General features: G+C 44.7%; 1 protein-coding gene across 1 annotated transcript; it reads right to left on the reverse strand.

Moving 5' to 3' along the window:
- Positions 1–38,733: 38,733 nt before the first annotated feature.
- LOC139326264 (vomeronasal type-2 receptor 26-like) lies at positions 38,734–49,649 on the reverse strand. Its single transcript, XM_070956419.1, has 3 exons — positions 49,410–49,649; positions 40,464–40,590; positions 38,734–39,662 (listed from the first exon to the last, which is right to left on the reverse strand). Exons 1-3 carry the CDS (start codon positions 49,647–49,649, stop codon positions 38,734–38,736), a joined length of 1,296 nt encoding a protein of 431 aa, XP_070812520.1.
- Between the last annotated feature and the right edge of the window lie 22,440 nt (positions 49,650–72,089).

Consider the following 72,089-nt stretch of genomic DNA (forward strand, 5'->3'; position numbering starts at 1 on the left):
GCTTGCCAAGAACTTTACTCACAGAGAACCAAAACAAATACACAAAGCCACAGAATTGTCAAGTCCAGTCTGTATTAAATCCAAGGCAGGCAGATAACGTAGTTTCAGAGATACAATGCGACTCACTAGTTGTTTAGTTTTGTCCGTCACAGAGCCTGAATGGCCACCACACCCCCTTTTATCCCCTGTGGGGTCCAACTGTCCAACTGCGACTACTCGGCGATACCTGGCTCCTGGCCAATCTCTTCTCCTTCGGGAGACACCTGAGGCATTGCCAGAGAGGAGGGTCCTGGAGAGGGAGGCCTGGCCATCTCCTCTCCTTCACTTTTGGAGCCTTCTCCCTCCGATAAGACGGGCTCGGGGGTCAGAGTCACAACACACTGTGACCCCAATTAAGCATGATGGATCTGTGTGCATCTGCGCAGATTATAAGTGTACCATTAACAGGGCACTTCAACAGAGCGCATACCCAGTGCCAGTGGTGCAACATCTGTTGCATTCACTTGGTAGTGGGACCGTATTCGCAAAACTGGACCTGGCCCAGGCTTACCAGCAACTGCCAGTTGATGAAAAAACTGTGGAGGCACAGACCATTGTCACACACAGGGGCGCTTTTAAATGCAACCGCCTCCAATTTGGACTCAGCGCTGCCCCGGGCATTTTCCAGTCAATGATGGAATGCCTGCTTCAAGGCATTCCAGGGGTGGTGCCATATTTCGATGACGTCTTGGTCTCCGGAGACTCAGAAACCCAACTAATGGAATGGTTCAGGCTTGCCCTGCAGCGGTTCCAGGCAAAGGGTCTAAGAGTCAGGAGGGACAAGTGTGTTATTGGAGTCCAGGAGGTCAAATTCCTGGGCTACCTAATTGATAGCAAAGGCATCCACCCCACCAAAAGCAAAATAAAGGCAATCCACGAAGCTCCAGCCCCCAAAACCAAAATGGAGCTTCAGGCTTTCTTGGGACTACTGAATTTTTACAGTGTCTTTTTAAAACAGAAAGCCACTGTTGCTGAGCCACTCCACCGACTTTTAGGGAAGGCGGTCCCTTGGAAGTGGGGAGAAAATGAAGAGGCAGCCTTCCGGAAAATCAAAAGACTCCTCTCCTCAGACAGCGTCCTCATCCAGTACCATGAGTCACTCCCCCTGTCCCTGACCTGCGATGCCTCACCGTACGTAGTCGGAGCTGTCCTCAGCCATCAGCTGCCCAATGGCTCTGAAGCCCCCATCGCCTTCTTTTCAAAGACAATGTCCTCGGCAGAGCGGAACTATAGACAGCTGGACAAAGAAGCCCTAGCAATCGTAGCTGGCATCAAGCGATACCACGAGTACCTTTATGGAAGGACCTTCACAATTATCACAGACCACAAGCCGCTGCTTGGACTACTCACAGGGGACAAGCAAACGCCCACCTACATGTTGCCCAGGATGACACGCTGGGCCATCTTCATCTCCAGGTATTCCTATAAGCTAATCCACAGACCCGGCAAGAACATCTGCAACGCCAATGCCCTCAGCAGATGTCCCGTACAAGAACCAGTGGTAGACCCAGCACCCACTCTCGGGCTGTTACACATCGATGATGACCAGCTTTGCCCAGTTTCATCAAATACAGTGGCAATTCACACCCAGAGGGACAAAACCCTCAGGCAAGTTCTGTCTTGGATCTTGAAGGGCTGGCCTACGGGGAGAGTGGGTGAAGAATTCAGCCCATTCGTGCGAAGGCAACAAGAACTGTCCGCCATGAAAAGGTGCCTCCTCTGGGGTGACAGGGTGGTGATTGATCACACCCGGCAGAAAAAGTGATTGGAGACCCTGCACAGTGGCCATCCGGGGATAGCCAGGATGAAGGCACTGGCACGGAGCTATGTCTGGTGGCCAACACTGGACAAGGATATCGAGGCTTGGATCACCAGATGTGACCCATGCCAAGCGGCGAGACCGGCACCCCCGCAAGCCCAACCGACGGAGTAGGAACCACCCAGCAGCCCATGGTCAAGAATCCATATCAACTTCGCGGGGCCAGTGGAAGGAAAGTTCCTCCTTATCATGGTGGACGCATTCTCGAAGTGGCTGGAGGTAATAGCGATGCCCATCACCATGACAGAAGCCACCATCAAGGCACTCCGCTGGCTGTTTGCCACGCACGGCCTGCCAGATGTCCTGGTGTCGGACAATGGCCCGCAACTCACATCCAAGACTATGGAGGCCTTCTTGGCGGAACAGGGCATCAGGCACACCCTCATCGCCCCGTACAGGCTGACTGGAAATGGACAAGCGGAGAAAATGGTGAGACTCACCAAAGATACACTCGCCAAAATGGGCGAAGGGGACTGGCAGGAAAAGATTGACAAGTTCCTGTTTGCCCAACACATTACTCCGCACTCTACCATCAAGAAAAGCCTGGCAGAACTCGTGATGGGGAGATGGCTGCGATCACCGCTAGATGGGCTTCACCCCCAATACAACCCGCAAAGCAAACCGAACAACTCACAGCCACCGCGGAGTTTCAGAAGCGGAGACGTGGTGTTTGCGCTAAACTTCCAGGGCCCGCCGAAGTGGATAAAAGGCCAAATTGGAAGAGTGACCGGTTCAAGGTCGTACAAAGTGGAGCTGGACGACGGACGAACCTGCAGACGGCACATCGACCACCTCCGGAAAAGGTGGAGGGAAGTCAAGGGAAACCACCCCAACGAAGTAGGCCTGCGCCACCCCAATGAGGTAGGCCTGCGCCACCCCGATGAGGTAGGTCTGCAACACCCCGATGAGGTAGGCCTACAACACCCCAAGGAGGTAGACCTGCCCCACCCTGATGGGGCAGGCCGGCACCAACCTGGCACGGCGGGCCGCCTCCACCCCAGCAAGGCAGACGAGGTAGACCGGCACCAACCCAGCACGACGGGCCGTCATCTCACCAACAACGCTGACTGGCGATTCCCCAGTGAAAGGGACTCCCACCACCATGACGGGGTAGACCGGCGACAACCCAACATGGCAAGCCTACACCGACCCAGCGGAGTAGGCATCCGCCACCCCGGCAAGGGAGACCGACACTACCCCATCGGGGGAGGCCTACCCGACCCGACAAGGTAGGCCAACCCCACCCCGGCGGGACCGGCCGGCAACAACCACAACTACAAGTGGGAGCACATCCATGGGGATGTTCCACCACCGCCGACAGCGAGAGACCCAGAACAAGAGGCAAAGAAAAGGGAAAAGAGCCAAGGGTCCTACCGCGATTCAGTTGTCCAGTCTGAGCGAGAGGCGAATGCCAGGAACCGAGTATCCGTCATCCCAGCCAGGAAGAGGGACCTCACCGACCGCAGAACGATTCCTCCACTCCAGCCGGAGGCGCTAGGTGAGGCCCCGCACACACAACGGCCGAGTCCCGGGATGTTCCACTGCAGGGACGGGAGAGAGCAGGAGGCCAACTCGTTCGGAGCAGCGTCGATGAAAGAACTGAGCTGCACAGGTCAGGTGGGACTATTAGCCGCCCCGCCTACCTGCGCGATTACGTGACCTACGTCGGCCACGGATTGACTGACTAAGAACTAGGAGGGGAGGGGTGTTATGTCCTTATAAGGACATCTGCCGGGGGATTGGCTGATTCCACTGGCGGGAACTTTAAATAGCTGTCATTGGCCGGCTGGCTTGCCGGAGCTGCATAAAAGGAGGCTCGGCAGCTCAGCCGGCAGTTCGTTTTCCTATTGAAATAAAGTGCTGATCGGACTATAGCTGAGTCGCGTCTCTTTTCCCTGCGCCGATCTAACAGTAAGCATGGATCCTTCTTCTCTTGGCTCCATTGAGCCCAAACCTCCCTCTCAAACAAGGGCTTGGATCAGGGCCAACAGTCTAAGCTCCATTTTGAGGGCAAAACATTTTCTCCATCATATTTCTCTGTTTATTGAGTCAAATGTTGCACTAACATCTAGAAAGCCAGCAAACCTTATTTTACCTTAATGATATAGATTAGACATTTCAAGACAAATTTGTTGCCAATATTAGATTGTTAACTTGTGCATTATTCCTTATAAAATCTATATAGCTTTTAATTCTACCTAAAACCTTCTGGTTCTTCTGCAAGGAATGAATTTTTCTCAAGTTTAACTAAGAGGATCATGGCATAAATTTTAACCACAATATCTGCTAGTCTATTTGGCCTATAATTGCTAGAGTAATTTTTATTCCATTTTTTAGATAGGTAAAATGCTACTATTGCCAACTTCAATCTCAGTGAATAGGGCAGGCATCATTTACAGTCAGGTCCAGAAATATTGGGACATCGACACAATTCTAACATCTTTGGCTCTATACACCACCACAATAGAGTTGGAATGAAACAAACACAATGTGCGTTAACTGCAGACTGTCAGCTTTAATTTGAGGGTATGTACATCCAACTCATGTGAACGGTGTAGGACTTACAGCAGTTTGTATATATGCCTCCCACTTGTTAAGGGACCAAAAGTAATGGGACAGAATAATAATCATAAATCAAACTTTCCCTTCTTAATACTTGGTTGCAAATCCTTTGCAGTCAATTACAGCCTGAAGTCTGGAACACATAGACATCACCAGACGCTGGGTTTCATCCCTGGTGATGCTCTGCCAGGCCTCTACTGCAACTGTCTTCAGTTCCTGCTTGTTCTTGGGGCATTTTCCCTTCAGTTTTGTCTTCAGCAAGTGAAATGCATGCTCAATGGGATTCAGGTCAGGTGATTGACTTGGCCATTGCATAACATTCCACTTCTGTCCCTTCAAAAACTCTTCGGTTGCTTTTGCAGTATGCTTTGGGTCATTGTCCATCTGCACTGTGAAGTGCCGTCCAATGAGTTCTGCAGCATTTGGCTGAATGTGAGCAGATAATATTGCCCAGAATTCATCCTGCTGCTTTTGTTAGCAGTCACATCATCAATAAATACAAGAGAACCAGTTCCATTGGCAGCCATACATGCCCACGCCATGACACTACCACCACCATGCTTCACTGATGAGGTGGTATGCTTAGGATCATGAGCAATTCCTTTCCTTCTCCATACTCTTCTCTTCCCATCATTCTGGTACAAGTTGATCTTGGTCTCATCTGTCCATAGGATCTTGTTCCAGAACTGTGAAGGCTTTGTTAGATGTTGTTTGGCAAACTCTAATCTGGCCTTCCTGTTTTTGAAGCTCACCAATGGTTTACATCTTGTGGTGAACCCTCTGTATTCACTCTGGTGAAGTCTTCTCTTGATTGTTGACTTTGACACACATACACCTACCTCCTGGAGAGTATTCTTGATCTGGCCAACTGTTGTGAAGGGTGTTTTCTTCACCAGGAAAAGAATTCTTCGGTCATCCACCACACTTGTTTTCCGTGGTCTCCCAGGTCTTTTGGTGTTGCTGAGCTCACCGGTGCATTCCTTCTTTTTGAGAATGTTTCAAACAGTTGTTTTGGCCATGCCTAATGTTCTTGCTATCTCTCTGATGGGTTTGTTTTGTTTCTTCAGCCTAATGATGGCTTGCTTCACTGATAGTGACAGCTCTTTGGATCTCATCTTGAGAGTTGACAGCAACAGATTCCAAATGCAAATAGCACACTTGAAATGAACTCTGGGCCTTTTATCTGCACATTGTAATTGGGGTAATGAGGGAATATCACACACCTGGCCATGGAAGAGCTGAGAAGCCAATTGTCCCATTACTTTTGGTCCCTTAACAAGTGGGAGGCACATATACAAACTGCTGTAAGTCCTACACCGTTCACCTGAGTTGGATGTACATACCCTCAAATTAAAGCTGACAATCTGCAGTTAACGCACATTGTGTTTGTTTCATTCCAACTCCATTGTGGTGGTGTATAGAGCCAAAGATGTTAGAATTGTGTCGATGTCCCAATATTTCTGGACCTGACTGTATCTGTGAAAATGAAGATGCTAATAGGGGCCCCAACAACCAAGGATACTTTTTGATCGGTTAAATAGTTGGCAGAATGTCTTCTCCAGGGAATGTATTGCTTGTATTTAAGGCCTTTTATGATGAATCTCAAGATGAACATAATGGGGTAAAATATTGACATTTTTGCTAATATGGAGAAAAGCAGCTATTGAATTCCATGGAGAAGACATGATTGCATCTATTGCTCACCCACCACCACCCACCCCTCACTTTACCAGAAGGAGAAACACACACACAAACCTGTGGGACTTTGTAGGTGCCTCCTAATGTTGACATCTGGATGGAGATGTCCCTGTCAGCTGCATCAAGAAGAGCCAGGAGGTTCTCCTTCCTTCCACAGCCGTAGTTGGGGACATTGGCTTCTCCAGTGGAGAGAATGTCCAGCAAGGCATCTGAAGTGTGGAAAGGGCTCAAATGGTTGTCATGGATGTTGTAGCCAAGTGTGAGATTGTGCAAGAGATGGGAATTCTTGTTGGCCAGTTGAATGTTGAAAATGAACCGTAAGCCATATGAAAACCAATGAAGACTCCTATTGTTAAAACATGTTATTATAATCAAAAGCAACAATAAATACTGATTTTAATATATAATCCTCCACAAGCCTACAGAGCCTTAAGCCAACATTGATCCAAAAGCAATGATCAGTTACACAAATATGGGAATGGGCTGAGGTATGGCAACTACAACTGATTCCACCACTACTTTAAATTCATTATTCAAGTGATAAATTAAGGATTGAAGTGAGAAAGGAAAATAATCTGCAGCCCTTTCAGCTTTTTTTCAGATCCATTTTTGGATTTGAGTCTCTTTCACAAAATCAGACCAAAGAGAGAAGCCATGGAAATCAAAATCATTCAGGAAATTAGACATATTCCCCAATACAGGAATAAATGAAAAATAAAAAACTGAAAAGAAGGAGAGGGTTAGAATGGATGAATGACTGAATGACTTACAAATCATGGAAAACAAACTGAAGAGAAGGAGCCATGTTGAAAAGCAACTTTCCATGCAATCTTTCACTTCCAGTGAGGACTATACCAATGAGATGATCTCCTGGGCTGTAAAAGCTCTGTGGTTGTTTTCCATCCTGGTTCTCCAAACTCAGCGGGCATTTCATTCTCAGCTTCCCAGAGACTGGATGGGACGAAAGCAGCAGCAGAAGCAGAAGCAGGAGGTCCATCATTCATGGCGTGAATCAATGAATCCCTTTCCTGTTTCTAAAGAAGAATTAGAAGAATCAAAGGACTCTCACAAGGTGGAATCTGAGGTGTCTTTCCTGATTCAAACACAGAGAAACACTCAGCTTTATCTTGAAAGGAGAGAGACGTACATTCAAGAGCACAGACCCTGCCTGTCCCTAAACTCCATATTTCTCTGCCTTAAGTCTCCCCTGGAGGATTCGGCCAAAGAGCACAGCTGAAACTTTTACCATAATTCTCCCTCTCAGGAGGGATCCCTGGATAATTCAGCTAGTTCTTGCAGTCAGAGATTGTTGGGAAATTCTCTGGAGGGAAATGAAAGGGAAATAATCCCCATGTGATTCATAATAACAGGAGCAGAGATGGAATTAAATCGGTCATCTAGAATTGAGAGGTTTGGGAGCTCCATGCTTGAAAGTGGCCCCAGAGGGAATACATGGCACCTGTGGCTGAAGAAACAAATAAACCTGATATTTATTTGCATAGTGATGAAAGACAAAACTCCGGGGGCCAGTTAATGCCGGAGCATGTCACAGATCTGAAATAGCTGCCAGCTGAGTTGGAGCCAAAATTTACTTTATTTTGAAAGCTAATACTCAAGAGCACCACACAAAAGGGCTGATGCAATAGTGTAGCCAGACTCCTAGAACAAAATCAACCTTAGTGAACAACTAGTTTTTCAAACTTTGCAGAGTTAAATAAATCACATCCAGAGAGAGAGAGAGAGAGAGAGAGAGAGAGAGAGAGAGAGAGAGAGAGAGAGAACCTAATGGTTACAGAATCTAGTATACCAGTATATCATATTCTAGTATTATTTATTATATCCTTATTATTGTTTCCCTTCATTCCACACTTTTTATTTAAATTATGGAATGCTTTCCATCGCGGGAATCATGTGACTATTCTTTGGATTAAAGGAATGAGACAAGGGAGAAGAAGGAGACCTCCAAGGGTTAACAATCATCAATTTTGCAAACAAAATTTGTGAGATTAATTTTTCCACACACACCTACTTTTGCTAACAAATAGTGTACAGGAAGTCTATTCTGGGATATTGCTGTTTTCAACAGAGAGTGCTGTTTAGCTAAGAAATTTAGAGCACTAGCAGTTGTATTAGGTATCATTGCAATCATTGGCTGTAACCTTACAATTCTATTCAGCATATAAAGGGAGTTCTGTACCATCTTCTGCCCAGGTGGCTGGTCCGTATACCTGAACTATTATTTCTGGAGGCCAGTCATCTTTCTGTGGCTTACATCCACATAAATAGGTATACCCAGTTTTTCATCTTGTTGTATTGTCAGTAGAAAAGGAAGAAAAATAGATTTCACAGTTCCTAGTACACATGCTTCATACCATCGTCTAGGCAATTGCACATAGGCAAATTTTCCATTTATCCAATATAAGCCATCTGGAGCATGCCAGTTAAGAGTTACCACATCCGTCCATAACCCACTCAGTCTAGGTATATTTTCAAATGGGTTACCAGGTTGTGTCAGGTTAATTCCAGACTGAAAAGTAACAATAAGCAAAGAAAACACCCTTACATGTAAAATGATTTTTCACACTGATCATTGCATTATATTCTCCTCATTTTAGTCCTATGCAGAAGAAAATTAGTCCCAAATATTGAACCATTGCATTAAATCAAATATAGAATTGAACCATTCTATATCTTCAGGGATCATGATATCACTATCTCCTAGGACTACTCTGTTCAAGTCAGATTGACCTGATTCAATGTCTCAATTCTCCAGTGTAGGATAGATATATACATAGGAATAGAGTTTCTATGGGGAGCCATCCCTTGCACATTTACACAAGCACAGTGTACCATTATTCCCCACAGGTGTGTATAAGTTCACAGTTACAACAAGAATAACAATAACATTCAGTGATACAGTTACAATCATGGGACCAACACAATCTGGAGAGTGTGAAGTTGCACAGCTACTTCTGGGATCTTCAGATGGAATAAGAGAGGCCACCACTCAGGCTGGAAAGTCCAAAAAGTGGCTACTCCTGCAACAAGAAAAATCACAAACAAAACCCATTCATATCACAATGACCACACCAGTTTTTGAAAAAGTTTATTCTCAGCAGGTCTTCTTCAGGAATCACTTGCCACTCTTTAAGTTCTTCCACTGGTCCTTTTACACAGGTGTAGCGGTCCACCCTTTGTCTTTAGGTTGGACTGCTGTTTCAGTAGTCAGCAGGACTTGGTAGGACCTGTCCCAGGCTTGGCTTTGTCCTCACGTCAGGTTTTATCAGGACCCAATCACCAGGCTGGAACTTATGAACAGCAAAATCGAGAGGTAGGGTTTGAGCTAGGAGTCCTTTGATTCTGAGGTAAGATGAAGAAGAATAGAGGCCATGTATACAGTTCTTTACGAACATTTCTTTAGTTTCATATTGTGGAATTTCCCCTATTCTGTCCAAGTGTGGTAATCCAAACATCATTTGGCAAGGCAAGGGTAAAGATTTGGTTCACAGCAGAGATGATTTTCATTCCACGGAATATGACATTCCCTCTGCCTCCATTATTAATTGAAGTACTTTTGCAGTAAAATGAGTCTCTTGGTTACTGTCTATAGCTTCTACTGTCCCATATTTAGGTATTATCTGTTAATTTTGGTGACTACTGCTGAGTGGCTCTCATGGCTGGATAAGCCTCAACCCATCCAGTCAAGTGACCCACTATCACCAATAAATATCTAAGTCTCCCCCCACTTAAGTTAGTCTAATAAAATCAACTCAAATGCATTGAAATGGTCTCATGCTCTAAATCTCCTCATAAACTGAGCTGGATTCAAACAAAAACAAGCATACTCTCATCAAGATCACCCTCACTTGAGGAGGGGCACTAGGGCTCCTCCAAAAGTCAACTTTCTGCTTTCCTTCACTAACACTGCCATAGCTGCCACTGCTTGAACACAAACTGGAAATCCTTAACAGGCAGGATCTAACATTTTAGACAAAAATGCCACTGACTCTCCCTTACTACATATTGTAATTTCTAACTCATCTCTGTAACAATTCCTAAAAGGGCAGCAACTTGGGCTGCTAACAAACAAACAAGCAAACAAGCAAACAAACAAACAAACAAACAAACAAACAAACGTGCCATAGGATAGAGCACCTTGTCTGCTAAGTATGCAAAATGCACGCAGACATAAAGACATAAAAGAGTAAGAAAAACAGCTTCAAAAATAAAACAAACTATCTAAATGAGGTATTTTGAGTCAATACTCTGAAATATAATTGGGTATGTAAGTATTTGAAACCTCAAAAATTTCCAGAAGGAAAAAGAAAATCAAAATTGTATTCAGAGCCAAACACAGTGCAACTGTAAAGGCAGGTATCAGATATCACCCTTTATCCCGCCTTTCTCAGGCTTGTTCAGCAGAGAGGGGGAAAAATGGTGAAAAGAACAAAAACCCGCAGCCCCCCTTTCACCCCTGCACACACACCCCAATCCTCAGAGGACTGTGACTCCCCCCCCATTCTCCAACCCTTGCAATATCTGGGACCCTTAGGAGCCCCTCCCATTCTATGTAGAGCCGCCCCTCCATCTCCCTGATTCTCTCGCTCCTCCAAGGGAGTGGGGGGGGGCTGTCCTTGTGTAAAAGAATGATGGGGGGAAGGGGAAATACAGGGAGAAAAATGTTTAAACTACATAGAATTCTCACCTCCTTTCGCCTCTCAGCATCCTTTCAACAAAACAACCCTCTGCATTTCTCTCTAGCCTCAACAAGTCACAGACATTTTCCACAAATTTATCTCCCACATCCTCAACACACAGGCATTCACAGGTCTCAGGATCACTTCGCCATATCACTCCTTATGAGCTTCGGGACATCTCACACACACACATTCGCATTTGTACTGCAATCAGACTTTTTGTATAAACCAATTTCACATACAAAAATTTCATTTAATGCTTCCTCCATGCAAACCAATCATAATTATTTCAGGGAGCTTTTTCACAAGCCAATGAGCTCCATTTTCTAAATAACTTTTTGTGTGCTGTTGTTAGAGGGTCTCATCCTTCCTGCAGGTTTGGAAATGATTACACACATACACATACACACACATACCACCAAACATTTCCAGACCTGTGGAAGTTTTTTTTTTTTTTTAAATTTTATTTCCCTGGGCAACCTATAGCTTATTCTTAAAGCAGTGGGGAAACTCAGAGAGCAGTTTAAATCATAAATATGATTGTGGGCCCTAACTACTTTCCGTTTCCCACAGCTCCAAGCCGAGATGTTTACTTAATTTGCAGGCTGGCCAGACATATCACAATCAATTCTACATGCTATTATTATAGATGCATATCCAGGAATTTTGTAACAGAAATCACACCAAATTGATCAAGTCAAATTATATCAATTTTCCCATTTAGGCAGGTTTTACATTTTTTATTACCTGTTAAAACCCAGGTGGGAAGAACAATAAACAATTTCTTCTTTCTTCTTAGTTCTTTCAGAGTTCTCTGGCTCTTTTGAGAATGGTAAATTATCAAGATCTTTATAACACTGCAATATTTCTTTGCCACCCATAGATCTCTCTTTAGGCACTAGATTGTTACTATGTGCCTCTGCCTGGGGGTGTTCTGTGTGTTCTCATTCTAACTTGGATCTCCCAGTAATCGCTGGCCCATTTTAAAGATCAAGATGTATAAGAGGTATACACATTGTTTGCATTTAGCCAGGGCTCTCATGAGCAAGTTTGAACTCCACTTTTCTTTTTACAGACAACTTTTACTGCCACAACTTTTTTTCATTCATTTTTTTTAATACTATTTTTTGTTTTGTTTTTTCACAACTTGTTTGTAATGTGTTCCAGTGGGATAACAGAGCCAAATGGAGAACACGGCCCAATTCTTGTTACTAGTTATTTGTTCCAAACAGGCTACCAGCATGGTTGCCCATTTTTCCCAGGGGATTCCTTTCTGTCAGCTCGAAGCCTGACTAGAGTCTCTTTCTTCCTGAGGAGATTTCCCACACCTTTCCATCGGTGCGAAGCCTAACCAAACCCTCTCTTTTTCCCTAAGAGATTTCCCAGAACTCCCCTGCAGGTCCGAAGTTTGGTCAGAGCCCTCTCCTGCACTACAGATTCTTATTCCAACAGTCACACTCCTTTCAAAGTGGTCGTCTCTGGCTGATCTCCTCTCGGATAATCAGAAACGCAGATTGGATCTCCGCACATCGCTTTGAGGGCAAACCTCTGAGGAATTTCCCTCGTCTCATTCACACACTCACAAAGCAACACTCCCCTTCCCAAGAGAAAAAAAAATTCTACTCACCCAGAAGAGCTCAGTTCCATAATCCCCCACAGTGCAAGCCTCTTTGTTAGGCGTTCAGGGCAGGCAGGATTGGAGCCTGCCAGCAAATGACCAGATCAAAGTCACTGGATAAATTTTTCCAGGAGTGCTCTTGACTTCGTTACTGGTCCAAGCTGGTTTCTTCCATCTGCCTTTAATAAAGGCCACCAAGCCTCAAAGCGGCTCAGTTTGTGGGAAGCTGAATGCAGCCACCTTGAAGAAACTTTGCCTTCAAGTCCCTGTTCGGGCGCCAGAAATGTAAGGTCCCAAAATACACTTGAGTCACCAGAATGCCAAAGAGAGAGAGACTCAAGACGAGGCTTGCAAAAAAACAGATTTTATTTATGGCCAAAACCAAAATACTGGGTGGAACTATATCCAGAACATACAGATACAATGCATGCGAGGAGATAGCCACACCTTGGGAAAGGTATGGCGTCCTTTTATACCCTCAGAGACGTCAGCTTAGTACCCAATTCTGGCCTCCTAATTTAGGTTTGTGTATTCCTTGTTGCCCTGCAAGGGGGAATAGAAACTTCCCAATTAGTCATCCTTGAGCATTTCTTTGTTTACTCAATTGGCCACTTTGGCCCCCTGGCTCTGGAAAGCAGGAGTTTATCCAGATCAAACATAAATTAGGGCTGAGGTGTAAATTATCCCTTTGTTGATGGCTGTAGTTTCAACTGTGATACGTACCATGCTTTTAGATAGATTGATATGAGTTCAGGTCAAATGGCAGGGACATACGTTTGACAAATACCAGATACATTACAGAGGCCTAATAACAATATGTTTGTAACAGGAGATACAAATAGAAAGGAATAATATGTATGATACAAATACAAAGGCATATATGTATTACAGGAATCTAATGGTTACAGAATCTAGTATATCAGTATATCATATTCTAGTATTATTTATTATATCCTTATTATTGTTTCCCTTTCACTATCTTTGGATTTTCCGAATGAAAATGTTCATGCTAGGACTTTCCCTTCTAGGTGTCAATAATTATTATAATATGGCAGGCAGCTTTCTCAGCACATGTCATAAGACGTTGCCTGGGCTGTCCTGGCTCATTTTAAATTGCTACACTGCAGAAATGGCTGGAAATTTCTTTTACAGAATCAATAAGAAACTCCTCCGGAGAAACAGAGGTAGGAGACAATTAAAAAAACAGAGTTATTATCTACTTAAGTTTAGCAGCAAGTGTGAAGAGTTTAGATGCCAGAAATATCAGCTGGCACTTAAGATTTGGGAATAAAGAGCCCAGATAAAGCTGCTGGTGTAAGAATGAATGTCAATAAGTTTGTGTTTTTAAAGAAGTCTATTTTTTTCCAGTGGTACCAGAAGAGCAGCTGGACTTTGGCCTCTGGAGACACACGGAGGTATGTACTATATAGTTACAGCCAATATATGGGACCCAGACCATGAAAGTAAACATGGCTCTTTTGGGTGGGGGGGATTAACTGGGCTTGAGGGTTTTCCCTGTGCTCAGGCCCAACTTCCTTACAATCTCCATGGCTTTTCAGCAGAAGACTTCACGGGCTGGCCAGTTGCTCCCAATCCAGCAAGGGCATCCCTCTCAGCGGTCCATCACCCCCCATCCCCACCCCCGTCCCCCTCAGGTAAGCAGTCTAAATCTTCTGGGGAATGTTTTGAGTGCCCATTACTAAGTACGACAAATGATCATGTGATTATATGAAGGAATCAGGCTGAGAGATCAATTCTCTCCCATAACAAATAACCTTTTCTTTTAACCAGGAAAGGCTAGCTGCAGGGAGCTGGAGGAGAGGCAGAGGAGGTGAGAAAGGGCCAGGTATTTTGAGGGAGTTTTCATTTTAAACAAGTTGGGTGGTTGGAGTGAAAACCTGAGGAGGCTAATTTCGTTCTTGTCTTCCTCTTTTACAGAATAAATATTTTGGAACAACAGCTGCAGTTCGAGAGAGAGGAGTACAAGAGCCTCCTCTGCAGCACGCTGGGGAGAAAAGGGAGCTCCTCACAGAGATTAAAACTCTCCAAGAACAGCTGGAGAGGTGAGAAATATTTAGAAGGGAATCCTTCCTTCCTTGCTTCCATGAATCGATGTGTTGGAGGAAGAGGTAGAACGAGAAAGAAAGGAATATAAAAGCTTCCTCTTTAGAGTTCTGCAACAAGCTGGCAAGAAACAGGAGCTCCTCACGGAAAACAAAAGACTGAAGGAACAACTGGACAGCTGAGAAATATTTAGTATCACCCATCATGAGAGGGCTAATTTCTGTCTGCTCATAATTTACAGACATGCAATGTTATTTGAGGAGATGGTGCAGGAAAGAGGGCAGCTAAAAGAAGAACTAAAGGCCTTAAAATCAAAAACTTGAAGTTGAGCGAGGAGAAGGAGACCCAAATTTACACCATGGTATATTAAAGTCACTAATAGAGAAGCTCCTTTACAAAAAATGCTCATGTTATTATTGTATCATCATGAATAGAAAGAACAAAATCCTCTTTTTTGTCCCAATTTAATCTTCAAATAACCTTTTCTTTTAACCAGGAGAGGCTATACCTGAGAATTCGTTTCCTGTCGTAATAAGATGTGAGGGTGAGGATAGTGGAGGGTGGGTGAGCTGATTTAAATAGAAGGGAATATGCTGATCTATGCTCCCCTCCTTTCCCTCCTCACCCCTTCCTCATCACCAAGGAGAAATGATTCTCTGTCTCAGCCACATCCAGCCATCCCTGAAAAGTGCAGGACAACAGAAGAACATGGTCTCCTCGCTCAACTTCCATAGGTTCCGTAGTCCATGAGAGACCCTTGTGCCCATTTTCCTTCTGCCTCCATGGTTTTCTCATTGTTGTTACTATTGTTAGTATTATTATTACTATTATTGCTTATTATTGTTATTGTCATTGTTATTAATACAATTTTAATTCTTATTATCATCATTATTGTCATTGTTATTTCATTAGTCCTGGAACTGACCAGACTTGAATGACCGGAGTGTCCAACAGTGGCTCATGTCTGCACTCTTGTCTTATCACTTCACAAGTGTGCAGCAGGAGGCCCCAAACACTGGGAGCTCCTGAACAAATCTTCCCAGCTTCATAAAACCAACGCAGAATTCTGCAGGGAGCTGGAGGAGAGGCAGAGGAGGTGAGAAAGTGCCAGGAATTTTTAGGGAGTTTTAATTTTAAACAAGTTGGATGGTTGGAGTGAAAACCTGAGGGGGCTAATTTCGCTCTTGTCTTCCTCTTTTACAGAATCGATGCTTTGGAGGAAGAGGTAGAACGAGAAAGAAAGGAATATAAAAGCTTCCTCTGAAGGGTTCTGCAGCAAGCTGGGGAGAAACAGGAGCTCCTCACGGAAAACAAAAGACTGAAGGAACAACTGGACAGAAATATTTAGTATCACCTATCATCTATCATGAGAGGGCTAATTTCTGCTTTTCATCATTTACAGGAATTCAAAAATGTTTGAAGAAATGGTAAAAGAAAGAGTCCAACTTAAAGAAGAAATAAAAGACCTTAAAATCAAGAACTGGAAGTTGAGCGAGGAGAAGGCGACCATCCTGCGGAATTTCAGGGAGAAGCTGAGGAGGTGAGAAACACTTAGACAGCAGCCCTGGCTGAGGGAGGGAGAGGACCAGGATTCCTTGAAGCCGCTTGGTTGAACCATGATTCCAGGATGAAGAACCTACCCTATAAGGGATGGAGGGATAGAGGAAAATTAGAATGGGGAGGCCACATTTGACCACTTACGACAAAATCTCCCTTTCTCCTTCTTCCAGAGGCAGAGACCGACCACCATGCTGAAGGGGCTGAAACGTCAGGAGGAGGACTTGGAAAAGCTCCCCAGGATCCCAAGATGGCCAGAAACATCTGCCAGGAGCTTCAAGTACAGGGAGCCTCCTCCTCCCCTCCCCCTCTTCCTCCCCCTCCCCTTCCTTTCCCTCCTCACCCCTTCCTCCTCACCAAGGAGAAATGATTCTCTGTCTCAGCCACATCCAGCCATCCCTGAAAAGTGCAGGACAACAGAAGAACGTGGCCTCCTCGCTCAACTTCCATAGGTTGTTATTGCTTTTTCTTGTTATTTTTCAGTTATCAATACAGTTGTCATTGTTATTATCATCATTATTGTCATTGTTGTTATTTCATTAGTCCTGGAACTGACCAGGACTAATGACCAGAGTGTCCAACAGTGGCTCATGTCTGCATTCTTGTCTTATCACTTCACAAGTGTGCAGCAGGAGGCCCCAAACACTGGGAGTTCCAGAACAAATCTTCTGGAATCTTCTTCTGAAATCAGGAATTCAAAAATGTTTGAGGAGATGGTTGAGGAACGAGTGGAGCTAAAAGATGAAATAAAAGAACTCAGATTGAAGAACCAGAATTTGAGCGAGGAGAAGGCAACAATCCTGCAGAATTTCAGGGAGAGGCTGAGAAGGTGAGAAACACGTAGACAGCAGCCCTGACTGAGGGAGGGAGAGGACCAGGATTCCTTGAAGCAGCTTAGAAAGAAATGAGATCTCATCCAGCCACTCCTGGAATCATGAAATGGACACAGGGATTGATGACAAATCCACCCATTTCCTCCATTTAAATTCAAAAGTTAATTTCTTTCATCAGCCTACGTAAAATAACATTAGGATTCCAGGATGAAGAATCTACCCTATAAGAGATGGAGGAATAGATGAAAATTAGAATGGGGAGGCCACATTTGAACCCTTACTACTAAATCTCCCCTTCTCATTCTTCCAGAGCCAGAGACTCCATCACTCACCCACCGCCATGCTAAAGGGACTGGAACATCCCATGGGGAAGGAGAGGACCAGGAGGAGGACTTGAAGAATTTGGAAAAGCTCTCGAGGAATCCCAAAATGGATTGAAACATCTATTGTACTACAAATATCCCTAATTTTGTAAAATAAAGTTCCAAAAGAAGGAGAAAACTCACGAATGTCTGGCTCCTGACACTTTTAGTCCTACGTGTATAAAGCTAGGTCTACTATGAGGAGCTCCTGAAGGAAAATTTCCAGCCTGTGGAAAACAACACAGAACTCTGGAGGGAGCTGGAGGAGAAACAAAGGAGGTGAGAAATTTTCTGACAGCACCCCTGACTTTCATTGTTGGTCCAAATTTATCTCTAACCTTGTGATTTTTCTAGAGAGAAAGAACTGAGGAAGAACCTCTGCAGGTGACTGATGTACAGAGACCAGCTGGTACCACTTAATAGTACAGAGTCCAAAAGAAACACAAGGGTGAACATTAGAACAATGGAAGACAAGAGAGAAACTCTTGAAGACGTGAAACCTTTGATGCTGCCGTATAAACCGGAGAAGGAATGGCTGAAAGCTTCTGGGGAGAATCTCAAAGCCAAGAAAGCCCCACAGAGGCTTCTTCTCAGCCATCCAGAGACTCCCTGGCAGGAAGACTCTTCTGGCATCCCTGGTCAACCTTCCAAAGGAAGGTCCTGGAGCCTCCAGAGGGGTTGGCTGGATGTATCCATAATTCTTCTCCAAGAAAAAGGAGCAGAAACACCTCATTGAAATGTGCAGAAATGGATGGAAGCATCTGTTCAAGCCATTCAAGATCGACAGACATCTATGGTGGAGATCCACATTCCATGCCTTGAGGTGATCTTCCTTCCGAGGGGATCCTTTGATGGGAAGTGAGGGATCTCCTCTTCCTTTTTCCTCCCATCGAGCACTGAAATGGCTTCTCCTCTTGGCTGTTTGGCTGCTTCTCCTCAGGCCTTTGAGGTCCCAATGGAGCTGGATAGGACTCTCCTTCCAGGTCACGTCAGACATCAGATTTGGCTCTGAATCATTCTCATCAACTCCCTGATAAAAATAAAGAAAAGCCCATTAAAATGCAAGAATGAGAGATCCGTCTATGTAAATGGTGTGTTTGTAGCATTGGGTTCCTGCATGGGGGAGAAGGTTGGACTAGATGGCCATGAAGGTGCCTCTCACAGGTTACATTCTATGATTCTCTGAATGCCTGCAATACAGGTAGTCCTTGACTTATGACCATTCATTTAGCAAGGGTTGAAAGTTATGACAAAGCTGAGAAACGCAACTTAGAAGGCAGATCCTCACAGTGTCCCTGTTTAGGCCTGGAGACTGAACCACAGGAAGAATGGCTGCAGGTTTTAGGTCTGGCTAGTCTGAAGAAAAGAAGAATTAGGGGTGACGTGATAGCAGTATTTCAATATCTGGGAGGCTGCCACAAAGAAGACGGGGTCAACTTATTCTCCAGAGCACCAGAGGGCAGGACAAGAAACAACGGATGGAAACTGAACAAAGAGAGAAGCAGCCTGGAATTAAGGAGAAACTTCCCAACAGGGAGGACAATTGACCCGTGGAACTGCTTGCCTCCAGAAGTTGTGGCTGCTTCATCCCTGGAGGTTTTTCAGAAGAAACTAGACAGCCACCTGTCTGAGATCATTTAGGTTCTCCTGCTTGAGCAGAGGGCTGGACTAGAAGACCTCCAAGGTCCCTTCCAGCTCTATTCTATTCTATTCTATTCTATTCTATTCTATTCTATTCTATTCTATTCTATTCTGGAGGTGGAGGCCTCAGACACAGCCGGTCGCCCATTTTCTGGGCTGCTCTCTCATCAGCCCCCAGGAAGATCAAGACCGTTAAGACAGGACGACCCCTGAGAATTTTATGAGTTGGTACATTCTAACGGTTCTCTGACTACCCAGAATCCCCCTGTCCAAGTGGTTTAGACCGAAGCAGCAGCAAAAACCCTCAGCTAATAAAAAAGTAAACACCGTTGCCATGACTACATCTCCAGGCATCCACCTTGAGATTATCAAAGAGAATAGAATTAGAATTAGAATAGAATAGAAAATGCGGAATAGAATAGAATAGAATAGAAAATATGGAATGGAATGGAATGGAATGAATGGAATGAATGGAATGGAATGGAATGGAATAGAATAGAATAGAATAGAATAGAATAGAATAGAATAGAATAGAATAGAATAGAATAGAATAGAATAGAATAGAAAATGCGGAATAGAATAGAATAGAAAATGCAGAATAGAACAGAACAGAACAGAACAGAACAGAACAGAACAGAACAGAACAGAATAGAATAGAATAGAATAACAGAGTTGGAAGGAATAGAATGGAATAGAATAGAATAGGAATAATAGAAAAGTAAATACAGAATAGGATAGGACAGGATAACTTTATTGTCACTTTAAATGTACACTAATTAGCATACATTAAAAAGGAATTTCGTTGCATAAAGCTCTCAAAGGGCTGCCACCGCCAATATACACTACATAATCATGACTAAATAAATAAATAAATAAATAAATAAATAAATAAATAAATAAATAAAATTATGTATATATATCCACATACACACCTATATTATCTGACACAGAGAAACATCACAGTCTCGTTCGGATGTGTACATGTACCTGGTGAGAAAAAGGCATCCTGAGTTTGCCAGGCGGAGGGCATCGGGAGTAAAGCCCCTACAGAATCGGGGAGTCCTGCTGGAAATCCTTGGAAACCCCCTCCCAGAGGAGAGCCGGAGTGGGTGGGTGGGGTCTCCAACAATGCTTAGATATCGATATCCAATTTATATTGTAAGCCGCCCTGAGTCTCCGGAGAAGGGCAGCACATAAATCGAACAAATAAATATACAACCTCTTTGGCCATTAAGTGAGTCCGGCTTCTCCCATTGACTTGGATTGTCAGAGGCTGGCTGGGAAAGTTGGCTGGGAAACCTCTGGACCAAAAAGACTTTGGAATCCGATCTTTCCCTAAATGATGGACCGGACCGGATCTCTCCTTCCCAGCTGCCCCGCCTGCCTCCAATGTCCCACCTCACCAAATAAATCTCCAAGGAAATTAAGTGAAGCGAGTCCGTTTTATGAGAGAAGTGGGCTAGAGGATCCAGGAGGGAAAGGGGGGAAGGAAGGAAGAGGGTGGACTGAGAGGGAGATGAGTGATCCACTTGATCCCTTTAACCTTGGAGAGAGAGATTGACAGGTCCTCTCTTGGGCCTGCAACACTCCACTGCAGCCTTCATAGTTTGTTTATTTTTATTTATTTTTTACTCGTTTTGTTTTATTTATTTGTCAAGCAGGTATTGGATAACAGATATAAGTATAAACATGATTATGAATGCAGGAAATGGATACGAATAAATGGGGGCAGTAGGACAGGGACGGAAGGCACGTTGGGGTGCTTATGCAAGTCCCTTACAGACCTCTTAGGGGGGGTCATAATATTATAATATTATGATATTGTACTGTATTGTATAATATTATACTATTACAATGATATTGTAATATCATAATATTACAATATTAGCACTTAGCGGAACATTCTGTGGGCTCAGTTCTCCTGGGAGCCTTGGGGGGCCTCCCCTCCATCTTTCACCCCCCCCCCCATTTCCCTTTTTCCTTCCAGACCTCTCAGGGTCTCTCTGTTAGCGCGTGTGAGGCTCCCTATGGAAAGGTCCAGCGTTGCTGGAGGGGGCAGCCTGGCATCTCCCCACAGCTGGATCAGAGATGATGACATCACAGCGCGTGTCATAAGACCTTGGCCGGCTGTCCTGCCTCATTCTCAACTGCTACCACTGCAGGGATGGCAGGCAATTTTTTCTACCATTTCCAGAAAAAAGTACAGCGGAGAAATAAAGGTAGGATACAATCAGTGGTGGGATTCAGAAAATTTAACAAACGGTTCTGTGCCCTAATGACCATTTTAAGTATAAAAAACATATCTTAAGTCTTATTTTGGGGGAATGTCTTACTTTAGAGCAGGTGGGGGGTGGGGCCTGTGGATAATGAGAAGGAAGGAAGGAAGGAAGGAAGGAAGGAAGGAAGGAAGGGAGGGAGGGAGGGAGGGAGGGAGGGAGGGAGGGAGGGAGGAAGGAAGGAAGGAAGGAAGGAAGGAAGGAAGGGAGGGAGGAAGGAAGGAAGGAAGAAGGAAGGAAGGAAAGAAGGAAGGAAGGAAGAAAGGAAGGAAGGAAGGAAGAAGGAAGGAAGGAAGGAAGGAAGAAGGAAGGAAGGAAAGAAGGAAGGAAGAAAGGAAGGAAGGAAGGAAGAAGGAAGGAAGGAAGAAGGAAGGAAGGAAGGGAGGGAGGGAGGAAGGAAGGAAGGAAGGAAGGAAGAAGGAAGGAAGGAAGGAAGGAAGGAAGGAAGGAAGGAAGGAAGGAAGGAGGGAGGGAGGGAGGGAGGGAGGGAGGGAGGGAGGGAGGGAGATTCCGACAGAATCAGGGTTGAAATCAGAAGGGGCTGACCAGGGGTGGGTTCTAAATTTTTTTACTACCAGTTCTGTGGGCGTGGCTTATTTTGTGGGTGTGGCTTGATGGTCATGTGACAATTCTTTAGGATTTAGCAGAGGCTTTTAACTGGTAGACCAGTAGCCCAGCCCAGACCCCCTTGGGATCAACCTGCAGCCCTCCCCTGCCTCCTCAGGCGGTGGAGCGTGTGTGTTGGGGGGGGGAAGCTTTTCAAGAAGTCACAAGGAGGGCTGAGAGCTAAGATTTGGTCCAGAACCAACCCCAACATGAAGGTCTCTTATTTGCTCCTTTGCATTTTTAACAGGTAATAAATTAAATTTGTGATGACATAACAATGGCTCATAACTCACCTTTCTAGACAGCTCTTATCATGTCTAAAAGCAAGATACTCTTCTCCATCTTTTCTCTGGAGGACCATTTAATCCAGAGCCTTTTAATTCCAGAAGTCCAAGTTTAAAGAATGGACTTCTGGAATTAAAGCTCCATTTTTTAGCTAAAACTTAATTCACACCTGTTAGTTTTGCTTGAGCCATGTGAACAATTGACAGTGGGATCCTCCAAAGCAGGGGTGGGCTCTAAATTTTTTTACTACCAGTTCTGTGGGCGTGGCTTGGAGGTCATGTGACTGGGTGGGCATGGCTAGCTGGTCATGTGACCAGGTGGGCATGGCTCTGTGTATAGGGACTACTCAGAGGGCTGAAAAAAGTCATCTCTGGCACTTATGACCAGTCATCATTTATGCCCATGCAGCATTCTTAACAACCATGTCACTCATTTCACAACTGCTTCTCTTCACCATGGTGACAAGATAGGGCAAAAACGTAAAATGTGAGGACAGTCGTAATTTCGAGGACTGGTCAAAAGTGTGAGGACCAGTGAAAAATAACTTTTTCAGCCCTCTGAGTAGTCCATATGCACAAAAGAACTATCCAGTGGGCTGAAAAAAGTCATTTCTGACAGGTCCTTGCACTTTTGACCAATCTTCGCACTTATGACCGGTCATCATTTATGCCCATTGTAGCATTCTTAACAACCGTGTCACTCATTTCACAACTGCTTCTCTTCACTATGGTGACAAGATAGGGCAAAAACATAAATTGTGAGGACAGTTGTAAGTTCGAGGACTGGTCAAAAGTGCAAGGACCAGTCAAAAATAACTTTTTCAGCCCTCTGAGTAATGCATATGCACAAAAGAATACAGCAATAGAGAGGGATGAAGGAAGGAGAAGAGAGATGGAAGAAGGAAGGAGAGAGAGGGAAGGAAGAGAAGGGAGGAAGGAAGGGAAGGGAAATTAGAGTAGGAGTGAGGGTAAGAGAGGGAGGAAGAGAGGAGGAGAAGGAGAAAGGAAGAGGAAGTAGGGAGGAGAAGAAGAGGGGGGAAGAGAAAGTAAGAAGGAAAGAAAAGAGAGAGGTGGTAGGTTTGAGGAGAAAGATTGCTGTACAATAAAAAAGATGAAATGGAAGAAAGGCAACCCCAAACAAATATAAAGATATTAAGATAAAGAATGAATTGTTAAACTTTAAAGAATAAAAGAGAACAAATATGAACAAATAGCAATACTGTAATTAGAAACACACATACAAACATACAATGTATTTTCTTTGAACAGAGTATTTGGCCGGTTCACAAATTTAAACAGTGTTTAGTCATTTCAATTAAATTTACAATTTCTATATTTCCTTTTTGCCATATTTATTCCTCATCTATTTTTTTAAAAAACCAATATTACCCTTCATCCTCATCTCTAATCTTAATCAAATTCAATTTTCCCCTTCTATTCTATATTATACCCCTTCCCATTGTCATCTATTTTTATATCCATCCTCACATTGGTTAATTATGTAATATTACATTGGATAGACAGAATATTCCTATAGTCACAGAGGAACAAAGAGAACGGTTGAACCAATTAATAACAGAGGAGGAGATCCTCTCAGCAATTAAACAGTTAAGAACTGGCAAGGCTCCTGGTACGGATGGATTAACAGCTGTGTATTATAAATATTTACAATTGGAGATGGTTGTACCTCTTAAAGAATTATTTAATAGAATTCAGTTGGGTGAAGGGGTACCACCTTCATGGAAAACAGCTGTTATTTCGTTAATTCCAAAAGAAGATCAAGATTTGATATATCCCAAGAACTATAGACCCATATCATTACTGAATACAGATTATAAGATATTTGCTAAGATATTGGCAAATAGGTTAATGTTAGTAATGCAAAAAATGATTCATGCTGACCAAACTGGTTTTAGACAAGGTAGACAAATGAAAAATAATGTAAGACAAATTGTTGACATATTGGAATATTTGGAAAGGAATAACCAAATCCCTGCGGTGCTTATATTTTTGGATGCGGAAAAAGCTTTTGATCGATTGGATTGGCAATTTTTATTGAGAGTGGTTAAGAGAGTGGTTGGAAATTGCTTTATGCAGTCCATAAAAGCAATATATCAGGAAGAGACAGCTCAGATAATTGTTAATGGCAGTTTGACAGAAACTTTCAGAATTGAAAAAGGTACGAGGCAGGGATGCCCTTTATCGCCATTATTATTTATATTAACTTCAGAGTTGTTGTTAAACAAAATACGTAACATAGATGAGATAGAGGGAATTAAAGTTAGAGACTATGAATATAAGGTACGGGCATTTGCAGATGATTTGGTTATGACCTTAACTCATCCAGTGGAATCAGCAAAGGTTTTGATGGATATAATGAAACAGTATGGTCAAGTCTCTGGGTTTAAGATAAACATTAGAAAGACAAAGATGATAGTTAAAAATATGACAACAAATCAAAAAGAGGAGTTACAAAGGGTAACGGGATGTGAAATAGTCAAAAAAGTTAAATACCTAGGAGTTTATATTGCATCTTCTAATGGTAAATTGTATAAGTATAATTATGAATTGATATGGCATAAAATACAAGCTGAAATGGATAAATGGAAAAAATTACAACTGTCCTTGTTAGGTAGAATAGCAGCTATAAAAATGAATGTTTTACTTAGGTTTTTATTCCTCTTTCAAATGATACCAATACTAAAAAAGGATGCCAACCTGGAAGAATGGCAGAAAGGTATTAATAAGTTTGTATGGCAAGGTAAGAAACCAAGGATAAAATTGAAAATAATGCAGGATACACGAGAAAGAGGAGGATTGAAAATGCCAAATTTAAAACTGTATTATGAAGCAGCTGTTTTATCAGCAATTAGTGATTGGATTAATTTAACAAATGGAAGGATATTGAATATTGAAGGGCATAATTTGGTTTATGGTTGGCATGCTTATTTAGTGTATGAAAAAAGGGTGGATAGAGCATTTAAGAGTCATATACTGAGAAATGCCTTATTGCGTGTCTGGAAGAAATATCAATATAAGTTAAATGAAAAGATACCTATATGGACAGCACCCAGGCACCCAATAGAGAACACGAGCATAGAAAGTAGACAGGACGTAATTACATATATAGATATTCTCAATATGCAGGGAGGTATATTAAAATTAAAACCTGTGAATGTGTTGAAAGAGGAGAAAATAATTCAAACTTGGTTTCAATATGTACAATTACAAGCCAGATGGAGAAAAGACCAGAAAATTTGTGTTATACAAAGTGATGAAAATTTAATTAAACAAATTAGAGACTAAAGTCCAATGCATATAAAAAGATTGTATAATATATTGAGAGAGATGGACTCAGAAACAGAGTTAGTTAAGGACTGTATGATAAAATGGGCGCAGAATTTTGAACAGCCAATAATGGTGATGGAAACTTGGGAAAAAATATGGGTGACAAATGTGAAATTTACCAAAGTGCAAAATTTAAGGGAGAACTTTTATAAAATGTTTTATAGATGGCATCTAGATCCAAAAAAGTTATCTCGTATGTATCCGAATGTACAACCAAAAAGTTGGAGATGTTATTGTGAGGATGCAACTTATTTCCATATTTGGTGGACATGTAAAAAGGTTAAAGCGTTTTGGATAAAAATTTGGTGGATTTTACAAAATATTCTTAAAAAGAGGTTGAAATTTACGCCACAGCTGTTTCTGCTGGATATAGTTACGGTTCCGTGAGTCATATCGTTACCTCTACCGGCTCGGCGGAACCAGGAGGAACCCACCACCGCTGCAGATCCTCTCCACCTCTTCCTGGATTAGCGGAGGGCTTCCTGTCACTTCCCATCGGATTGGGGGGTTTCTGTGACCCCCAAGTCATCCCTGGCTGTGGGGTGTACCTCCCCTCTTCTCATCCAGTGCCACCCAATCCCCAAACTCTTCCTCCGGCAGAAATCTTCCTCTGTGAAAGGAGGAGCATCCATCCCGGCCAGATGCTTCCAGCCCCAGAAGAGGAAGGGGGGGTCTGAATTGGGGATGGAAACGTTGATCTCGACTTGGAGGTGGGAAGGGCCAGAACCAGCAGCAGCACCAATGGGAATTCTCCCTGCTTGAGCGTCATCGGTCTCTGGGCAGAGTCCTTCGTGGCTTCACCTGAAGGAGGAGAGCCAGTTCTGCAGAGAGAGAGAGAAGCGGAGAAAGTGGGAGGGGGGATCTTGGCCTGAAGAACCGAGCGGAACTCTCTCCTGCATTGGGTGAAGTCAAGGGAAACTCTGCCCGGAGACTGATGATGCTAAAGGAGGGAGAATTCCCATTGGTCCCCCTGTTCTTTCTGGACCCTCCCAATTCCGAAGTTGGAGGCAGCCCCATTCTGGGCCAGGCAGCCTTTCTGCGGTCCCTTCGCTTTGCGGAGAGAGGGAACCGGTGGGAAATTCCACTGCCTGAGCCAAAAGGGTCTACGGCAGGGGTGAAATGCTCCCGGTTTGGACCGGATTGCCCGATCCGGTAGTGATGGAGGCGGGTGGTTCGGAGAACCGGTAGCAAAAATCCCTGCCCCCCCCCCACATGCCCAACTGAACCATACGATCCTCAGAGGCTTTTTTTCTTTTAAATGCCTCTGACGATCCAAGCTGAGTTGCCTGATCGTCAGAGGCATTTAAAGGAAAAAAAGCCTCTGACGATCAGGTAACTCAGCTGGGATCGTCAGAGCCTTTTGAAAGGATTTTTTACAACCACTTCGCCAAAGAGGTTGTAGAAAAAAATGGTTTTAAAAGTTTTTTAAAAATCACCACGCCCACCCAATCACATTACCCCACCACCACCAAGCCACGCCCACAGAACCGGTAGTAACAAATTTTAGATTTCACCCCTGGTTTATGGGATCTTGAGAAGATCGTTTTCTCAGGGGGTGGGGGGGGACCCTCAGGAGGGGAAGGGCCAGGCGGGGCCAGGTGAGGGAGGCCAGGAGGCGGGGCCAGGTCGAGGCAATGTCAATAAGTTTGTGTTTTTAAAGCAGGCTATTTGTTTTCCAGTGGTTCCAGAGGAGCAGCCCGTCCTGTGGAAACGGGGACCGACGGAGGTACGTCATATTTATTTCTTTAATTGTTTCTCAACACGTACCCAATAGGACCCAAACCCTGGAAGTCAAAATGGCTCTTTTGGGTGAGGGGGCCTGGATTAACCGGGCTTGAGGGTTTTTCCTGGGCTCAGGCCCAACGTCCTCATGGCCTCCGTTGCTTTTCAGCAGACGAATTCACGGGCCGGCAACCTGCCCCCTATCAAGGAAGGTCCTCCCCCTCAGCGGTCCTTTACCACCCGCCCCCCCAAGGTAAGCAGTCTAAATCTTCTGGGGCAGGGGTGGGTTCTAATTTTTTTTACTCCTGGTTCTGTGGGTGTGGCTTATTTTGTGGGTGTGGCTTGGTGGGGGGGTTAATGTGACTGGGTGGGCGTGGCCACCTTTTTTTTTAACTTTTAAAAGCATTTTTTCTACAACCTTAAGAGGTTGCAGAAAAAAAAATGCTTTGAAAAGCCTCTGATGATCAGGCAACTCAGCTGGGATCGCCAGAGGCTTTTAAAGGCATTTTTTCCCCTACAACCTCTTCGGCCGAAGAGCTTGTAGGAAAAATGCTTTTCAAAGCCTCTGACGATATATATATTTCATGGCTGTTATTTTAACTTTTCCAGACTCCTGCAACATCTGGGGGGCGACCGCTGAGGAATCCGAGGGAGAAGAGTGGCACGTAAGTCTACATTTTACCTAAAGAATATAAAATATAACATTTATTTTTTAAATGAATCCTTTGTTGAAACACCTTTGGCTTTTATGAGAGCATCTAGTCTTTTGGCCTTAGAGCCGATCTTGCCATGGAAATCTTTGCCCACTCTTCCTTCAAAAGGGCTCCAAAATTGGAACATTGGGCGCTATCTAACAAAATGAAATTCAAGGATGAAAAAAGTGAGGTTCTACATTTAGCCAAGAAAAACAAAATGCACAGGGACAGTATATGGGGCACCTCGCTCAACAGTAGTAACTCTCAGAGGGATCTTGGAGTCCTAGTGGACAACCGTTTAAACAGGAGCCAGGCGTGTGCAGCAGCTGCCAAAAAAGCCAACCCAGTTCCAGGCTGCATCAATCAAGACCACGTGAAGTGTTAATGCCACTTTTTAAGGCCTTGGTAATGCCACACTTGGAATATTGCATCCAGTTTTGGTCTCCACGATGTAAAAAGGATGTGGAGACTCTAGAAAGAGTGCAGAGAAGAGCAACGAAGATGATGAGGGGACTTGAGGCTAAAACATAATGGATTTTTCACATATTTAATGACTACTATTTAACATCAGTTTTTTCCCTTCAAAGATTTCAGTTTGTTTTTTGACTTGAATTGTACATCTTATATGTTATGTTAAAGGAGGAAGTACTCTGAAGGGATTTATTTTGGTCTGATTTATTTCTTTTACATTTCCAAAACCTGGCCTTTTAATAGGGGTGTGTAGACTTTCTTTGCTAAATACTGAAGTAAAAACTTAAGTAATCCAACTCTTATAAACAACTCTTATCAACACATTAAACCTTAATATTTAAGTCACTAATCAAATCCCTTAAGACTACCCTGGAGGTGTATCTAAAGTCCCTCTGTACCCATTGGCCATTTATACGGAGCCTTTCTAAAAGACCCAATAAATAGTGAAAGGATTGTTAGTAGAAATAGCAACACTGAATTTATACAGCGACACAAACATAAAGGTATTTTTAATATTTTTCAATGGAAGAAAATGTTTGATGAGTCAAATAAAAAACTTAAGGGTCTAATTTCTCTCTGGTTTTCCTATTTACAGCAACAGAAAGCAGAAGTTGTTCTCCCTGACTGAGGAGCTCCTGCGTCAAAATGCCCAGCTTTCGGAGAAGAACGCAGAACTCTGCAGGGAGATGGAGGAGAAACTGCGGAGGTGAGAAACCCTGACTTTCTCTTCCTGGATTTCCTATTCAATTCTCCTTAGCTCCCTACCCTGGACACACATTACACAACGTTCTGCGTTGAATTCCGTTGCCTGGATGGGTGGGAGACATCATGAATCTCTTGACAGGGACTTTTCCTGGCCAAATCCTCTGAATGTAGGAGGTCCCTGCTTTGATCTCCTCCTCTGCTGCTCGCTGACCTCAGTTCTCGGCTCCCCCTCGGCTCTCACCAGTTCAGTCTTCTCCCCCTTCTGTCCCCATTAGAAAGTTTGGAAATTGTTTTGAATTTTCTGGTATGAAAGCCAAAAAAGGGGGGAAAAGGTTTTAAGATCTGAAGATTCCTTTATGGCAAAACTCAAGTAATTAAAAAGTAAGGCTGGGTAAAACAAAGGAAGTGCCAGGCGTTTTAGTTAGTTTTCATTTTAAAAGGGTTTGATGATTCGGGTGAAGACCTGAGGGGGCTCATTTCCCTCTTGTCTTCCTATTTTACAGAATCCAGATGTTGGAACTCCGAAACCTCCATCTCCACTGCAGGGTTCTGACGGAAGCTGGAGCAAAGCAGGAGCTCCTCAAGGAGAACGAAGAGCTGCGGGAACAACTGGAGAGGTAAGAAATACCGTGTTTCCCCGAAAATACGACCTTCCCCGCAAGCAGTTGTTGTTGTGGCTAAGCTAGTAAGTAAGAATCTTTGGCTGCTTCTCCGCATTGACCTCTCCACGTCTCCTTCTTCCAGAGAAAAACAATGGAGGGAGCGTTTCCTGGGAGAGAGAGAACGGCGGGAATCCCAGTAAGACCCGGGAGGAGATCTCGCAGGATCAAAAGAGATCTGAGGCAGCCTCCAAGGACCTCTAAGACCTTCAAGTAGCTCCTCCTCCTATTCCTCTTCCTCCTCCCCTCCCCCTCCGGGACCCATTCTCTGTCTCCACCACATCCTGGCAACACCAAAAAGCCTCTGAGAACCAGGCAAAAAGTGCACCCTATTTTTTCCATGACTTTTGGAGGTTCTGTACAGGATCATGGACCCAACTTCCAGAGGGTTTGTAGGCCCTAGGAGACCCTCCCTCATTTTTCTGCTGCTGGATAACTTGTAAGAAGGTGCAAAGAGGAAAGAACTGAAGGGCTGAAGAGGAAATGCTTTTGTAAAGTCGATTTGATCCTTTGAAATTTATTTTGTAATGTAAATAGAGATCTGGATTTGGAATACCCCTCAAGATCTTTTTTTAATTCCTTCAATTCTGCTATTGGTTCCTGCTTTTTAATGTGCCTCGGTGTTGATTTTAATTCTAAGAGATTTGTGGTTTTTTTAGTTGTTAATTATTGGGGTGCAAACTGTCAGTATTGTAATTTTTCTTGTTCTCTTTAATGCTTTTGGCATGTTACCGTAATAAATGTTGAGTTGAATTGAATTGAGTTGAGTTGAATTGAATTGAATTGAATTGAATGGCTCTTTGGACCTGATTCCTTCAGGATCCTTCATTAGTCCTGGAAAGTCTGGTTCCTGTCTGCACTCTTGTCTGACCTCTTGACAAGTCTGCAGCAGAAGAAAGACCCCAAAGCAATGGGATTGTTGTCATGGAAGGACAGGCCTGTTTTGACCCTTCCCCCCTCCCCACTCTGGATCCCCTCCCCAGCCAGGACATCTACACCAGTGAAAAGCAGCTCTTGGATTCCATGGAGAAGATACAGTTGGATCTATCACTCCCCACTCCGTCTGCCAAAGAAAGAAACACACACAGGGACCTGTGGGGCTTTGTAGGGTCCCACTAATGTGGACATCTGGATGGAGATGTCCATCCTGTCAGCTGCATCCAGAGGAGCCAAAGGGAGTGGTCCTTCCTCCCACAACCATCCCTGGGAACAGGGGCTCCTCCAGTAGAGAGCACGTCCAGCAAGGCCTCTGAAGGGCCAAGTGGATTCTCTTAGTTGTCAGGGAGGTTGTGGCCAAGTGTGAGATTGTGCAGGAGCTGGGGATCCTTACTGACCATTTGTACAGCAAATATACACCATAGTATATTAAAGTCACTGATAGAGAAACTCTTTTACACAAAATGCTCATGTTATTCTTATATCATCAGGAATAGAAACAAGAAAATCCTTTTTTTCCCAATTTAATCCTCTTTGTCTCCACCAGCTGACTGAGTCTCAAGCCAACCCAGATCCAAAACCAGAGGCAAATGATAGTTACTCATCACCTTGACATTGAATGAGTGTTGAGAAGGTGGGATGGAGATAGTTCTCCACCAGAGTTCAGAGTCACAAACACACCATTATTTGTAGAAGGACTAATATTTATCTGGCCACGAAAGGGGATTTAGAATAATTCAATCACTAAAACAGAACGATCGTAAAAGGAAGAGGATTCTTTTAATGTGAGAAACATTTACCGAGTCTTTAAAAAAAACGACTTTGTTTCTATAAGGATCAGGAATTGAGTATCCATGAGAGCTTATAAAAATAGGGAGCTGGTCTTTGCAGGGGCCACTACAACCGTTTCAATTGCTACTTTAAACGACAGTTAGCATTCAAGTGATGAACTCAAGTTTGGATGGAGAGAGGGAAATCATCTGGAGTTGTTACGGTTTTTATTCCGTCCCATCTTTGGATTCCAGCAACTTCCACAAAATAAGACGAAGAGAAGCTTTGGAAATCCAGACCATTCAGGAAATTAGACAGGTCCATTAATACAGGAGGAAGTGAAATAAAAAGGAAAGAAGGAAAGCGTTAGGAATGCAAAGAGAGGAAAGGAAACTCCAGCACAGGGAATGACTTAGGAATGAAACTGGCAAGGAGGAGCCTGGTTGGAAGTCCTTGTTCTATGCGATCTTCTTGTTCAACTGAGGATTCTCAGACTTTGGGGCAGCTGATGGGGAGGAAAAGAGCCTGGAAGGAAAGGATGGGGGGGGACTGTGGGGGTGTGTGTGTGGGAGAAATGAATAAATGCCCAGAAGTTTCTCATTGATTTGAGCTCTGAAGGTTTGAGTCGGTCAGGCGGAGACTTCACCAGTTCAACCAGTTCAGCCCAGCCAGCCAGTCCAACTCAACCACCAAGGCAGAATCCCTGGGAGCGCCCATCATCCCCGGCCAGAGCGGGCTCCGTGGCCCAGGAGAAGCGGGAGGGAGGCCGAGGGATGGCCAGGCTGAGAAGGCGGAGAGGAGGCAGGAAGAGCCCCTGGGACGGTGGAGCTGAAGGGCTGCTCGGCATCTTCCCAGCTTCTTTCGCGCCCTTCAGCTCGGCTGGCGGAGGCCCCGGACGGCGCCTGGGAGTCCAAAGAGCGGGGGGGGGGCTGGAGCTCTCCGGGGCTGCGGAGGGAGCCTGGGGGGGGGGGGCTGAAGACTTTTGGCCAATGGGGAGGAAGAGCGCCCCCTGTGGGAAGGGCGAGACAACGATCTGGCTAGACTAGCGGTGGTACGTGGGTCGGTGGGTGGCGGAGCTGTCCTAATAGGGGCTCACCCGGGAACTGGGGGGGGCAGAGCGAAGGGGAAGGAGGAGCTGGGATTTTGAGGAGGGGGCCTGCTTTTCTTGGGGGGAAACAGGCTTCCCTGCTGGTTGGTTGGCTTTTCCTCAGCGATGGCTGTGGTCGCCCATCCAGAGGAGACCCTGAGCATCCCTGCTTAGCACCAGAGCCCATCCAGGCAGCTGCGCCTCCCTGCTCCCCTCTCGCCTTGCCCCATTGCCCGAGTGTGGGAGGCTGGACTCTAGAATCTCCTTAGCGTGGAGAAGAAATCACAATCTGTCTCTTAGAAGTTTAGAGCTCTTTCTGAGCTCACCTGCTCGTCTTTCCCTTCCACTTGAAGTTGGGCTGGGAGGGGGAGAAGAGAGAACCCTGAGAGCCTGGACAGAAGCATCTACTCCTCTCCATTGTCTCCCAGGCATTTGGGAGGGGGCCTCAACCAGCGTCTCCATGCAGCCAGGCTGGGCTGCCCCAATTGAGGTGCCCTGGAAACAGGCAGGAGGTCCTGAGTCCAGACTGGGATGGAAGCCCCGAAGTTGCCGTTGACCTGGGAGCCTCTGGATGGAGCTTGGCGCTGGGTCCCCTGGAAATTGGCTGCTCTCTTCGGGTCTCTCGGTTGTCCTCAGTAAGAAACTTTTGGGGGAGGCTGGGTATCATCCTCCTTCGGGTGTATGTTTCTTAGGCTTCGCATTTGCATTTTGGTTTAATTTGCTTGAATTAATAATAAAGCTTAAAGCTTAAAACTGTCAGGAAATTTCTCCTTATTTGTAGGTTGGATCTCTCTTCGCTGGGCTTCCACCCGTTGCTTCTCTTCCTGCCTTCAGGGGCTCCGGAGGATGAATGGAGCCCCTCTTCTCCGTGAGAGCCACCCAAGTATTGGGCGATGCTGTCCCATCCCCTGCAGCCCTTCCCTTCCTTGGACTGGACATCCCCCCCCCCCGTCCCTTCATCCGTCATCCCCTGGTTCAGCCTCCGGACCCCCCACCCTCTTTCTTGCTCTGCTCTGCCCACGGAGGGAGTCGCCCTGAGCGGTGGAGGCTGAGGGGTTTTGGGGTTGGGGGAGCTGACAGAGGACCCCCCAAAGCTGCTCTGACTTTAAAGCCTGTTTTCAGGATCCCCCTGTGTTCTTTCGGGGGCAAAGGAAGGCTTGCCAGAAGGGCTTCTGGAAGGGACGAAGGTTCCTTCCGAGGGATCGAGGGACGGGCAGCTCCGGGACTCTCGAACCCAACACTCGGCCAGTGTCGCCTCTCCGAACTGCCTGCAGCCCCCGGCGGACCCAGCGCCCTTCCGCCCCATCCCGGCGCAGCGCAACCTGGAAGGGCGAGAAATCCGAGGGGCTCCCAGAAAGGCCAGGTCTGGAGCCTGGAGCGGCCGATCCACGTCTAGCCCTGAGGCGCAAGTGAGGCTCCCCCTCCGCGTAAAGGTCCCGCGTGGGCTCAAGCCCCCCTTAGGCAGCCTGCTCGCTCGCCCGCCTGCAGTGGGTACCCGGCCCCTCTCCCCCCCCCCCGGGCCACAGCAGACCTGGCCTTGGAGGGAAGAAGCGCGGACCGCCCGCGGTACCCATCCCGATCCTGCAGCCGGCCTGGGAGGAAGGCAGTCCAGCCCCTCCTCCCCCTTCCCCCCCCCCCGCTTTCCCTCTTCAGCTCTTCTCTCGCCCTCTGCGCTCCTTCTGCCCCGCAGCTGCTGGCTGAGAAGCGAATGGAGGGAGGGGCGAGGGGAGCTGTGCCCAAGGCCAGAAAACCCGCTTTCTCCCTTTCCCCCTCTGCCTTTGTCAACGGAGGCTGGGCTGAGTCCCGGGGGCTCCCGAACCTCCCCCCCCAGCCCGACTTTGGGTCGGATTTATTGGGAAGTTGCAGGTGGGGGAGGGGTGATTGGGACAACTCGGCTCTTCTTCAGTCCCACAGCTGTAGGCAGCAACATCTGGAGAAGGAGGGGCTTCCTCTGCCTTGGGGGAGGAGGGGGGGCGGCAAAATCCGCCTTTTGTTTGAGTTGATGCGACCCGGTTCATCCCCGCTGGACCTTCCGGCTCTGGGATCTCCAGGCGCCCCTTCACTCCCAGGAGACCCTCCCTTCCTCCGTCAAACCTCTCAGGCTGGCCGTCCCGCTGGATCCCTTCCTCTTCAACTGCGGCAGGGACCTCGATGTGGCCTAGGATGATTGACAGCCCTGGGTATTTTGGGTTCGTTTTGAGGTTGACTGGCTGGGTGGGCTTTGCTCTGCTGTGTAAGAGCTGCATCATAAGAAAACGTCACAAATACGTTGTGGGCACCTGCTGGCAGGTGAGGATGGAGGAAAAGTCCACGGACTGGAAAGACGGGAGGGAGGGGGGAAGAAGGGGAAGGAGGGAGGGGAATCAACAAATGCCCAGAAGCCCAGACAGCCGCAGGGGGTCCCTTCTGAAGAGGGCGGCCTTCGGATTGCTTTGATCTCTGGAGTTTTGAGCAGGTCAGGCTGATTCTTCTCCAGTTATTTGTAACTTACAAAACCACCCAAAGACAAGGAAAGATGAGGGGGGTTTCTTCCCTTCCCTTCCCTTCTCCTTCCCCTCCCCCTCCCCCTCCTCTTACCATCCCTCTTTCCCTCCCCGTTTCCTGTCAACTCACACAGACTTCATGCAAATCCCTCGTTCTCCAGGGGGGCCTGGATGAGGCCGTTGGACAGGAGATTCGAGAGAAATGCCACCTGCTCTTTATTGATTTAGGGGAGAGAGAGGTGGACACTCAACCTAGTCTCAGACACACCCGGACGGATGGATGGATGGATGGATGGATGGATGGATGGATGGATGGATAAGTGAATGGATGGATGGATGGATGGATGGATGGATGGATGGATGGATAAGTGAATGGATGGATGGATAAGTGAATGGATGGATGGGTGAATGGATGGATGGATGGATGGATGGATAAGTGAATGGATGGATGGATGGATGGATGGATGGATGGATAAGTGAATGGATGGATGGGTGAATGGATGGATGGATGAACAGATGCGTAGTAAGGCTCTCCCCACGACCCCCTCTTGCCTTGCCCAAACTTATAGCCATGGCGTCTGCCTTTTGCCTGTCCCACTGCCTTGCACTTCTGTTTAATCTCCTGTCCAAGGGCCTCATCAAGACCACCCTGGAGAATTAGGAATTTGTATTGGGGGGGGGGTCTGGGAGGGTTGTATAGGAAACCTGCTGATTGGCAGAAGCTGTTGATCCCTCGACCCCCAGGAGAGCCATTGCAGTGGGAGATGAAAGGAAGAACCAGAAATCCACAAACGGAGTAGATCCTGGAGGGAAGGAGGGACTCGGAATCCCTGGGTGGCTTTGAAGGACCCGGATGGTCTTATCCGTCCTTTGATGCTCAGAGGAAGCTGAAAGGGCTTCACTGACCGGGATTTCCTCCTCTGCTGGGCAGCTGCAGCCTTCCGCATGGGGAGTTTCCAGGAAAAGTTCCCTTGTTGAGTCAGGGAAGCCAAATAAAGCTCCATACAATGGAATATGGGGGGAAAAGACCAGTCAAATTGCTTTAGCCCAAAGGCGAAGAACGCGACATTCTGAACCAGCCGTTGCCCACTGAGTGACCCCATTGCTGGAGAGACTCGAGAGCCCATCAGCCCCTCCGGCTCTTCTTCTTCCACGCTGCAACTCAACGCCAGTCTCTGCAGTGGAGACCGACCGTGGCTGGGCGGGTCCGGAGGCTTCCTGGGGGGGTTTCGGTTGAGGGTGGGGAAGCCCAGGGGGCTGGAGGGCGATGGGGCTGCCACGGGGGCCCCTCTTGCTCCTGGGGGCTTCCCTGTGGGGGGGGGCAGCTAGGAGGACCTGCCACCTGGGGCGGAGGAAGCCGAGAGGGGAGGGGCAGCCGCGTCCTGGGCTGGGTCTCCCCCCCTCTAAGCAACCTGCCCAGGAGGGGGAATCCGCCTTCCTCTGCGACCCCTGGAAAGCCCGGGCAAGAGAGGGCGGGAGGGGGGCTCTTTGGGCAGCGGAAACCCGGCTTCCACTTCGGCCTCTTCGGGCACCGGCCGGCCTTCCAGTTGCGAGGGGCTGGCAGCAGGGACGGCGGCGGAGGCGGGGAAGGGGCTGTGGCAGGAGGGGGAGGGCAGGGCTGCCTCGTCCGGGCGGGGGCCGAGAGGAAGGCGGGCGGCGGCTTCCCCTCCCCTCCCCTCCCCCTGGGTCTTCTCCATTGTGTGGGGGGGGCTTTCTGCCCCGCTGGGTCCTGAGCGGGCTGATTGCGAGAGCGACGCGGGGCACCCGAGCATGTGCAGAGCGCCAGGTGCGGCCCCGAGTCCTTTCCCTGCCCCGGAGGAGCCTGGCCGGGAACTCCGCAGCCCCTCCGGAGAAGTTGGGCGGGGGGCTTGCCTAGCCTTGGCCCCGGCCCTCCAGCCCCTGCACAGCCCCCGGCGCTCAGGCTCCGCTGGAGGGGCTCCGTGGCCTATCGGGGCTCCGAGGAGGGCTCTCTCTCTGCCGAGCCCTGGAGGCGCTGGGCGGGGCAGCAGCGGGACGCTTGGCCTGGGGGGTGGGGGGGCTGCGCTGTCATTCTCTCTCTCTCTCTCCCTCCTTTCCTTTCGCTTCTCTCTTCCTGGGGGTCCTTTATTAAGGGGGGGAGAAGCTTTCCTTCCCTTCTGTGCCAGTTCCCCCCTCCTGCTTTGCAATTGCCTTTTTGGTGGGGACACAGAAATCCCTCTTCATATTTCTCATTCCCGTCTTTTCTTTCTTTTTTTTTTTCGAAAATAAGGGGCGGGGTTGGGGGGGTTGGGGTGAGAAAGCCTCAGCTCCCCAAAGCCTGCGAGCGGCGCTCAGTCCGGGATCGAACTCGAAGGCAGCCAGGTTAGAAGGGAGGTGGATTCCCAACCTCCGAGGGCAGAAGGTGCGAATCCTGCAGGAATGGCTAGCCAATGGCAGGGCGGGTGGGCTGGCGGGCGGGGCGGGAGCGGAATCTACTGGATCTCTGAATTGCTTCTGTCGGAGGGTGGGTTGCGCGGAGAAGTCCAGGGACATCGCAGCGGCTCCTGGGCCTTGGAAACCCGGAGGGGGCTTCGCTGAAGGAAGGGGCTGCTTCTGCCCCCCCTCCGCCTCTATAATTCCAGGGGGGGGGAGAAGCAGAGACGAAAAAAGGCTGGCTAGGGGAGGCAAAAGAAGAAAACAGCAGCTGTCAGGCGCGGGGGGGGGGTGTTATTGGGAGGGGGGCTGGAGGGAAGGAGGATCCTTCTGGATTAGGAGGGATCCCTGCAGATCCTCTCCGCCTCTTCCTGGTTTAGCTGAGGGCTTTCCTGTCTTCCCTTCAGATTGGAGGGTGTCTGTCTGTGACCCCCAATTCTCTCCCCCCTCTGCCTCTCCCCCCTCCTCATCCAGGCAGCAACTCTTCCGACGGCAGAATCTTCACCTTCAATGAATGGGGGGGGGGAGGAAGGAAGGAGGGAGGAGGGGGGTGTCCTGGCGCGATGCTTCCAACCCCAGAGGAGGAATCGGCGGTTCTGAATTGGGGGGAAGAAGCCTTTTTCTTGGACTTCGGACTTTTCAGCTATTCCACTCCACTCCTTTCCTTTCCTTTTCTTCCCCCTTCTTTTCTTTTCCCCTTTATTCCACTCTTCTCCTTCTCCTTTCTTTCTCTTTCCTTTTCCCATTTCTTTCCTACCTTTATTTTCTATTTTGTGCCATGATAATTTTAATAAAAAAAATAAAATAAAAAGGAACATTTTGTTTTAGGAATGCTTCTTGTTCCACAGCTGGAATATGCACATTTCTGGGTGGGGGGGAACTCATCACAAAACACAATTTCTGTATAAAGTGTGATAGTTTGTTTTTGAGCTCTCTGTGACAGACATTTTGTGTGAAGTCCAGCTGCTTTTGCATTATGTCTGAGTCAGTTGTGTAGCTTTTGTGTTATTTTTGTGTAAAGTCTGATAGTGTGATTTCCTGGTCACATGACCACCTAGCCACACCCACCAAGCCACGCCCACAGAACCAGGCTGTTCCCACAGCTTCCTCCTGGCCTCTTTTCCTGCTCTCTCTCTCTCACACACACACTTTTAGCTGCTGTCAGTAGGAACAAGTGCCCACATTATTTTCTATAAGTGTCACATAAAGTAGCTGGCAAATTCCTCTGAATAACTCTCAGAGTTCTCTTTAGCAAGATTTATTGAAAGGGGAGGGAACAACAAGAATTCCAGTCATTCAAAAATTTCCATTGTGGAACATATAGATATGATTTTCTTTGACTTCTGCATACTATATAAGGACTTAATATCTCCTTTCAAATAAAAGAAAATGTAATAATTCTTCCAATATCATATTTGTGTTATGTCTCCTGCTTTTACATTTGTTCTGGCTGTGAGCTGCTCCTTTGTGTTCAGGTCTGGCCTCAGAAGGATAATGTAGCACTTGGGGATGAAGATGCAGCCCAGCAGACCAGCACTGGAGGCCAGGATGGAGAAGACCTGCACAGCCACCATGGATTTCCCTTTGGTGCTCAGGTAGGTGGGCACAAAAGTCACCCAGACACTGCAGAAGACCAGCATGCTGAAGGTGATCAGCTTGGCTTCGTTGAAGGCCCCAGGCAGGTTCCTGGCCAGGAAAGCCACCGTGAAGCAGATGGCAGCCAGGAAGCCCATGTAGCTGAGGGTGACGTAGAACATGACAACGGCCCCTTCGTTGCATTGCAGGATGATCTCTCCAGGCTGGGAGTGGAGGTCAGAGTCAGGGAAGGGGGGAGAAACTCCCAGCCAGATGGAGCAGATGACAATTTGGACTGCAGAACAACAAAGGATGATGGAGTTGGCCAAGCTCTTCCCCAACCATCTCTTCACTCGGTTTCCTGGTTTTGTGGCCAGGAAGGCCAGCACCACCGTGATGGTTTTGGCCAAGAGAGAAGAAACGGCAACTGAGAAGATGATGCTGAAAACTGTTTGTCGGAGAAGGCAGGTGGCTTTCCTTGGTTGACCAATGAAGAGAAGAGGAGACAAGAAGCAAAGCAGGAGGGAGACCAGGAGGATGTAGGAGAGGTCCCGGTTGTTGGCTTTGACAAGGGGAGTTTCTCGGTATTTAATGAAGATGATTAAAACAAGTCCTGTGGTTAGGAAGAAGAGTAGGGCAAAACAGACCAGGATGATGCCCAGATGTTCTTCATAAGACAGGAAGGTTATAACTTTGGGTATACATTGGACTCTGTCCACATTTGGATGTTTATCATCTGGACACTTGGTGCACATTTGTGTATCTGAGAAAGCCAAAAAATAATATTTCTTTAATATTCTATCCTTCTATCTTTCAACAAAGATCTTAAACTGATAGCAGGATCACTTTCTAAGATATGTTCCTTAACAATTTCATGAAAAGAATAGGTATTTGCAAACAAATGTAGAGCGAAGTCTATGAAACTGGAGGAAGTCCTAGGATGTTAATTATTCACTGGTTAATGTGCAGAATCTTCATAGGAACCTACATTATCAGAGGTTAATAATGAATCAGCTAATCTTTCTAAGCAAACATCCTGAGACCTGACCCATGGCACTTTTTAATATATTGACTCAGAGGGTTCCTATCCTGGGATATTTAATTGGCTGTCAGAATATTCGTGTAATGAGGTTCCCCATAACTGTCCACACTACCTCCCTGTGGACCAGCAACTCAGAGATCCTCAAGGGGAGGCCCATGTAGAAGGTATCATAGTAATCCTTCCAGGTGATGGATCTAAGACAGTTCCTCAAGTTTCAAACAACTCAGATGGTTCCAGAGAGGTAAATGTGGCAGGAAACATCCACACTAAAGAGAAATTTTCACTTTAAACATGAAATTGGAATAGATAGGTTTGGGCCAGCCACTGTCTCTCGGCTCCCATCTCTTCCCAACCCTTCCTTCAAAGTCTTTTTGATTTAGTTCCTTTTAGGTAAGAAATTGTGCAGGTTAAAAATAAAAAACCCATGTGAGCTTCCATCTGCCTTTTAACTTCCACTTTCATGAAAAGGTTCTGGAGGGATCCAGTTCCACAAAGCCTCCCGTTTTCCTCAGTGTGACCCACCTTCCTGAGTGGAGAAGGTCCCCTCCGGACAAGGAACGCAGTCATAGCAGCAAACTGGCTCTCCTTCTCGAGCCCTCTTGACAAATCCAGGATGGCAACTTTCCACACATTTGGACTGCGGCAAGGACTGAGAAGAGAAACAAGGAATGCCAAAGAAAAGATGTTAGGACTCTCCATCCATGGAGAATGGAGGTAGAAAGGGAGGGAGACAAGTAGCCTCTGGTCTTCACTGAGATGAATAGGAAACCTCTGACTACTTCTAAACAGATGCAGGAGGTAAAACAACTGGCAGGTTCTTCGTTTAGTTCCTCCCTTTTGCTTTCAGAATTTAACATTACAATAAAGTACTTTTCTATTTAATAAAGTCTTGAGGGATGGAATTGATTTTTTTTAAAGTATGATGATATATTCTTATTAAAACTGAGAACAAAGTTTACTGTAAAAGATTTAGGAAGCTTTTATTCCATTAGATTTTTTAACGTAGAGTAAAAACTGTGATGAAGAAACCTCTGACCAGTAAGATCTTGAAAGGTTTCCATAAAACATGGCAAAGCCACTCCACTTAGGTCCCGTCTCTTGAAGAGCTTCCATGAGATGACACCACCTGGCATGGGAGGCCAACCACCCTGGAGACTCCAGGCTTTGCCCACTTGAAATGGGACTTCAGGCTTTGGAAAACAGAGAAAAGACAGCAAAATTTCTCCCACCTTATTGAGCAACTTTAGCTGTGAAAGAGCACCTCCTCTGATAGTAAGTGTCTGTCTTTCAAAATACGCCAGAGTCTCTCTCCTGACATCCTCCTTGGGGAGAACCAAGAAGATTTTGATACCCAGATCTGCCGTTATTTCTCCATTTTGGTCCACATACAGTTTTCTCTCAGAAATATTGAAAAACTCGTTCTTCTCCAGAAAGGGATGAAACTAGAATGGGAATATCCAGGAATTTAAAAAGAAAAAATTGTTTCTTATCCCACATTGAATCTTTCTTCTACAATTGTCTGATCTCCAAATATGCTTAAATAGGACACAAATACTGCCATTATCTTCATAAGTGAATGAAAAAGTTTAAGAAAAATGTGTCAATCATATACTGACAAATTATAGAAAAAATATAATGGACACAATTGGTCAATTATAGGGAACATTCTAGAGCAGATGACAAATAAAATGAACAGAGAGAAAAAATATGATTTATAAACTCTTTGAAAACAACAGGTTGATTCCCAGAAAGCCTGGGTTGATCAAGAAGAAAGTTGTCAAACTAATCTTATCCCTGGTCATCCTGATGGAAAACACCTCCAGATGTGCTAATTCTATTTAATTTTAATGCAAAATTAACAAAATTTTGCAACTCTGAAAGAAGAAATCTCCCACCAACTCTTTTCTCAGCCTGAAAAGTTAGCCAGGAACCTTTCTGAGTTTCTTTCTCTCCCTTTACGCAGCTGCAGGATTCTCCCATCTTCTCTGATCCTTCCCTAGGCAGCCTCTCTTCCCCTCATCCCAAAAGTCATTCTCACACATCATTACACTTCCTAAATAGATTATGGGAACTCTGGTGACATAACTGGATTTCAGTAAAGGACTCACAAACAATTTTGTAATGTGATTAGAAACCCGAGGGCTGGATAATAAGTGGATAAAAACTGTCTTCAAAATGATACACAAATAATGTTTAACCCTTTTAAATCTTTCCTATGAAACTTGAAGGTGATGAATAACAATTTGCCATTGATCATCAATTTTTCTATGTTGTCATTAATACGGTAATTAATACAATCTTAGAATAAGCTAATTTGATGTGATTTAAAGAATATAAAGTCTTTCAACTTACAAGCCTTATTTGAAACTTCATTTAAAAAGTTTGATAAAATAACAATGCTTTTAAATCAACTTAAAGGCAATAATTAGAAGCAAGCTACAATTGTTGAATCGGATGGATTGAATGGATGGATGGACTGGAAATTAATTTGCTTCTGGCATCCCTGAAGAAAGAGTCTGGTTTGAAGGGAGGCTGCTTGGAGATGGCTGGAGAGGCCATGGACCCTGAAGACTCAAAGTGGACAGAACGGATGACTGAAGAAATGGATTCTTTCAAGAAGATTGAGGGAGATTGGGGAATGGACTTGTCATATTTAACTGGAAAACAAGTTTTAAGAGTCGTCGTGTTTCAATTTACAGGAGGTCCTGTGACTTTGGGGAATGGAAAACAGTTGTTGGGAAAGATCCTAATTAAAAAATTAAGGAAATGCATTATTATTAAGAATCAAAAAAAGGTGTTTAACCCTGGACAGATTCTGGATGGAGCAGAGATAATGATTGTGGTGGTCTGTGGTAGATAAGAATCTCCTGTAATTTTTCTCTGAGTTAAATACAATAGCAGATAATAGACCATTTTGAAGTTTTTAAATTTAACTTTATTGTTGGATGGCCTGTTAACTACATTTCTTATATACCGCAGATAGATGACAGGTCAAGTAGTTGCAAATAGATGTGTAGTTTATAATTGTGGGCCTATTTTGCAAGGGGGAGAAACTATTATTGCTGTATTGTATTCAACTGGGGGGGCAATATGCAAGTTTTTGTCTGTTTTTAATGCACAATTTAAAAAAAAAATTGTCTAGTTATTTTTGTCTTTGTAATAGTTTTATTTTCCTAAACTTGTAGTTTACCTTTTTGAATAAAATAAAATTTAATAAAAGGAATATCAAGTTTCCAGAAACAATATTTATGATTAGGACACAGAGAAGGGTACATGAGTAAAAAGCAATAGAAAAAATCTGATTTTTAGCAACTAGGACTTGACTAACAATAAAGTATCATATAAGAACACGAATGGTGGACTGGAAGAAAGATGAGGGACACCAAACTTTATATTTATGTTTGTGGAAATGATCTCAAAATCGTAGTTAACTGGGAACAGAATCTGAGTCAGCAGGGAGATGTTCATGGAAAGAAGGCAAATGCAGCCTTAAGAATCTCAGGAAGTGAACATTGTGGTTTGGGGAGACCCCAACTCAAGGACCAGGTCCCCTTGCAGGCACCAAGCTTGGAGGAGAATTTGCCCAAAATCTACGTGAACTTCAGGGAAGGAGAAATAAGCCAAGGCAGAGATCAAAGGAGCTGCTCTTAGTCTTGAGGAAAGAGAACAAGGAGAAGAGCTGAAGGTCAGGAGGAGTCTGGGAGCCCCTTTTCCAACTGACACAATCTCTCGGTTGGAGAAGGGAGGATGCAGCTTCCAATCACTGACACACGTTACACACGAGAGTAAGATCTGCTCACTATTATTCCAGAGTGTCAGACACGAAAAAATGAATTCAGTTACAAGAGAGGAGATTTTAGCTGAAGGAGAGAAAAAAATATGATAAAAGGATGAGCTGTTTAGAACTGAGCCAGTGAAGCAGAGAAGTTCAGTCTCCTCTTCATGGATTATTTGAGTGCAAAGACTGAGCAGCCATCAGTCGGAGAAGCTTTAACTGGGATTCCTGCAGAGAGGAGGGGTTGGGCTAGATGGTCTCAGGGTCCCCTCCAAATTTATAAAAGTTGTCATGCCACAACATGTATCTATTGTGCCGTTGTTGCTGTAGCCCCACTAGTGGCCGGGGGCAGATAAGCCTAACTGTATGGTCTGAAGCCAGACTCCCTTTTCTCTCAGCCTTTGGAGGAGATGGAAGCAGCCGGTTTGACCGAGACACATGGTCATCCGGAGGCCTCCGTCCCTCACACGGAGCATCCCTGGAGAGGTTCCAGCTGCTTCTTTGTTGGCTGTCAGTTAATGCTGCCTATCTCCTATTTATCTTTGATTCTCACTCTTTGCACTTCCTCAGTTTCTCCCTGCCCTTGTCTCCCAATGAAACACCCAGATCCACCCCAGGCTCCCTTTCACTGGAGGAGAATAGGGGGGTTTAGCTACCTGTTGAGCTGCACACAGACCCACCTGCAGTGGGGACGGAACAAAGGGGAAATTCCACCATGCTCATCACAAACCCACAAATACGGGAATTAATTTCAAAAAAGAACACAGCATTTTCAAATTAGCAGAGTTTAATATTAAAATGCCATGGTATCTACTCTTTGGAAATATTATTCCCTGAGTAATTGAATTGGACAGATCTGTTGAGTTGGTTCCCCTCCTTCTCCTCTGGATTCCTCCTCCAAAGGATCTAAGATTGATGGATCCATATCGGGACCCCATACCTGCCACGGCTGCAGCCTTGGAGACCCCAAACTCTTTTCTCCCTCCTTCCTTCTCCTCTTCCTCAATCTGGAGGAATAAGCAGCATTCAAGGCCTGGGCCAGAGTCTTCATCATACTGTAATATTTATAGTAATTTGGGGCCCGGATCCTGTTTCTTTTTTTCTGGGTCTCCAGTGGGGCTTTCTGGGTGCATCTTCTGCGGCCTTTGACAGAAAAGACATTCTTTGAAAGAGAACAGCGGAAATAATAATCTTGAAACTTTTCTTCCACAAAGAAACAGGGTTCAAAGGCAGAATCTTTTGGCCTTTCTTTTGGCAGATAACCAAAGTTCCAAATACTATGGATGTATTTGAGAAGTCTATGCTTGTTCATTGGATACCCCCAAAAATTTGTGAGGATCCAGACTTTCCCTTCAATGGGTCCTGGCAGACGCATAAACGTTAAATGGAAAGGAAGAATTCTGTCCCAAATGGACTCATATTCCATGAAGTAAACAAAGACGTTGACTTGTCTCCACTTAGAGAGGGAATCCCTGAGGTATGCTGTATATCCAGTTGTTGAGAACAGTTGTGATATAACCACACAAATTCCTCTCCTGACAAGCACAAGAGGAAAAATCCTCATGAAATTCTCTCCCTTCTCGGTGTCTGAAGCAAAGAGGCCAATCAGGGTCCATCTGAAGTGGAGGAGCAGGTGGACAATTGCTGAGTAGTGGAATCCTTCTTTGGGGAACATCTGGTGGAAAAAGGGGAATTGACTTTTATCACTCACAGCCTCTGAAACAATTGTATGACTGATCTATAAAAGCAACGAAGAATACTGTGTTACATTTGGGATCAGATCAAGTCCAAAATATTAGATTTTAATAAATCCAGCCTGGTTCTCATGAATGTATTAGAAAAGTTTGTTAATCAGACATTGTTTTAAATATTAAAGATAGAATATTAGCAAGATTGTATCATAATAATGGAAAATAATAAGCAAATTAAAAAACAATAAAAATGTAAATCATATTACTGTATCATCCCTACAGTTGATCACAATTAGATTAACACATGCAAATGCCAATTGGAGTATTCTATTCCAATAAAGGGCCTATTATAATTTTTGAGGATTGCTGCATCTTTTTTTGGTTCTCTATCCCAGATTCTTTCTGGAGGAATTTTTTTAACTTCTTTCTCCAGTTATACAAGAAACAGGCAGACCTCAAACCCTAATAAGATTTGTCGTAATCCAAGTTTGGTCTTTAATTGAAGTTTTCTCTGTTCCAACAGCCACAATTTTCAGAGTCTGTCAGTTTCCATAGATTAAATTTTATGCCAATGCCCATATTTTCTGAATTTAGACAAAGGAGAAATTGTGTAAATTCCTAAATTCCTAAAGTTTCGTCGGCGAAACGTCTGAGGTGGCTCGGGAGTTCATGGCTTCCATGACGGCCATGGACCTGACCCAGCTAATTCATGGACCCACTCACACAGGAGGACACACTCTGGACTTGATTTTTGTCTCTGGGCAGTGGACGAATGATCTTGAGATGGGGGCAGTAGTGATTGAGCTCTTGTCATGGTCGGATCATTCCCTTCTTAGGCTTGACTTTCTAACCACCACACCCCGCCGCAGGGAGGTGGAAAAAACCAGATGGTTCTGCCCCAGGTGCCTGATGGATCCTGATAGGTTCCAGATGGAGCTTGGGCCATTTCCTGAGGCTCTGACTCATGACTCAGAGGGCTCGCAACTTGGCCGTCCTCCTGGATGCACGGCTGTCTTTAGAAGAGCATATGACGGGCGTGGCCAGGGGGGCTTTTCATCAGGTTCTCCTGATTCGCCAGTTGCGTCCCTTTCTGGATCGGGACTCCTTATGCTCAGTCACTCAGGCACTCGTCACTTCCCGCCTGGACTACTGCAATGCTCTCTACATGGGGCTCCCCTTGAGGTGCACCCAGAGGCGCCAGCTGGTGCAGAATTCGGTCGCACAGGGGATTATGGGAGCGAGGGGGCGCTCCCATGTGACACCTCTCCTGCGTGAGCTGCATTGGCTCCTGGTGGACTTCCGGGTGTGCTTCAAGGTGCTGGTTACCACCTTTAAAGCGCTCCATGGCATCAGACCTGGGTATTTGCAGGACCGCCTTCTGCCGCCAATAGCCTCCCACCGGCCAGTACTCTCCCACAGAGAGGGACTCCTCAGGGTGCCATCAGACAGGCAATGTCGGCTGGCGACCCCCAGGGGGAGGGCCTTCTCTGTGGCAGCACCCACCCTCTGGAACGATTTGCCCCCGGAGATACGGAGGATACCAGATCTCCGGGCTTTTCGCCGTGCCCTAAAAACTTTTCTTTTCCATCAAGCAGGGCTGGCGTGAAACACCCCCCCCCTTTTCTTTTTGAGATATTAGATTTTTAATTGTCTAATGGGTTTTATTTGTGAGGTTTTTAAATTTTCGGCCAAAGTGTATAATTCTTTTAAATTTTTAAATTTTGTATTGAAATATTTTTTACTTGGCTGTGCACTGCCCTTAGTCCAGTAGGAGAAGGGCGGTATACAAATTTAAATAAAATAAAATAAATCAGCTCTGAGGGCAGCAGCTGGAGCCATTTTACCCACCCCAAGATCCTCCTCAGAGGCTGAGATTGGGTTGGTTCTGCTGGTGGTTTCTCTCTGGAGCCCCAAACATCAGATTGATGGAAGAACATGGGGGAAAACTGGGCCTCAGATACTTTAATAACTGGGGCTGAGGAAGCTGGAGAGCTATGAGGTTTTCATTTAAGCACCACTTTCACTCCTGCCCTTTCTCTAACTGAGCTCCTTGGATGATGAGGGAGCCAAGATTCAGGCTCAGAGAAAACAACCCCAGGTAAGGAAAGGTGTTACTTGCTCTAATGGCCGACCATCTATGGCTATGATGTCATTTCACAAAGACCATCACTTTTGAACTTGCTTTATAAATTATCAGATAATTATTAAGACAAAACAATCCAAGTCTATACAATCCAATGTGTAAGTATGATAATATCACATTATCTGTATAAATCAGTGTATTCCAATAGGAATTTAGCAGTCTTCCAATATTTGAGGGGCTGCCACAGAGAGGAGGGGGTCAAGCTGTTTTCCAAAGCACCCAAAGGCCGGACAAAGGCCTGACAAGGAATAATGGATGGAAACTGAACAAGGAGAGATTCAACCTTGAAATAAAGAGATAAAGTTGCCTTCAGAAGTTGTGGGAGCTTCATCACTGGAAGCTTTCAAGAAGAGACTGGACCGTCATCTGTCAGAAATGGTGTAGGGTCTGCTTGGACTAGATGACCTACAAGGTCCCTTCCAACTCTGTTAATCTGTATCTATCTATACTATTCCAGACAAGTGGCTGTCCAGTCTCTTCTTAAAAGCCTCCAGTGATGGACGACCCACAATTTCTGAAGGGTAGACACTCCATTCCTCACCATTAGGAAATTTCTCCTTAGTTCTAGGTTGTTTCTCTCCTTGATTAGTTTCCCTCCTTTGTTTCTTGTCTTGCCTTCTAGTACTTTGGGAAATAGGTGGACCTCCTCTTCTCTATGGCAGCCCCTCCAATATTGGTACATTGCTATGATGTCATCCCAGTCCTTTTCACTAGACTAGACATCCTGAATTCCTGCAACTGTTCCTCAATGTTCTAGTCTCCAGGCCCTTAATCATCTTTTCTGCAGTCTTTCCAGAGTCTCTACATCGTTTTTATAATATAATATGCAGACATAGTTCCATTGAGGACCACAGGCTGAGCCCATCTGGGGGTGATGCTGTCCATCACACATATTTTCAGCTTCCTGAGAAATAGGTTGTGGTTTACTTTGTCAAAGCCTTTCTGAAATCCAAGTACTGTATACTACATGCACTGCATTTCATTGGTCCACTAATTTAGTCATTTTTGTCAAAGAATGAAATAACATTTATTTATGATCTGTTTTTTGACCCTGAATTAGTCCTAGTAAGTCATTCATATCTCGACTGAAGAACAAGGTTCAAATATGCAACTTTCCCTTCCCCCTTGGTAAGCATAGATCCTTCTTCTCATGGCTCCATTGAGCCCAAACCTCCCTCTCAAACAAGGGCTTGGATCAGGGCCAACAGGCTGAGCTCCATTTTGAGGGCAAAACATTTTCTCCATCATAATTTTCTGTTTATTGAGTCAAATGCTGCACTAACATCTAGAAAGCAGCAAACATTGTTTTACCTCATTGATATAGATAAGATATTTCAGGACAAATTTGTTGCCAATATTAGATTATTAACATGCATTATTTCTTATAATATCTATATAGCTTTTAATTCTACCTAAAACCTTCTGCTTCTTCTGCAAGGAATGAATTTTTCTCAATCTTAACTAAGAAGATCATGGCATATATTTTAGCCACAATATCTGCTAGTCTATTTGGCCTATAATTGCTAGAATAATTTTTATTCCACATTTTAGATGGATAAAATGCTTCTATTGCCAACTTCAATTTGAGTGGATAGGGCAGGCATCATTTATGTGTGAAAATGAAGATGCCAATAGAGGCCCCAACAACCAGGGATATTTTTTGATCAGTTAAATAGTTGGTAGAATGTCTTCTCCAGGGAACGTATTGCTTGCATTTCAGGCCTTTCAACATGAACATAATGGGGTAAAATATTGATGTTTTTGCTAATATGGAGAAAAGCAGCTTTTGAATTCCATGGAGAAGACATGACCCACCACCCACCCCTCACTTTACCAGAAGGAGAAAAACACACACAAACCTGTGGGACTTTGTAGGTGCCTCCTAATGTTGACATCTGGATGGAGATGTCTCTGTCAGCTGTATCAAGAAGAGCCAGGAGGTTCTCCCTCCTTCCACAGCTGTAGTTGGGGACATTGGCTTCTCCAGTGGAGAGCATGTCCACCAAGGCATCTGAGGTGTGGAAAGTGCTCCAATAGTTGTCATGGATGTTGTACCCCAGTGTGAGATTGTGTAGGAGCTGGGAATTCTTGTTGACCATTTGAATGGAAAAAATTAAAATCAAGCCATATGAAAAAACATAAGAATTCCTATTGTTTAAAAAATATTATAATCAACAGCCACAACAAATACTTTTGATATATATAATATATATAATCCTCCACAAGCCTACTGAGCCTTAAACCAACATTGATCCAAAACCAATGATCAGTTACACAAATATGGAAATGGGCTGAGGTACAGCAACTACAACTGATTCCACCACTACTTTGAATAAAATCCATTATTCAAGTGATAAATTAAGGATTGAACTGATGGAAGAAAATAATCTGCACCCCTTTCAGCTTTTTTTCAGACCCCTTTTTGAGTCTCTTTCACAAAATCAGCCCATAGAGAGAAACCATGGAACTCAAAATCATTCAGGAAATTAGACATATTCCCCAATATAGGAAGAAATGAAAAATAAAAAACTGAAAAGAAGGAGAGTGTTAGAATGGAGGGAGTGCAACTCCATCACCCTGAATGACTTACGAATCACGGAAAACAAACTGAAGAGAAGGAGCCACGTTGAAAAGCAACTTTGCATGCAATCTTTCCTTTCCATTGGTGACTATACTGATCAGATGGTCTCCTGGTCTGTAGTAGCTCCATGGTTTCCCATCCTGGTTCTCCAAACTCAGCGGGCATTTCATTCTCAGCTTCCCAGAGACTGGATGGGACAAAAGCAACATCAGAAGCAGAAGCTGGAGGTCCATAATTCATGGTATGAATCAATGAATCCCTTTCCTGTTTCTAAAGAAGAATTGGAAGAATCAAAGGACTCTCACAAGGTGGAATATGATCCAGTTGCTTTTTCTCAACACAGAGAAACACTCAGCTTCACCTGGAAAGGAGAGAGACGTACATTCAAGAGCACAGACTCTGCCTGTCCCAAAACTCCATATTTCTCTGCCGAAAGTCTCCCCTGGAGGATTCGGCCAAAGAGCAGAGCTGAAACTTTTATCATAATTCTCCCTCTCAGGAGGGATCCCTGGATAATTCAAGTAGTTCTTGCAGTCAAAGATCGTTGGGAAATTTTCTGTAGGGAAATGAAAGGGAAATAATCCCCATGTGATTCAAAATAACAGGAGCAGAGATAGAATTAAATCCATTATCTAGAATTGAGAGATTTGGGAGCTCCATGCAGGGAATACACGGCACCTGTGGCTGAAGAACGAAATAAATCTGATATTTGTTTGCATAGTGATGAAAGACAAAACTCTGGGGGCCAGTTAATGCTGGAGCCTGCCACAGATCTGAAATAGCTGCCAGCTGAGTTGGAGCCAAAATTTACTTTATTTTGAAAGTTAATGCTCAAGGGCATCGCACAAAAGGGCTGATGCAATAGTGCAGCCAGTTTCTAAGAACAAAATCAACTTTAGTGAAAAACTAGTTTTTCAAACTTTGCAGAGTTAAAAAAAAATCATAGGGAGAGGGAGGGAGAGAGAGAGAGAGAGAGAGAGAGAGAGAGAGAGAGAGAGAGAGAGAGAGAGAGAGAGAGAGAGAGAGAGAGAGAGAGAGAAGTTAGAGAAAGCCAAGTGAAAAGAGATGGAGAAATCAAGGCTGCCTCTCTCCCCATGTGGGGAGGAGAGGGAGGGAAGAAAGGAGGGAAGGGGAGCTCAGAATCCTCAAGTTGCAGATGGAAAGCTGATCTGCAAAATCCAACTTCCATCTTTTGAGTCCTGGGAAGGGGGGAAACCATATCCCATGTTGCTCAGACACCTCTTTCCATGCATGGGGCACTCAGGGGGGAAAGCAAAGCCCAGACCCACGGAGAAAGCCCAGGATGGCCAGGGAGGAGGAGGGGATCTGGGTTTATGGATCCCAGGGTTGAATGTTGGGGGTACACAGCCCCTGTGGTTTCTCCAGCCTCGCTTGGGCTCCGTGTTTTTCCAGGAGAGGCTCCTGTGGGGGAGAAGCCATGCAGGGCTGGGTCTTCCAAGGGGGATCCAGGGTTGCCCTGGAGGAAAAGGCGGCAAGCCTCACCCTGGAGGGGACCCACTGTGACTCTGAGGAAGATAGGGGTCCCCTGTGCCCCTCCAGAGCCTCCAGCTGAGGAGACCCTCTGCATTGCAGCCTCTTCTGGGGAAGGAGCTTAAGCCCCTCTCCCTCTACAATTCTGGGAGATTTTGCCTCTTTCTCATCCCCCCCAAAGTTTTGAATTTTGCTCTTTATTCGACCCTCCCCCCCCCCCTTTAGCTTGGCTTCTTCAGCCTCTTCTCCATCAGGCTGAGGGCAGGGAAGCTCCCAGGCAACCGTCTCTTCCCCCTCTTTGATTGGCTACAGGGTTGTCATGACGAAGGGGGCGGGCCAGGAATAGAAGCAGCCAGTAGAGAGAAAGAGAGGTGGGAGTTTGTCGTCCCTGAGAACTGGAGGATTTGAATGCGAAATCTGCTTTCTTTTACAAAACGATTTATATTATTGTGGAAAAGTAAAAAGTTGAGATTCGATTTTAATGCTTTATTTTACTGCAACAGAGGAAGTCTGAAGTCAGCGCTTTTTCTTTTCTTTTTTCCCTCCCCCCTTCTCTTTCCCCTCCTCCCATTTCTTCCTCTTTGTTTTTTTTTTAAATTTTTGTATTTTATTCTATAATCTAATAAAACATTTTTTTTAAAAAAAAGAACTGGAAGATTTGAATGCGAAATCTGCTTTCTTCTGTTCAGATGCAGCCCAGAATCAGAAGGAGGGAAGGAATGTTTAAAAATATATTTATAAGAAAACAAAGGAAAACTTAGACTTTGACAGAAGAAAAATCAAAAGTGAACACCAAAAAAAAGAGAAATGATCAAACTCTGTAGAAAAAGTTCTTTAGCTCTGTAGAGTGTGATCCATGAGATGTACAGAAATTAAAAGCAAAGAATGATAAAAGTCAGCCTTAAGCAAATCTATTGGAGATGCAGAGAAGAAAGATCGGAAGATGAAGTGAAATTGGACGTTAAAGAAAATAGTGTCATCAAACAGCTTATAGAAAATAGCTAAAATAGTTATAGCGTTAACATTACTTTCTGCTCTGGTTGAAATGATGTAGAATTTAGAAATTCTGTTTATTTTAATTTTAAAAATGTGTAAACTTTCCTCTTTGTGAAATAAAAATCTCACCCCAGCCATTGAAGGAAGAGACAAAAAAACCCAAATCAAATTCAAGTTTCTAGTTTGTGAGTATGGAGTCTGAGTCAATCTGTTCTTTGGTGGTTTATATATATATATATATATATATATATATATATATATATATATATATATATATATATATATGGAAAAGAGCCTCGACTGTCAGAGGGAGAGAATTTGGTCCAGGGAGATCTCATCCCCTCCAGGCAATGGCCTCCCAAACACCCGGAGCTTCTCCTGGGCCACCCGAGACGGGAGAGGCTGAAGGGGAAGCTCTTCCAGGCCAGGAGACCATCTCATGGGGAGAATCCTCAGTTGAACAAGAAGATCGCATAGAACAAGGACTTCCAACCAGGCTCCTCCTTGTCAGTTTCATTCCTAAGTCATTCCCTGTGCTGGAGTTTCCTTTCCTCTCTTTGCATTCCTAACACTTTCCCTCTTTTCTCTTTATTTCACTTATTCCTGCATTAACGGACCTGTCTAATTTCCTGAATGGCCTGGATTTCCAAAGCTTCTCTCTTTTTCTCTTATTTTCTGGAAGTCGCTGGAATCCAAAGATGGGAAGGAATAAAAACCGTAACAACTCCAGATTATTTCCCTCTCTCCATCCAAACTTGAGCTCATCACTTGAATGCTCATTTTGTTTAAAGCAGTGATTAAAACAGTTGTAATGGCCCCTGCCCAGCCCAGTCCCATATTTTTATAACTGCTGATTAATACACAATTCCTGATCCTTAGAAATAGAATAGGATAGAATAGAGTAGAAACAGGTATGGAATGGAATGGAATGGAATAGAATAGAATAGAATAGAATAGAATAGAATAGAATAGAATAGAATAGAATAGAATAGAATAAGAAATATTCTAGAAAGAAAAAAATTTCTTTTTTTATTCCACAGACTTTGCCTGAGACCTCCCAGGATCTCTATCTGGGCTTGCAACCCCTTCCTCCTGTGAGGCCCAGAGCTGCCCAAGGGGCACCCCTGGCCTCTCCCCACAGCTGGGCCAAAGATTGTGACATCGTAGCCCGTGTCATAGAAGGTCTCCTGGGCTGCTCTGGGTCACCCAAGGGGTTGAGTGCTGAAGGAAAGAGCATTTCCTCTCTGACAATGGCAGGCAATTTCCTACAACAGATGAGAATGAAGAGGAAGTTCTCAAATAGAGGTAGGGTGAAATTAAAGAGAGACTTAACTTTAGCAGTTAGAATAGTAATTACTCAACCCTGTAATGAAAAGGAAGGGAAAGTCTACAAATAGAGGTAGAATACAATTAAAAAAACAACATTCTCTCCTTAACTTGAGCAGGAAGCGTGAAGAGTTTAGATGCCAGAAGTATCAGTTGGCTCCTAATATTGGGGAATAAAGAACCCAGATCAAACTGTGGCTGAAAAAATGAATGTCTTTAATCGCAGTCAATAAGTTTGTGTTTTTAAAGAAGTCTACTTTTTTCCCCAGTGGTACCAGAAGAGACACTGGACTTGGGCTTATGGAGGCACACGGAGGTATGTACTATATAGTTCCAACCCATCTATAGGACCCAGGGTGCCTGTGTTAACTGGGCTTGAGGGTCTCCCTCGTGTCCAGGCCCAACGTCCTCATGACCTCCATGGCTTTTCAGCAGAAGGCTTCAGGTGCCACCAGCTGCCCCCCATCCAACAAGGGCCTCCTCCTCAGTGGTCCATCACCCCCCGCCCCCCTCAGGTAAGCTTCTGGGGAATGGTCTAAGTGTCCATTCTGGGGAATGGTCTAAGTGTCCATTACTAAGGATGGCAAATTTTCACATTATCCTTTTATTATGTGAACGAATCAGGCTGAGACAGTGGTGAAATCCATTTTTTTTTACTACCAGTTCTGTGGGCGTGGCTTTGGTGGGCGTGGTGTGGCTCAGTGGGCGTGGCTCAGTGGGTGTGGCAGGGGAAGGATACTGCAAAATCCCCATTCCCTCCTCACTCCTAGGGCCAGCCGGAGGTGGTATTTGCTGGTTCTCCGAACTGCTCAAACTTTCTGCTACCGGTTCTCCAGAACCTGTTAGATTTCACCCCTGGGCTGAGAGATCAATTCTCTTACGTAACAAATAACTTTGTGAAAACCCCGTTTTTCTTTAACCAGGAGAGGTTATACCTGAAAAATTTTTCCTGTCATAATAAGATGTGAGGGTTGGGGATAGTGGAAGGTGAGTGAGCTGATTTATAAGTATATTCCACACCTGTTATTTATTTTAACTTTTCCAGGCTCCTACAACATCCGGGGGGGAACCGCTGAGGAGTGCGAGGGAGAAGAATGCCACGTAAGTCTACATTGCATCTCAAAAATATAAAATATAAAATTCTGGATTCCACAGGTTGCAGAGTTATCTGTGCAGGGCTGAAAGGCAGGAGAACAGGGGCGAAATCTAAACATCTTCCCTACGGGTTCTGTGGGCGTGGCTTATTTTGTGGGCGTGTTTTCTGGGTCAGCGGCTGCTTCTTTCCCCTGCTGCTCTTGCTGGGGATGGGAAAGAGTCTTTCGCAGCACAGCGAAATTTAGCTTTGGGTCCGACTTCACTCCCAACAGGAAAGCTCTGCTGCCTGCAGCGTTTTCTGGACTGGGAGGACCCAAAGGGGCAACTCCTGGCTGTGCGCTTTCCCGGGGCCCTGAGGGCTGCCCTCCCGGAGCACCACTGCCACCGCTCTGGAGCTCTCCCTCCGCCACCGCTGCCGTGGCTGGAGCTCACCATCAGGATCAGGATCGGTAAGTTCTTGCTTTGCTCCCTGGGAAGGGCTTCATCATGGAGGGCTGTGTGCCCAGACCAGGCGCTTTCTCTCGGGCCTCCCACCTCGCATGTCTCAGGTGGGTCTCTCTTTCCTAGCCTTTGAAGGAGGAAGGAGGGAGGGAAGGGAGGAGAGAGAGAGAGAGAGAGATAAGAAAGAGAGAGAGAGACAAGAAAGAAAGTGTCGAGTCCTACCGGAGCTCGCCATCGATGGGGGGTGTGGGAGACGAAGGAGTGGAGATAAGCAGCCGCAGCGAACACACAAACAGTTCCTGGATAGCAGCATTTCAGGGTGATGATTGATGATGTTGCCGGGCCTCTCCGATTCTGCTGTCCTCGCTGCTCTGGTGCTCGCAGCTGTTACTGTTAAGGGAGTGGGGGGTGCTTGATTGATAATCACCGGATGTATGTTTAAGGGGCTGAGTTTTTGTTAAATAGCGCTGTGGTGTGGTTACACCCAGCGCTGACTTTGAACCAAAACACCGATTTGTACTTTACTTTTGACTGCAAGCTTATCATTGCCAAAGTAAACCCTGATTCTCTGTGCGTTACTGGTGATTATTTCCTATCGCAGTTCTGGACGAATGACAAGCCGAGAGAAAGAAAGAAAGAAAGAGAAAGAGAGAAAGAAAGAGAAAGAAAGAGAAAGAAAGAGAAAGAAAGAAAGAAAGAAAGAAAGAAAGAAAGAAAGAAAGAAAGAAAGAAAGAAAGAAAGAAAGAAAGAAAGAAAGAAAAAGCTACTGCTGGGCACGTCTCGGCTGTGGCATGCCCGTACTGGCTGCCAAGCAGCTGCCCCTGTTGCTGCTGGTGTCACGGGGCCTCTTCGCCCTCCTGGCAGCCCTGCTCTCAGCAGCCCTGCTGGGCTGCCAGTCTGCCAGGGCCCCTTTTTGAGCAGCCACCAGTGGAGCTGTGCTGCCTCTGTCGCCTCGCCCACTGCTGCCTTTGGGCTGCTGAATGCCGGCCTGCCTGCCTATTCGGTGCTGCAGGCATCGGGCTTACAGCCATGCTGAGCCTGGCTCACTTCGGGCCCTGATGGGAGCTGTAGCTCTCTTGTCATCTCTGCGTGGAGTAGCTCCAGCGGAAGGTAGTGGAGGCTGCTGGGCCCAAAGACCGCCAGGCTCAGCATAGCTGTATGCCCAGCGCCTGTGGATTGAGGCTGCAAAAGTGGCCGTGCTCCTTGGAGCTGCCGGCAGGAGCCCACCCGCAGATCAGCTGTTTCACAGAGTAAGCTGCTGGTAAGACAGTTAGGCAAGGAGGTGTGAGGGGCAACTCATCCCTGCCTCCCGGTACTGGGGGGGGGGGAAATAAGACCCCCTCCCCCCAAAAAAGAAGCCCTAGCTGTTTTTTCGGGTGTCAAAAGGAAATAAGTGTATATCTGTGTGTGTATATGTTTATGTATATAAGATAGAAGCAAATGCAGGGTAAAAACAATTAAGGACTTAATGATTCTTGGTGATGGAAGCAAAAAACTTAGAAGGCTAATTTATCTCTGGTCTTCTAAACTTACAGAACAGAAACAATCATAGGTGTGATGGGGAACGAGAGACTGGAACTCCAGAGTAAAATTGAGACCCTCGTAAGTGAGAAAAGGGCTTTGATCGAAGAAAAGGAGAATATGAGAAAGGACTTCACGGAGCGACTGAGGAGGTGAGAGACGGACTTTCTCAGACCATCCATGGCAAAGACGGAGAAAGTAGAGATTTCCTGATCTCTACTTACATTCAAAACTTCATTTCTTTCATCGAGCAAGATAAAATAACATTAGAGCCAAAACATGATTCCAGGATGAAGAATCTGCCCTTAAGGGATGGAAGAATAGCTGAAAATTAGAAGATTAGAAAGCTTACTACTAAAATTTATTGTACTGCAATAAAATCCCTAATTTTGTAAAATAAAGCTGCAAAAGAAGAAGAAAAAACCCTTAGTATGTATATTATTACTGTTGTTGTTCTTAGGCACAAAATTACCCGTATTCGTACATATACTATCAAAATTCCAATTGAGATAGGCCAAACTTTGGTCTGTACCATTGTTAGCAAATATAAGTTTGGTCAAGACAAGTAGTTCCTCTTCTCTGGTTGGTAAAAACAGCTGTATTGACAAGAAAGTATTTTTATCTAGCTGACCCAGACAGACGTATCCTGTTATTCATCTTAACATCCTGCCCATGTAATACTGTGATAACATATGTTACTCCCTTCTCCTAATTATCAATACCAAAGGTCTGTAGCAAGCGTTTTCTAGTTCCCTATCTTACCATATATGTCAAAGGTAACACCCTTGCTTATGTACACGTATTCAGAAGTATAAATGCTTGTTCTTGCGAATCCTTCGGGGTTCAAACATTTTGATATGCTTTTGCTGTTTGAACCTGCACAAATAAAGCTTTCCTACATTGAAGAGCTTGGCCTGGTCCTGTCTTTCCTACAACACAATGGATGAAGATTTACATAAAATGACAGTTGATGTTTGAGGACTGTGATGGCGAACCTTTTGGGCAGGGAGTGCAGCCCCTCCCCCACCCCAGCTGCCCCAAAATATGGGTGTCTTTCCAGAGTGAGATTTTCCTGGCATCAAAGCAGTTGTTGTCGTTGTAAGTAAGTAAGTAAGAATCTTTGGCTGCTTCTCCGCATTGACGTCTCCCAGGAATGCCCCAGATCCCCTCCTCCTTCCTGGCCATCCTGGGCTTTCTCTGTGGGTCTGGGCTTTGGTTTTCCCCCTGAGTGCCCCATGCATGGAAAGAGGTGGCTGAGCAACATGGGATATGGGCTTCTGCCTTCCCAGGTCTCTGAAGATGGAAGTTGGATTTTGCAGATCAGCTTTCCATCTGCAACACGAAGGTCCTGAGCTCCCCTTCCCTCCCTCCCTCCCTCCCCACATGGGGTGAGAGGCAGCCTTGATTTCTCCATCTCTTTTCACTTGGCTATTTTTTTTAACCTCTCTGTGTTTCTGTCTCTCTGTGTGTTTTTTCAACTATACAGAGTTCTGATAACTACTTTTTCATTAAAGTTTAGTCTCTTCATCTCTTTTCATTTTTTTTTCCTAGTTAGTTTTTTTTTACTAAAGTCGATTTTGTTCTAGGAGTCTGGTCACACAATTGCATCAGCTCTTTTGTGCGATGCCCTTGAGCATTAACTTTCAAAATAAAGTAAATTTTGGTTCCAACTCAGCTGGCAGCTATTTCAGATCTGTGACATGCTCCGGCATTAACTGGCCCCTGGAGTTTTGTCTTTCATCACTATGCAAACAAATTTCATATTTCTTTCTTTCTTCAGCCACAGGTGCCATGTATTCCCTCCGGGGCCACTTTCAAGCATGGAGTCCCCAAACCTCTCAATTCTAGATGACCGATTTAATTCCATCCCTGCCCCTGTTATTATGAATCACATGGGGATTATTTCCCTTTCATTTCCCTCCAGAGAATTTCCCAACAATCTTTGACTGCAAGAACTACTTGAATTATCCAGGGATCCCTCTTGACAAGTACAATTATGATAATAGTTTCAGCTCTGCTGTTTGGCCGAATCCTTCAGGGGAGACTTTGGGCAGAGAAATATGGAGGTTTGGGACAGGCAGAGTCTGTCCTCTTGAATCTATGTCTCTCTCCTTTCCAAATGAAGCTGAGTGTTTCTCTGTGTTGAGAAAAAGCAACTGGATGTTCCACCTTGTGAGAGTTTTTTTGATTCTTCTAATTCTTCTTTAGAAACAGGAAAGGGATTCATTGATTCACCCCATGAATGATGGACCTCCTGCTTCTGCCTCTGATGCTGCTTTTGTCCCATCCAGTCTCTGGGAAGCTGAGAATGAAATGCCCGCTGAGTTTGGAGAACCAGGATGGGAAACCATGGAGCTACTACAGACCAGGAGACCATCTCATTGGTATAGTCACCAATGGAAAGGAAAGATTGCATTCAAAATTGCTTTTCAACGTGGCTCCTTCTCTTCAGTTTCTTTTCCATGATCCGTAAGTCATTCAGGGTGATGGAGTTGCACTCCCTCCATTCTAACACTCTCCTTCTTTTCTCTTTTTTATTTTTCATTTATTCCTATATTGGGGAATATGTCTAATTTCCTGAATGATTTTGATTTCCATGGCCTCTCTCTTTTGTCTGATTTTGTGAAAGAGACTCAAAAAGGGGTCTGAAAAAAAGCTGAAAGGGCTGCAGATTCTTTTCCTCTCTGTTCAATCCTTAATTTATCACTTGAATAATGAATTTAAAGTAGTGGTGGAATCAGTTGTAGTTGCCGTACCTCAGCCCATTTCTATATTTGTGTAACTGATCTTTGCTTTTGGATCAATATTGGTTGAAGGCTCAGTAGGCTTCTGGAGGATTATATATATTATATATAACAAAAGTATTTGTTGTGGCTGTTGATTATAATAACTTTTTTTTTCCAATAGGACTTCTGACGATTTTTATTGTTGCTTACTATTCATTTTCAACATTCACCTGGCCAACAAGAACTCCCATCTCTTCCACAACCTCACACTTGGCTACAACATCCATAACAACTATTTGAGCCCTTTCCACACTTCAGAGGCCTTGCTGGACATTCTCTCCACTGGAGAAGCCAATGTCCCCAACTACGGCTGTGGAAGGAAGGAGAACCTTCTGGCTCTTCTTGATGCAGCTGACAGGGAGATCTCCATCCAGATATCAACATTTGGAGGCACCTACAAAGTCCCACAGGTTTGTGTGTGTGTTTCTCCTTCTGGTAAAGTGAGGGGTGGGTGGTGATGGATGAGCAATAGATCCAATATCTTCTCCATGGAATTCATCTGCTGCTTTTCAGAATATTAGTGAACATGTCAATATTTTACCCCATTATGTTCATGTTGAGATTAATCATAAAAGGCCTGAAATGCAAGCAATACATTCCCTGGAGAAGACATTCTACCAACTATTTAACTGATCAAAAAATATCCCTAGTTGTTGGGGCCTCTGTTGGCATCTTCAGTTTCACTGATAAATAATCCCTGCTCTCCAGTTGGATTGAAGTTGGCAATAGTAGCATTTTATCCATCTAAAATGTGGAATAAAAATTACTCTAGCAACTATAGGCCAAATAGATATTGTGGCTAAAATTTATGCCATGATCCTCTTAGTTAAAGCTGAGAAAAATTCATTCCTTGCAGAAGGTTTTAGGTAGAGTTAAATGCTGTATAGATTTTGTAAGAAATAATGCATGTTAATAAACTAATATTGGCAACAAGTTTGTCTTGAAATATCTAATCTATATCAGTGAGGTAAAACAAGGTTTGCAGGCTTTCAAGATTTTAGTGCAGCATTTGACTCAATAAACAGAAAATTATGATGGAGAAAATGGATGGCCCTCAAAATGGAGCTCAGCCTGTAGGCCCTGTGTGGAAATTGGGATCGTAGAAACACCTAGGAGCATAGAAGAGTCCAAAGGCAGATGCATGAATAAATGTGATAAATGTATTTATTCATATAACGAAGCATATTAACTATATACAAAGGCTGTCTTAATATTCATTAGGATAGGGGGCACACAGTGTGTGTGACTACCCCTATCAAAGATCATGTCTCATGGAGAACAAACGTAAAAAGAGAGCATGGTGGAAAGGTTATAGGGGGTTTTATACTCAGTGTAAGCCCCTCCTTTCCACATAGGGGTGGGGGCACTTTCTGCCTCCACTAGTGTCTGTATGATACATGTGCCAATGGCTTGCAAATACTTGACAGTTCCCCTCCTTGCGAGCCAATGGCATGCAAACATACAAATGCAATGCACAACAGATTTTACCCTGTGAGACATAACTTTTTACACAGATCTTTGTGCCTATCCGCTGGTAGAGGTTTTGTGAAAATATCAGCTGTTTGATATTTGGTCTGACAATGTGATAAAGATATAAACCCCATCTCTACTAGTTGCCTAACATTTTGATAGCGGATATCAATATGTCTGGACCTTTTTCCCACCGCATAGGCTTTGGCAATGCCTATGGCCCCGGTGTTGTCTTCTATAATTTGGATGGGCAAAGTCGGTGGTGTCCAGATGCTAGAAATTAAGGCATCAAACCATATCAGATCGTTCCCTGCCTCTGATAGGCATGCATATTCGGCCTCAGCGGTGGACCCCGAAACAAATTTCTGTTGCCCCACATGCCAATGGATGGGTGCCTCATTTAATAGTACCAAGAAGCCCGAAGTACTCCTATGTGTCTTGGTATCTCCGGCCCAGTCCGCATCCACGAAGCATTTTAATTGGGCCTTGTCTCTATTCTCAGGTTCCAAGCAAAGCACATAATCTGCTGTGGCCTTGAGATACCTTAATAGCTTTTTAATGGCCAACCAGTGGAACTGGGTAGGATGTTCCACTTGTCTAGATAGCAGGTTTACGGCCAGGGCAATATCTGGACGGCTCCAGTTACTTATATATAGTAATGAGCCGACCACTGACCTAAATAGAGTATTATTTTGGAACTCTGGGCTATCCTTGTGTGCCAATCCATAATAGTCAGTCTGCATTGGGATAGCCGTTGGCTTGCTATCTTCCATTTTACATTTCACCAAGAGTTCCTCTATCTTCTCCTTTTGGGAGAGAGCAAAACCTTTTGGTGTAGTGATGATTTGTATGCCTAGGTAGTTGTCCACATATCCTAAAGACTTTAGAGTGAACTTTTTTTGTAGGGTCCTGGCAAATATAATACATCCCCCCTTGTCAGGCCCTATATATAAAAGGTCATCAACATACACTAGGACTTTCTCGAGCCCCCCTTCGGTATCCCTTGTGAAGGTACATTTATCAGCTGGAGATGGATGGAAACCCAGTGATTTGAGAGTTTTAGTCAGGCATTTGTACCACAGTCTGCCTGATTGTTTGAGGCCGTACAAACTTTTCTTCAGAAGCCAGGTGTGGCCTTCCTGCTGCTGGAATCCGGGGGCACCTCTGACGTAAATTTCTTGTTTTAGATGTGCATGTAAATAAGCAGTTTGCACATTGAATTGAAAAATGTGTTCCCCATGTGCTGCTGCGGTGACCAAAGCAGCCCTCACACTTTCCGCTCTCACGGTGGGGGAGTATGTTTCATCAAAGTCCTGCAAGTAGCGCTGTGTGTAGCCTTGTGCTACCAGCCGGGCCTTATAGAGGAGTTTGTTGTTGGGCATTGGCTTGACCTTGTAGACCCAATGGGTGCCAATTGCTTTCCTCTTTTTGGGGACTTCCATGGGGATGAAAACTTTTAATTTTTTGAGACTGTCCATTTCCCGCTCCATTGCCACCCTCCACCTGTGCTGTTCTTCCTCGGGAAGCTGGAGGACATCTATGTACATTTTAGGGGCCATGGTAACGCTGTTGACTGACGCAACACAGCCAATGTCCAACCTTTTGGGTGGCACCCCTTTATTGGAGCGTTTTGATCATCTGGGAAATTGCCACACACCATCATCATTGTCATCCGGAGCATCAGTGTCAGAATTGGAGCTGCCGGAGGTATCTTTCCAATCAAAATGGGGCGGGCCTCTGTCCCAGGCGCTGTGAAGATATGGTCGTTTAGGTGAGGCAGGAGGTGTGAAGTCACCTAGGGAATCCTTGTCTGAATCGTCAGAGTCAGGTAGGGATTCATCACCATCCGGATCTTCGCTGGTCTGTTGTTTGGAGTTTGTTGGTTCATCCTCTTCAGGTGGTGCTGGTTGTTCAGTGTCGCTTCTAATAGGGGAATAACCGGGTTCATTGGAATGAATTTTTGACCAATTTGACCCCTCCTCAAAGGAAGCTGATCTAGAGACAATGACAAGGTTATTTTTGTGTACAAACCTAGAGGCCTTGCTGCTGGTTGCATAACCTATAAATCTGAGCCTCCTTGATGCCTTACCCCCCTTTCTTCTGAGGTGCTTGGGAATATGGACCCAGGCATAGGAATCAAAAATTCTCAGGTGTGAGAGGCTAGGTTTCCTTCCATGGACTAGGAAGTATGGGGTTTGGTCAATGGCACTACTCCACATCCTGTTGACTAGATAATTAGCCATTTTGACCGCTTCTGCCCCAAAAACTTGGCTCATGTCAGCATCTGCAAGTAGGCAGTTCATGACATTCTGCAGCATGCCATTTCTCCTTTCTACAATGCCATTCTCCGAAGGCATTTGAGGCGATGATTTAAAATGGAGGATACCTCTCTCCTTCATCCACTTTTCAAAAGTCTTGGATGTAAACTCAGTCCCCCTATCGCTCTGCACCTGAGCGATGCACACCTTGTGTTGCATTTGGATCTGGTTGTAAAGATATTTGAAGTTGGTAAAGACTTCAGTTTTGTCCTTTAAAATAAATACATGGCCATAATGAGAGTAATCATCTACTACTGTTAAAAAATAACGCCCCCTACCAAGGGAGGACCAACCAAATCCATGTGTACCAGCTGATAAGGGTACCTTGCACGACGGGAAGAGACCTTAGGTATAGCAGCAGTTTTAGATTTTGCTGCCTTACAGATGGCACATTCCAAATAGGTATTACAATTCTTTATTTTAAGCCCATCAGAAAAATCTTGCATTTTCTTAATAACCGGGAAGCTGGCATGGCTGAGCCTGCAGTGTAATATATGAGCACAATCCAAATGTAAAGGTTTACCCATGCATACTTTGTCAACCTTATGTATCTTACCATTACAAGCTTTGGTCTGTTCAGTAATGAGAGTAGGCACTGGATTAATGGTCACCTTAGAGTTCCTCAGGGTTGGCTGAGGAGTTGTGACCTTAATGGGCTCAGCCTTAATGGCTTTGGATGTCCTAGGAGCTGGTTTAAAAGCTTCATTGGTTTTAGGTCCAGGGTCCTTGAGTTTGGACAACCTGGGGGCTGGCACAGAAGCTTTCTGCTCTATCTGGGCGTTAGCCCCCTGAGCCCTCTTGTTAGGTGTCTTGTGCCTTTTGACCTTTGCTTTTGGGGAGAAATAAGGCAAATTGTTGATTTTTACAATATCGCCAACAACACCCCCATTTTCGAAAACATAACCTCCACCCTTCTCAAAAACCAGTTTTACTTTTTTATCCTCAGTCAATTTTAAGATGCTTAAAAGGTTGTTCTTGATTGAGGGAACATACAGTGCCCCTGTGGCATCTCCTATACCAGGCACATTGATCACGCCTTCCCCAGTTACCTCTTCCTTGTTCCCAGTGGCAACTTTTACTGAGGACTTGAGTGGGTGTAAAACCTTAAATCATTGCTTCGTGTTGGCTATATGCGTTGATGCACCTGAATCAAGAAGCCACAGCCCCTCAGCATCCTGTACCTGGGAGGTGGGATTGTCACCTGTGACACTACAGAATTGGTATCCTTTATGACCACCTCCCCCTCTTCCACGGCCTCTTTTATTTTTATTGTGCTTAAGTCCAGCCGTGTGGGCCCTAGAGCAAGGGCACTCCCCTTTAAAGTGACCTTGTATGCCACAGTCAAAGCAGGTGGGAAGGGTATTAATCCTTTCACTTGTGTCCTGGCGCCTCCTCTGAGGCCTAGGCCTGTGGTATGCCTCCTTCATTTCTTGTTGTTCCTCATCTCTGCGCCTTAAATCTTCCTCAATAAAGCGGACAGAAAAGTATTCTATATTTCTTTGTTCCCTAGAAACCCCTTCTAGAGAAATAATAAAGGGACTCCAGGATTTGTCTAGGGAGTTCAACATCACACTAATTAAAGTGGATTCAGAAACAGGCTCCCCCCTCTGTATAAGCTCATCCCTCATGGCTTTAAGCGTTGCCAAATGTTCCCCCATTTTGACACCAGGTTTGAGTTTATAGTTGTGGAAAATTCTTGACAATCTGCTGGTTGCAGCCATATTGTCACTATGGAACAAATTATATAGGGCAGTCCAAACTTCCTGAGCTGTGAGGCCGTCTGAAAGACTGGCATACAGAGCTGTGTCTATAGAACTTAACAGGGTTGTTTAAGCTCTTTTATGCAGGAACTCGATTTCAGGGCTCCAAGGTAAAGGAGGTGGTCTTTTGATCATGTCCAGGGTATTTTCTCTTAAGAGAATTATCTGAATCTCTTTACACCATTTTTTAAAATTCTGACCACTTAAATGTAATTTTTCAAAATTATTTGGCAAAGTTACAAAATTATTGCCATTAAACTGCATGGGGAGTCGTTCAAATGGCTGAAAAGAGCCTGTTGTGAATGGCATTGGGATCCCTAAGCCTGGGATCGATTGCTTAGGTCTGGCTCCTTCTTGTAGTCCTTCCGTAGTTTGAAGCAACTGGGCACGTGCAGGAAATGGAGCATGCTCCATAAGTTCCAGGGCAGCAACCAGGGCCTCTATGGCCTCTTTGATGTTTGCCTTGGCAGGTGGGGCCTGGCAAGGGGCTTGTGGGTTCGAAGTGGTCCTCTGGGCCGCTGGAATGCTGAACTGACTGGCTGGCGTTGTAGGCCTGGGCTGTGGAGCTGGGGATGGCCTGGCTCATGGTTCTGGCAAAGTGCCCAGGGGAGCCGCCATCTTGGAGGAAGTTGCCTACGGAAGTGGCCTGGCGGCCATTTTGTTTGGCGGGAAACGGGGGGGAGTCTCTCTGGTGGCAGGCGCCATCTTGGAGAGATCAGGCAGGGGAGTCCTTACTGGGATGGCAGGCATCTCTGGTGCTGCCTTCTCAGGCCTCTTTCTGGCTGCTGCCCTTGTCTTCAGGAGGAAGGTGAGCGCTGCTCGGCACTCCTCTTCTGACATCTCAGCCACTTGCCTGTCCATGCTTTCATCTTGTCCTTCTGCCCCCTCTTCATCAGTGCTGAAGAAGCCTTCTCCAACATTGCCTGGCTCAGCCCCTGGGATCTTGTGCTGCATCTGGGTGGCTTCTGGCTGCCAGGGTGTAGCTGGATGGAAACCCCCTTCAATGTTTTCCATCATTGATTCAGACTGGGGCTGCTGTGAAGTTCTCCTCCGTTGAAGGCCTCTGGTCACAACAGGGGAGCTTCTTTCACAGGTTATTTTGGAGGGCATCTCGCCTTTTCAACAGCTCCTGGAGTGGAGTTCTGCTACCATTCCCTCTGCTACCATTCTGTGGAAATTGGGATCGTAGAAACACCCAGGAGCATAGAAGAGTCCAAAGGCAGATGCATGAATAAATGTGATAAATGTATTTATTCATATAACAAAACATATTAACTATATACAAAGGCTGTCTTAATATCCATTAAGATAGGGGGCACACAGCGTGTGTGACTACCCTTATCAAAGATCATGTCTCATGGAGAACAAACGTAAAAGAGAGAGCTTGGTGGAAAGGTTAGAGGGGGTTTTATACTCAGTGTAAGCCCCTCCTCTCTACATAGGGGTGGGGGCACTTTCTGCCTCCACTAGTGTCTGTATGATACATGTGCCAATGGCTTGCAAATACTTGACATCTCCAGCTTCCTCAGCCCCAGTTATTAAAGTATCTGAGGCCCAGTTTTCCCCCATGTTCTTACATCAATCTGATGTTTGGGGCTTAAGAGAGAAACCACCAGCAGAACCAACCCAATCTCAGCCTCTGAGGAGGATCTTGGGGTGGGTAAAAGAACTCCAGCTGCTGTCCTCAGAGCTGATTTTGGAATTTACACAATTTCTGCTTTGTCTAAATTCAGAAAATATGGGCATTGGCATAAAATTTAATCTATGGAAACTGACTGACTCTGAAAATTGTGGCTGTTGGAACTGACAAAACTTCAATTAAAGACCAAACTTGGATTATGCAACTGACAAATTTTATTAGGCTTTGAGGTCTGCCTGTTTCTTGTATAACTGGAGAGATAAGTTAAAAAATTTCCTCCAGAAAGAATCTGGGATATAGAAGCAAAAAAAGATGCAGCAATCCTCAAAAATTATAATAGGCCCTTTATTGGAATAGAATATTCTAGTTGGATTTGCACGTGGTAATCTAATTGTGATAAATTGTAGGGGTGATACAGTAATATGATTTACATTTTATTGTTTTTTTAATTTGTTTATTATTTTCCATTATTATGATACAATCTTGCTAATATTCTGTCTTTAATATTTTAAACAATGTCTGATTAACAAACTATTCTAATACATTCATGAGAACCAGGTTGGATTTATTAAAATCTAATATTTTGGACTTGATCTGACCCCAAATATAACACAGCATTCTTCATTGCTTTTTCAGATCAGTTTTAAAACTGCTTCAGTAGCTCTGAGTGATAAAAGGAAATTCCCCTTTTTCTACCAGATGAATCCCAAAGAAGGATTCCACTACCCAGCAATTGTCCACCTGCTCCTCCATTTCAGATGGACCCTGATTGGCCTCTTTGCTTCAGACACAGAAAATGGAGAGAATTTCATGAGGATTTTTCCTCCTATGCTTGTCAGGAGTGGAATTTGTGTTGTTATATCACAACTGTTCTCAACAACTGGATACACAACAGCCCTCAGGGAGTCCCTTTCTAAGTGGAGACAAGTCAACGTCTTTGTTCATTTCATGGAATATGATTCCATTTGGGAGAGAATCCTTCCTTTCCATTTAACATTTATGCGTCTGCCAGGACCCATTGAAGGGAAAGTCTGGATCCTGACAAATTTTGTAGGGTATAAAATAAACAAGCGTAGGCTTCTCAAATACATCCATAGTATTTTGAACTTTAGTTATCTGGCAAAAGAAAGGCCAATGGATGATGCCTTTGAACCCCGTTTCTTTCTGGAAGAAAATTTTCAAGATTATTATTTCTGCTGTTCTCTTTCAAAGAAGGTTTTTTCTGTCAAAGGCCGCAGAAGATGTACCCAGGAAGCCCCACTGGAGACCCAGAAGAAAAGGAACAGGATCCGGGCCCCAAATCACTATCAATATTACAGTATCATTCAGACTCTAACCCAGGCCTTGAATGCTGCTTATTCCTCCAGATTGAGGAGGAGAAGGAAGAAGGGAGAAAAGAGGTTGGGGTCTCCAAGGCTGCAGCCGTGGCAGGTATGGGGGTCCCAATATGGATCCATTAATCTGAGATCCTTTGGAGGAGGAATCCAGAGGAGAAGGAGGGGAACCAACTCAACAGATCTGTCCAAATTAATTGCTCAGGAACTAATAGTTCCAAAGAGTAGATACCATGGCATTTTGATATTAAACTCTGCTTATTTGAAAATGCTGTATTCTTTCTTAAATGAATTCCCGTATTTGTGGGTTTGTGATTAGGATGGTGGAATTTCCCCTTTTTTCCGTCCCCACTGCAGGCGGGTCTGTGTGCAGCTCAACAGGCAGCTAAACCCCCCTATTCTCCTCCAGTGAAAGGGAGCCTGGGGTGGATCTGGGTGTTTCATTGGGAGAAAAGGGCACGGAGAAACTGAGGAGATGCAAAGAGCGAGAATCAAAGATAAATAGGAGATAGGCAGCATTAACTAACAGCCAACAAAGAAGCAGCTCAGCCATGCTCCGTGTGAGGTACGGAGGCCGTCTCCAGATGACCATGTGTCTCGGTCAAACCGGCTGCTTCCGTCTCCTCCAAAGGCTGAGAGAAAAGAGAGATAAGAAGTTAAGGAGAGGATCCAAAATTAATTAAAAATTATAGACCGATCTCCCTCCTGAATACGGACTACAAAATTTATATGGGCATCTTAGCAGGAAGGCTAAAAATAATTCTGAATAAATTAATACACAGTGATCAAAATGGATTCCTCCCAGGGAGGCAAATCAGGAATAATACAAGGATGATAATAGACATATTGGAATACTATGAGGAACACCCGAACAAAGAAATGGCATTGGTCTTTGTCGACGCCCAAAAGGCATTCGACAATCTTAATTGGCAATTTATGAAACAACAAATTATCCAAATGGAATTCGGATCAAATTTTGTCTATACTATATCCACAATCTATCAAAAACAAAAGGCTAACATATTACTGAATAGAGAATTAACTAAGGCTTTTCAAATTAGAAAAGGGTCTGACAAGGGTGCCCTCTATCCCCACTTTTATTTATTTTAGCACTAGAAGTACTTTTGAGAAAGATTAGGAATAACAATGAAATAAAGGGTTTAACAATCAGAAAAGAGATATATAAGACACAGGCATTCACAGATGATGTGGTATTAATTATGGAAGAACCATTAGAATCAGGCACCAAAATTTTGGAAGAATTGGGCAATTACGGAGAGGTAGCAGGCCTTAAATTAAATAAATCCAAAACTAAATTATTAACAAAAAATATGACGGAGGTAAGAAAAAAAGAATCAATGGAGATCCAAACCGCCAAGAAGGTAAAATACCTGGGGGTGTGGATTTCATCAAGGTGCTCGGCCCTCAGAGAGGATAATTATTTACCATTGATTAGAAATATTAAACAGGATCTAGAAAAGTGTGGAAGACTACAGATATCATTATTAGGTAGAATTGCGGCAATAAAAATGAGCATATTACCCAAGTTATTGTATTTATTCCAAACAGTCCCTGTTAAATTAGATAAAAAATTCTTTTTGGAGCTCAATATCATCATCAGAAAATTTATTTGGGAGGGAAAGAAACCAAGAATAGCAATTAGGAATTTACAGGACAAGAAGGAAAGAGGGGGTTTCGGATTATCTAAATGGGAGTTATATCAAAGCTGCAAACCTAGTATGGCTGAAAGATTGGGCAACCCTGAGAAATAAAAGATTGCTAACTTTAGAAGGGCATGATCTCCAGAAGGGCTGGCATGCATATCTCTGGGATACTGGGAAGAAGATGAAAACTTATTTCCATAGGCATAAAATAAGGGAGATCTTGATACAAATATGGGGAGAGATGAGACAGAAGCACTATAGGAAAATTCCGAGATGGCTTTCCGCCATGGAGGCTATAATATATCCAAATGTATCAGAAATGGGTAAAACGGTCAGATACAATGAGTTATTAGATGGGGGAGGGAATCTTAAAACAAGGGAAGAATTGATGGAACAAGGTACTTCTATAGACTGGTGGCCATATAACCAAATTAAATCCAGATATAAAAAAGATAAGGAGGAATTTGGCATAGAGACGAGCATAAATGGATTTGACAAGATATGGATGGGTACGGATGACAAAATTCTAGCTAAATTATATAATTATTTATTGGAGTACGATATGGCAGAGGAAGTAGTTAAAGAACCAATGTTAGCATGGGCCAAAAATATCGGACAGAATATAAATCTGAACGAATGGGATTCAATATGGAATAATAATCTTAAAATGACAAAGGCAACGGCTTACAAGGAAAACCAATACAAGCTGTTTTATAGACGGCATATGGCCCCAGCTAGGATAGCGAAGATTTACCCCAATTCAAGCCCTAAATGTTGGAAATGTGACCATCAGCAGGGTACTTTCTGTCACTGCTGGTGGACTTGTAATCAAAAATTCTGGAGGATGATATGGATGTGGATTAGAGAAATAATAAAAGAAAATTTTGATTTCAAACCAAAAGCCTTTCTCCTAGGAATTTTGAAAATTGAATATGCAAAAAGGAAAAAGTGCTTAATTATACATATTCTGACAGCCGCTAGAATTTCCTTTGCCCAGTATTGGAAAGAAAAACAAATACCACCTCAAGAACATGTTATTGGGAAAGTACTGGAGTGCGCCGAAATGAACAAATTGACTTCAGAAATTAATGAGAGAAGATTCGGAATTTTATAGCGTGTGGGACATGTGGTACGAATGAATGGGGAAAAGAAATAAAGAAGGAAATAGAGTATAGAGATTAAGTATTAATTAATCAACAAAATCCATGGAGAAATGAACAGTATTACATTTAGTCTTAGAGATTTAAGCACTATTATCTTTAAACGTTTTGAAATTAAATTTAGCTTTAAGAAACAATATCAAATAAAAGACAAGTAATAATGCATGTAGATGTATATATGTATATATTTGCACCAATGAACCGAAAATGTATTGAATGTATCACTATATGTTATAATAAAAATCAAATTAAAAAAAAGAAGAAGTTAAACTTAACTGCCCCCAGCCACTAGGTGGGGCTAGACCAACAACAGCACAATAGTTACATGTTGTGGCATGACAACCTTTATAAATTTGGAGGAGACCCTGAGACCATCTAGCCCAACCCCTCCTCTCTGCAGGAATCCCAGTTAAAGCTTCTCTGACTGATGGCTGCTCAGTCTCTGCATTCAGATAATCCATGAAGAGGAGACTCAACTTTTCTGCTTCGCTGGCTAAGCTCTAAAACAGCTCATCCTTTTATCATATTTTTTCCTTTCATTCAACTAAAATCTCCTCTCTTGTAACTGAATTCATTTTTCCATGTCTGACACTCTGGAATAATAGTGAGCAGATCTTACACTCGTGTGTAACGTGTGTCAGTGATTGGAAGCTGCATCCTCCCTTCTCCAACCGAGAGATTGTGTCAGTTGGAAAAGGGGCTCCCAGACTCCTCCTGATCTTCAGCTCTTCTCCTTGTTCTCTTTCCTCAAGGCTAAGAGCAGCTCCTTTGATCTCTTCCTTGGCTTATTTCTCCTTCCCTGAAGTTCACACGTAGATTTTGTGCAAATTCTCCTCCAAGCTTGGTACCTGCAAGGGGACCTGGTCCTTGAGTTGGGGTCTCCCCTAACCACAATGTTCATTTCCTGAGATTCTTATGGCTGCATTGCCTTCTTTCCATGAACATCTCCCTGCTGA

This window comes from Pituophis catenifer, unplaced genomic scaffold, assembly GCF_029215685.1.
Source record: "Pituophis catenifer annectens isolate HBS135680 unplaced genomic scaffold, rPitCat1.0.hap2 SCAF_21, whole genome shotgun sequence".
NCBI classification, from domain to species: Eukaryota; Metazoa; Chordata; class Lepidosauria; order Squamata; family Colubridae; genus Pituophis; species Pituophis catenifer.

Excerpts from the sequence above, each read along its gene's own strand:
- LOC139326264 (XM_070956419.1), bottom strand. The coding sequence starts at position 49,649 with ATGGTCAACAAGAATTCCCAGCTCCTACACAATCTCACACTGGGGTAC. Across the intron at positions 40,591-49,409 it reads GCACCTACAAAGTCCCACAG|TCCTTGCCGCAGTCCAAATG; the intron begins GTTTGTGTGTGT and ends TTCTCTTCTCAG. Across the intron at positions 39,663-40,463 it reads GACCTTCTCCACTCAGGAAG|ATACACAAATGTGCACCAAG; the intron begins GTGGGTCACACT and ends TGGCTTTCTCAG.